General features: G+C 52.5%; 1 protein-coding gene across 24 annotated transcripts; it reads left to right on the forward strand.

Annotated features, from left to right (window-relative positions):
• The first annotated feature begins 4,599 nt into the window (after positions 1-4,599).
• On the forward strand, positions 4,600-54,646 carry Bin1 (bridging integrator 1). 24 transcript variants are annotated; one of them, XM_074070484.1, is made up of 20 exons: positions 4,600-5,041; positions 30,416-30,496; positions 34,774-34,828; positions 34,960-35,054; positions 35,423-35,518; positions 36,501-36,608; positions 37,268-37,360; positions 40,423-40,508; positions 40,627-40,702; positions 41,858-41,940; positions 43,375-43,419; positions 44,870-45,017; positions 46,265-46,393; positions 49,309-49,416; positions 49,864-49,887; positions 50,802-50,909; positions 51,759-51,848; positions 52,101-52,211; positions 52,471-52,572; positions 54,050-54,646. In XM_074070484.1, exons 1-20 carry the CDS (start codon positions 4,958-4,960, stop codon positions 54,155-54,157), a joined length of 1,830 nt encoding a protein of 609 aa, XP_073926585.1. In that variant the 5' UTR covers positions 4,600-4,957; the 3' UTR covers positions 54,158-54,646. The 24 variants fall into 24 exon arrangements, with proteins under 24 accessions (XP_073926585.1, XP_020039248.2, XP_073926590.1 ...); XM_074070487.1 differs by lacking the exon at positions 4,600-5,041 and adding an exon at positions 25,634-25,657; XM_074070480.1 differs by lacking the exon at positions 4,600-5,041 and adding an exon at positions 25,784-27,077.
• Positions 54,647-69,720: the final 15,074 nt, after the last annotated feature.

The raw sequence follows: 69,720 nt of genomic DNA on the forward strand, positions 1-69,720 counted from the left end.
TAGTGGTATTTTACACATGAGAGGGAGAGAGGATAATTCGAGTCAGAGGGCCCTTCTTGGACATCCTATCACACTTATGATGCCCTGAAATAATTAGTTCTGCCTGTAGAGTCTTCTGGATCCTGGGCAAGACAGTCCCCTTCTGTTGTAAGAGGTGAAGCCTGCTGTACCAGGACAAGGCACAAAGCTGGTCCATTCCATACCCTGGAGCTGACTGGGTGCTGATTGATCTCACACAGGACCTATCAGCCAAGTGCCTTTGGTAAACTCATCTTCTCTGAGTCTCTATCTGAAAAGGTCCTGCTTTTATCAAACCCAAGGTTATTTTGACAGACAAGATATAAACAACAACAAAGTGTCTGGCTTCATAAGATAGAATGATTATGCTACAGCTTCTCGAATTGTAAAAGGAAACCCCTCCAAGGGAGGGGATGGCTTGTGGCTTGCCCATGGTCCCCATGGTTTAAAAGTTGATTTCTACATACCTATCAGAACACTAACAGCATCAAATGTCGGCAAGTATGTAGATGGAGCAACAGGAACTCTATTTTGCTGGTGGGAATGCAAAATGGTTCAGTCATTCTGGAAGATGCTTTGGCAATTCCTTACAACACTGAAGATACTCTTACCATTCAACCCAGCAACTGCACTCCTTGGTAATTATCCAAAAGTCTAAAACTTATATCCACATGAATACCTGCGCTTGAGTGTTTATTCACAATTGCCCAAACTTAGAAGCAGCCAAGATGTCCTTCAATGGGTGACTGGATGTGGTAATGTCCAGACAATGGAATACTATATAGTGCCCAAAGGACATGAAATGTGAGGCTGTGAAAAGACATAGAAGAAACTTAAATGTACATTACTAAGTGTAAGAAGCCAATCTGAAAAAGTTATGTACTGTGCAATTCCAACTGTATGACATTCTGGAAGAAGCAGAACTTTGGTGAGGGTAAAAAGATCAGTGTTTCCCAGGGGCTGTGGATGGAGGGATGGATGAAAGGTGGGGCTTAGGAGATTTTGGGCATAGTGAAACAACTCTGTTTGATATTGTAATGGTAAATATATGTAATTATACATTTGTCCAAATCCATAGAATGCATACTATCAAGAGTGATGGCTAGGTGGGTGCTGGTGGCTCACACCTGTAATCCTAGCTACTCAGGAGGCAGAGATCAGGAGGATCTCAGTTTGAAGTCAGCTTCCAGCAAATAGTTTGTGAGACTGTATCTTGGAAATACCCAACACAAAACAGGGCTGTGGAGTGGCTCAAGTGGTAAAAGTGCCTGCCTAGCAAGCGTGAGGCCCAGAGTTCAAGCCTCATTGCTGTCTCTTCCCCCATTAAAGAGTGAAGTGTAATGTATGCTATAGACTGTGAGGGACAATGAGGTATTAATGTGAATTTATTAGTTGTAATAAATGTACCACTCTGGTGGGGGATGTTGATGGGGAAGTTGTGTAGGTGGGGGTGGGGTAGCAGATATAGGGAAAATCTCTGCATCTTCTGTTCAATTTTGTTGTGAACCTAAAACTGTTCTAAAAAATGAAGTCCATTAAAAACGAGCAAGCAAGCAAACATCATTTCTCCAGCCCTTGACCTACAGACACATGCTCTCGGATTCTTGAGCTTTCTTGTTCTATTTTACCATGTATGGTTTGATTTCCTAAATAGTGGCCTAGGAGACTGCTCCCTCATTTCAACCTGTATTTTTAATAGAATTTCTACCTGATGATAAAAATAGGATATATAACAAAGTGTGGAAAACAGAAAAGGACAAAGCAGAAAATGATAACAACAAAAAGGAACCCCACTCCCAGCTGCTTCACTCAGAGATGTCAATCATCACATTTTGGAGAGTAGCTGGTACTTAACTGTTTATATAATTTAAAATCTTGCACAATTCTATTAATATCATATTCCTCCATCACTAAAAACCTCACAAGCAATATTGTTTTGGTAAACATTTCACGTACGACTGTACCATATTTAGTTAATTGTTTAGCATTCAGAAGGTAATATTTAGGATATTTTCAGTTTTGCACTGTTTTGAATATTGTGATGAACATTTGTGTGGTCAAAGCTTTGCTAACATTTTAAAATAATTTCCTAGACTGGGAATTATAGGACTCAGAGTGTAAGTAAGATTCTTATAACTAAGGTTCTTATTGTATTACAAGATTGCGTTCCAGAAATTCTGTGTCTGTTTACATTCTCAGAAAACAGTATGTGAGAGTTTCTGACTCTGGTTTTCATAAGTAAAATAATTTAAAAAAAACCAATTTGTTGATGAAAGAGAATATCTCATTGATTTAATGCACATTTATTTTTTTCTGATAAAGAATGGACTTTTTAAACCTGTGGATTATTTGAATATCCAATTTTGTGAGTTGTCAATTTGTGCTATTTTCCCATTTATATTGAGATCTTAACATTTTTATGAATTAAAAACATTTCCCCCAGTTTTTTACAGTTTAATTTTTTATGTTAGTCTCATCTTCAAAGTGGAAAAACTCCTCCCTTGACAGTTAGATTAACACAAAATAGCATACTATAGAAATTTATAAAGAAAGTAAAAGTCCCCTACATTGTACTTCTTGGGCTGATACTAATGTTTTCCAAGCATTTCTTTCCAAACTTTGTTCTGTGTTGACTGTATTTTTGAAGCTTAAAAATTTCAATTTTTCTGTACTTCAAAACAACCATTTTAAAATTTCAATCTATCCTCCAATGCTTTTGTGTTTAGGAAAGTCTAAAGATCAGATAAAGAATCACCTTTCATTTAAAAATAGAGCTGTGGTTCTTTTCACTTCAATTTTTCTGCCAAGTGATATTTTGAAACACCAAAGTCCAGTGAAGAAGAGTCTCCCAGATTTCCCAGGGAAATCCTACAATAGGATTTCACTTCTACTTATTTCTTCCTTTCCTCACAGGGGTGTTGGAAGAAATTGCTTTGAGAATGGTTGACAATCACAAAATTAGGAAGAAAGAGACTATGAGGTGAAAAGGTGTTGAGTCTTCAGGAGCAAACTGCTTTAGACACCCAGGCTGTTTAGGTTGTTTTGGGGACTCACAAATGGGGCATGGACTTATAATAATAATAATTTTGACAGAATGCTTTCAATTCACATAGTGTTTGGTGATTGAAAGGGCTAGCTCTCTGCTTGTCATTAGTATGTGTGTGGCTTTCAGCAGCGACCAGTTACTGAGCCTCAGCCTGTCTTTCTGCAGAATAGAGTAATAGGTTAGGAGAGATGCCAGGGTGGAAGAAGCAGCCAGAGAGCATGCAGGAGGACCTCGCAAGAAAGAGAGATGGCCCTGTGTGAAGGCAGGCTGAACCTTTCATTCCTGAGCCTCAGTTTCTCTGTACAATGGGCTTGGTATGAGGTCTTCAAGAACCCTTTCTGTTCTAGGAAACTCCTGTCCCTGGAACCATATTCTGGGCCACCTTTGCTCCTCTGACTGCTTTGTGGGTCCACTGGCGCTCAGCCCTGGCTCCTGGACATAACTAACATTCCAGCAGTACTCAGCCCATATAGCTTCAGAGAACCTTCCAGGTTCAGCAAGCAAGGCTTCCTGACCTAGACTTTGGGTAGTGGGGGAGGGGTGGGATCAGCTCACCATACATACTTATTACAGTTGGCTCTCCCTGTCTGCGGTTTCTCATTCCAGGATCAAAAATATCCAGGGAAAAAATTGTGTCTGTACTGAACACACACCAGTACGCACACAGATTTTTCTTATCATTATTCCCTAAACAATACAGTACAAGTATTTAGGTAACCTTTGAATCTAAGTCACCTAGAGATGACTGAAAGTACACAGGATAGGTGTAGCTTCCATGCAAACACTAGGCCATTTTATATAAAGAACTTGAGTGTCCACAGGTTTTGGTATCTGCTGGGGTTCTGGAACCAGCCCCACTCCAGTGACGGTGATTTATGATATGTCATCATCGGTCTGTTGGCCAAGCGAATGAGCACCAGTTATGACCCTTCATCATTTTCCCTCCTGCAGGGATTAGGGGACAACGCTGCGTATGGATGCTGATCAAAGATCTCGTGCCAAGCCTCTTGGTGTCTTATTTGTAAAATGGGGTAACAGTAACACCTTCCTCATAAGACTGTCTGGAGAGCGAGATAATGCCTATCAAGTCACTTAGCACAGTGCCAGGCACACAGTAAGTGCGCAGTAGTGTGAAGTGGTTGTTAAAATAGTTATTGGCAAACTGGAAAAAACCAGCACTTCGTTGGGCCGATACTGAGGCAACGGGAAAAGAGACGTGGAGACGCCCAGAGGCGGACTTTGGGCGCCGGGCGACCGGGAACCCCGGGAAGGGCTTGGCACACGGGTCGCGCTCTCTAGCAATCCGGGCTCTGAAATTCCAGGGCCGCGCACCTATCGCTGCTCATCATCTTTGATTTTCGAAAGCACTTTTCTCCTACACCTGGCTCCCTTTCCTGGTTGCAGGAGGTGACTGCTTGAGAGGAGGACCTAGACGTCTGGGCCGCGGTGTGGTTGGACCCAGGACTGTCGTGCTAGTCTCCGCCCCGGGGCGGTGTCGCCGGAGAGTCCAGGGAGTCCCTCTCGCCGCAGCCTCGGGCGCGCGCGCGTGCTGCTCCCTCTGGCCGGTGAGGTTCCGACGCCAGGGGTGGCCCTTTAAAAGGCAGTATCTTGTCCGGAGGGGGCGGATAGGGGGCGCTGACCACAGCCCCAGGCCGGCCCCTTCTCCCGGCCCCTTCCCTCCGTCGGTCCCTCCCGCTGTGGGTCCCCGCGTTGCTAGCTGGCTTGCTAGCCAGGCTTACGCTCCGCCTCCGTCAGTCGTCTCGGCTGTCTGGTGCGCGGCGTGGAGCCGGAGCCGCGGCCGGACGCGCGGCTGGGGCTGGGGGCTGGGAGCGCGGCGCGCACTGCCTCCGGGAGCGAGATCCGCGCCCGCCACCGGGCGAGGCTGGCGCCGCGATGGCAGAGATGGGCAGCAAAGGGGTGACGGCGGGGAAGATCGCCAGCAACGTGCAGAAGAAGCTCACCCGCGCGCAGGAGAAGGTGAGCGAGCCGTGACTCCGGCCCCGGCCACCTGTCCCCCCTACACCCAGGGTGGGGGCCTGTCACCTCCGGACGACCGATGCCAGGTGGTCCCCGGGCCGTGTCTCCCAGCGCTGTGCGCGCCCCCTTGGGTTAGCGTTCTCGGTCTCCCCACCTGGGCCCAGGCAGGGGAGGGCGCAGCTGTTCTCTCCCTCCCCCTCCGTCTCCCCCCTCCCCCATCTCCGGCAGCTTTGTACCATCGCAGCTCGTCTGCAGAGAAGTGGCGGCCCACGCTCCCGGGTCCACTCGGGGCGCGCGGTTCAGGCTAACCCCACCCTGGTGGCCCAGGGCCGCGATCCCTGGCTCTTCAGGCTGACGCGGGCAACCGGGCGGGGCACACCCCGGGGAAGGGAGGGAGGCTATCTCTCTGCCCCGGGGATCATATGTGCCCCAGACTCACGAGGCTACTTCCCGGCCCGCAGTTATGGGCGCCCGCAGTTCTCTCCTTCCCACCATCTCTCCACCCGCGGACAGAAGGAAGGATCGGGTTTCCTATCCCGAGGGGTGCCTGCGGCCTGGAAGCTCCTGCCGGTCGCAAGAGACTGCGCACCCCTGGAGGAGGTCCCCTCTCCGGAGCTGGGACTTCTGGTTTCCGGCGGCCGGGGAGGGGATGGTAGTGTTGGCTTGGGAGCCCGTGACCGGCCGGGTGGGGAGCTAGCACTGAGGAGGGGCGTGGAGGGTGCTGCAGGGAAACCCGACCTCTCTTCACTAAGAGTGATTCCTAGCCTGCGACGGGGATGGAGTCGGAGCTTCCTGGGGCGCCCTGACTGTGCAGGAAATGTAGGGATTGAGGGGCGGGGGTCGTCGCGGGTCAGCTTTTTATCCCAAGCCACCTCTGGTTTATCGAATTGGATCACGCCAGTTGCTGACGCCACTTCCCCTGTCTATTCCAATTCTGAAATCTGAGATTGCAGAATCCGTGTTCCTGCTAGGGTAGCCCCCCAGGGCCGGTGGGGATCGGGAGACCAGCTGGCCTTCTCCAGCAGGCCTTGTGGCTGTTTATAAACAATGACTTTTGCAGCTGAGACCCGCGGGCTCCCTAAGGATGCAACCACGTGATGGGGGAGGGGGAAATAAAGCTTCTCCTTTGCCTCCCTTAGAGCCCTACTGCTCATCCTTGTGGCTGGCTAAGGAGGTGGGTGGGTGTGGAGGGAAGGGCTCTCTGCCAAGTTCCAGGATCCCCTTCCCCCAGGGGGAGGAGGAGGAGGAGGGAGAGGGATTAGAGCCCCACGAATAACTAGCTGGGGGCTGGGAAGACCTCAGGCACCCAGGTTGGAAGAGCAGTGGCATATGCAATGCTCCCTCATTGGCCATGAGCGGGTAATCCCTCTAGGTGCCTGGAACCCATAGCTCTGGGTCTGAGCCTATTTTCTGATCCTAAGCAGCAGAGGCTGATGAATGGGAATCTACTGGCTAGTGGAGACAAGTTCCCTTGCCCCCTCCTCCACTGATTGCTGACCCTTCCCTAGGGCTCCTGGTGTGCGCCCTCTGCCCCAATTGCATTTCTCTGCAGCAGCATCTTTGAAAATCCTAGGGGCAGTAAGCATGGCTGTGTGCCCTTTTTGTAAGTGGCCAAGTATTATTGGCCCCTTGAGCTACTGTGCCTCCCTCCTCAGCCCCTCTTCTGCAGCCTCAGGCAGTTGGCTGACAGCTGGTGGGCTGTGGATGGTGGCCTTGGCCCAGCCTGAGTTTGTACTTCATGAGACTGCAGTTGCTTGGTGCCACAGTTGCTCTCTACCCAGTGGCCACTGGCTAGGGATCCTCTGCCCTTGGGAAGCTAAGACAGCATGACAGCCATCCTGGTTGTCTTTGCCCTTTTTGGCGAGTTGTAGGCCTCGCTCCTGGCAAGCCCCATGGCTCATCCACTCCTTCCTCTTCTGTTTGTCTTCCTGCCACTCAGAATCTGCATTTGTTATAGCCTGGGTACACTACCTGGGCTGCCTCCTCAGCATCTTCTGGTGGTGTTCAGTACCCCATTGTAATGGGACCTCAATTCTAGTCTTAAAAAGCAGCCCCACCACTGTGCCCACCTTGCCTTGGTCAAATTGATGTGTAATGGGGCATTTTCAGACCAAGGACAGCAGGAGCTATGGTGGAACATTTAGAGAGTATTCACGTGGGAAGAAAGTCCCCCCATTGCCACTCCTTTCTTGTCCTCCCCAATCTTCCCACATTTTCTCTCAGCGCGAACATCCATGAGACTCAGAGGGTGACAATCTAGTCAAGGGTAGCCTGCTGTGGGGCTCTGTGAGGGTCATGGAACCAGCTCTCCTCTATGTCCCTCCATGGATCCTGGAGGGATCCATGTTACTCATTGATCTCCCTTCCTCCACTTCTGGTCTAGACAGACCCATGTCTGTGCCCTTAGGGCTTTCACCTGTCCCCAACAGGTACTTAGTGATTATTTATGTACAAACAGAAGCATTTGGGGGCTTGGCTTAGAGTCCTGGCACAGGCCTGTGGGTGGATGTATTTGTGTTCTGTGCTACTCTGCTGTCTTTCGTTCATCAACTCCTTCCTGGACACATGCTGGGTGCCCCATCCTAGGCTGACCTCTCCTCCCGACATGCTGTCTCAGGCAGGGAGCATGTGGCTCTGGCCTGCAAAGTGCTTATTCTCGTAAGGTCTCTTACCACTGCTGTGGCCTTCCAGTGTGTCCAAGGTGCAGAGCGCGTGCCTGAAGCTCAGGCCTGTGGCTGCTGTGAGGTCATCTTCCCATTGCGTTTGGCCTGTTGGACCCTCTATAAATGACTGTGTCCATTTTTGGGCCTCAGAAGGGTGGCTGGGGAAAGCCAATTTAGGGTGGAGCCTGGGTCAGATGACAGGGGATTAGAGGTTGGCGGGCTGGACCCCTTGGGGGATGGGGTGGCTACAGAGAAGGACAGCTGGGATGGGGGTAGAATTTGGCCTGCTGGTCCCTGAAGTTCCATGGACTTGGGAAAGTGCATCAGAGGGAGGCTGGGGCTGACTCTGGCGGAGCCTGGAGGGGAATGACAGTGGAAGAAGGCCTAGGCAGGGGTGGGAGTGTGCACTTTGTCCCCCCTCAATAGCTGTCACTGAGCATGCTGGGAGGGGTGCAGGCTGGACAGTGGGGAACACCAGCTGGGAGGGGGAGGGCCCACAGCTATCATTGCACACACAGTGCTGGCATGCTGAGCAGATGCTCAGTAAAGGAAGGGACAGCAGTGGTTATTTATAGGATCCTGACACATGGCCATGTTCCTCTGCGTGGTCAAGGTCTCCCCACGCGGTAGCTGTTATAAGTGGGGCTGTGTACCAAGCCTATACTTGCAGCAGCCTTAAGAATAGCTAGTCTATACCAAGAGCGGTGTACTTGGCCCCTTTAACAGAAGGGGCAGCTGGGTTCTGGGCCTTACCATCTGCCCTTGTGATAGAGCTAGAAGTTCACATAGGCCACTGATTTGCCATGTGCCTCCCTCCTTTTCAGGTTCTAGACCACAGCGACTACCCTCCACCCATAACGTACATCTCTCTCTCTGCCCTTGAGTGTCTCAGGCCCTTTCCTTGTCTCCCTCTCCTACCCCTGGGGTGACCTCTTTTCCTTTCTGTCTCCCCGCTGTGGGTTGGTCTCCCTCTGAGCTTGGCCAGGCTTTGTCACACCTTCTAGCCTGGATCAGTTCACCCCGAAGAAGTTATTTATGTAAAGGGTTCATCTTTCCCACTGGAGGGAGGGCTCCTGAGCCAGCATCCTGTATGGGTGTGGGGTATGTTATAGGGGCTCCTTGGGCATTTCGTTCAGGCAGGTGGGTGTGGGGAGGTTGGAAGCAAGGCCTCTAGACCTCCCTGAGCCCTTGTGGACCTTGGTGGCCTCAGTAGGCTGCTGGCTTGTAACAGCAGAGAGCCAGACAATATCTGTTCTGTCCAGGGGAGCAGATGATGGGGGAGCCGACTGCAGCTGCTTGGGGTATAGGGAAAGAGAAAGGGTTCTAAGAGGCTCAGATGTGGGCTAGATGAAGAGGGGGAGTGAGAGCAGTGAGGACTCCAACTCCCAGTAAGAGAGGGGTTGGCTGGACCAGAGATGTGGGCCAGATTTGATTTGAATGCATGGGAATCCGTTCACCCCAGGGATTCTCCGAGAAGCCCAGCCTGCTCCCTGTCCTTACACATAATCTATCTGGGCTTCCTTCTCACCTTCACTCTCTGCCCTGGGTGGTCTCAGCCCAGCTGGTCCCTTACAAGCTGAGTGGCTGGGACACCATTTAGGAGAATGCTTCTGTTATTCCCTCCTGCCATGCCCCAAGGCCGGGCCTCCCAGGGAGCTTTTGCCATGAAGTTCTACAGTCTTAGAGTCCTACCTTCCAGTTGGGACCTTGTGCCTACACCTCACCATGTGAGTGACAGCAGAGAGCATGGGGGTTCTGGACTCCTCTTCTGGCTGAGGACAGGCAAGTGACAGTTCTCCCTGAACCCTGTGTCTTCATGAACTGGGGATCATAATAGCTCCTTTTCATACTTGTGGAAAGGAAAGTCTTCAACAGGTGCCAGGCACATAGCAAATTCTTACTGTGTGGGCTGACCAGCACCACAGAGCCTCACTAGGAGCCTGCCCTCCCCAGATGTCCCTCTCCCCAACTTCTTTCCCTGGGAGTGTCTGTTACAGGCCTCTGTAGACAGCTAATCCCTATTGAGCCCTTAGCTGATCAGGGCTTAGGATGTGATCACAGCCCCTAGTGGTAGACGTGCGTGTGTGTGGTGGATGTGCTATGCTGCGTGTGTGTGTGTGTGTGTGTGTGTGTGTGTGTGTGTGTGTGTGTGTGTGTGTGTGTTGTGGTGTGTACAGGGGAAGTCTGTGCCAGGTGGGAGGCTTAGAATCAGACATTTTGGAGTGTATCTCCGCTCACGCATAAACTCTGCGTCTCTGGGAATATTTCTCCCTCTCTCTGGTCTTTACTTTTCACTCCTGGTAAACTGGTGATGGCATTTGCATATTCATTCACTTATCTGTAAAATGTGTTGGTACCCATTATGTGCTGGGCACTGTCCCAGGGAGTGGGGACCCAGGGGTGAGTAGACCACACTTTGGCCCTGGTGGAGCTGGCATCCACAAGCGGCTATGACAATGGGTCATTATAGGGGCAGGAAAGCTGGAACACGCGCTATGTGTGAGACCTGTGCAGGGCTGAGGATTCCGATGCGACAGCACATGTGGGTGGGCAGTGGAAGAGGTTTAGCGGGGAGGGGCTGGAGGGAGCTTCTAGTCTCCAGGTGAGAGAGCACCTTTTGGGGAGGAAGAGCTTCCTGTTCTAAAGGTGCCTCTTTGGCAAGTCTCCTTTGGGATTAAAGATGCAAAGAAAAGGACACCTGTGTGAAAACCACTGAAGCAGGGCAGGTCAGTGGGAATTTGTGCAGGGCCAGGTGGGCAGGGGTTCCTGCCCAGGAGCATGGGGGAGGTGGGGCCACTAGAGGATGGGGAGGACGGTGCCAACAATGGCCTTGCCTAGCTGGGGGAGGGCCACTTGTAAGATTCCACACCAAGCAGTAACTCTTGCTGCAGTGGAAAACAGACTTGGGGAACTGGGATCAAGTCCTTCCCCACACATTCTTAACCTTGGGTAAATCATGCTGAGGTCTCTGAGCCTCAGTTTCCTCCTCTGAAATAGCGGTGCTATCACCTGTCATCAGGACCATTGGGAAAATGAACTGGAAGCATGCAGGGGAGGCTGCCAGCCCAGCCCAGGCCAGGCCCTAGAGCCATTAGCAGGATTTAGCTCTCTTGCTGTCCTCCTTCCATGGAAGGGTCATACCGCTTGGGAAAGCCTGCACTTGGCCTTCTGCCCCTCCCTAGGAGGCTGCTACTTCCTAACAAGTCCACAAGATTGTGTACATGCCAATGGCTGGCCAGGGTCAGGGCTAGGGAACTAAGAAGAAAAAGGCAGGCCCTTCCTGCCCCAAGGGAAAGCTTTGTCAAATATTAACTTAATAATAATAGCCTTGGGTCACTGCATACCTGTCCTGTGTAATCAACCCTGCAAACAGGTAATTCCCAGGCAGCAAAGGAAGAAACTGAGGCTAGATGCAGTGGTGTGGCCTTGCATGGGCCATCTATGCCAGCCATCTCCATTGCTGCCTCTCTCATGGTCTGGCTTCTGGGAAAATCCATGGCAGACTTTGACCTCTGAGACCCTCCTCCCTTAAATAAAACTCGGGGGGCCCTCTTTGTGTCCCTATTCCCACCTGGGATCTAGGTTTATACTTTGGGCTTTGTGGTGAACTCTGGGTGACTGAAAGTCTGGGGTTTCCAGAAGCCAGCATAGAATCAGGGGTACATGAATGCAAATGAGGATGAATAAGACTGTGCACACATGTTCATGTGTGTGTGTCTGTGTGTTCGAGCGTGTTTTCTCAAATAACAAAAGCTACACCCAATTTATTCCATGCAAAGAAATTGCTTTCTTCTGAAATTATATTGTCTACTTTGGTCTCAGTCATTGCTACAATATTTCCTTTATGAGATGATGGCAATACTAGTGGGCTTTTTTTTTTTTTTTTCATGTTTTGGGGGAGGAAATAGCCATGCTGCCAATCACACATGGGCAAGGAAGATTCTGGTGTTGCTCCCCTGCTCTGGGTCTGTCATTGCCTACCCTGTGTTCTGAGTCCAGGCTGGAGCAGGCCCCTGGATCTCTGCTCTTGAGGGCAGCGCCCTGCCTCTTACGGCCACTGTGGCAGCCATATTCCCAGCTTGGCTCACAGTAGATGCTCTGTGCATATAGTCATCCCTTGATAATCTTGGGACGATTGATTCTAGGACCCCCCCTCAACTTTGCAGATCCCCAAATCCTCTAATGCTAAAGTTCCTTAAGCAAGTTGACTGTTACATTTGCACGAACCTATGGCCATCCTTCCAAATACTTTAAGTCATCTGTAGGTATTAGAAGATAACTTATAATACCTAACACAATACTATAGTGATGAAAATAGTTGTCAAACTGTATTTATTGTTTCGGGAACAATGACAAGGGAAACAACCTGTTCACGTTCAGACACATTTTTCTTGAGTTGTTGATTCTGCAGATGTGGTTACAGAAGGCTGACTACTTCTTGCATGCACTATGCATGGTTTCTGTAGGTATGGGGAGACAGCACTGAAGGCTGGCAGAGGCCTGGGAGGCTGACTGGGTTTGGAGGAGGGAGAGGGGAGAAGTACTGTGACTCTTTTAGGCTGGAGTTAGACTACAGGGTGAGATCTCACATTACCTTTGCCACCCTGGGATGATCCAGGTCAGATGGCATGAGTAGACAGCCTGGGGCTGTGGTGGGGCCTAACTTCAACTTTTGGTGTCCTGTAATAGGGTTCTCGTGGCTGACCATGGCCTTGTTGGGGAGTCTTGTTGGGTTTTAGGCCAGATGCCAAATAGGCCTTGGCCCTGTTCCTCTGCAGAGAGGTGACCCATAAGAGAAAATTTGCAGGTCACAGGTTGGGAAGTCTGTGATTTGCTGGATTCAAGAGATGTCACTGTTAGGGCTGGTGAGCCCCTGTCCTCTGACATGGCTCTTGGGCTCTTTGCTGAGCCTTTTCCCTCTGCTTCCTGGACCCGCACCTTCTCTCCAGTCTCTGACCCAGATCCTGCATGTCACAGCAGATGGGGTGGGATTGGGGTCACAGCATGGGGTGGGGGAGGGTCAGGCCTTGGAGCCTGTGGAGACAGGGCTTGGTGGTGTAGAGGACTGTCCCAGGTGTCTGGGAGTGGGCACTTGTGACCCTGTGCATTTTGAAAGGGCAGTGAGCTGCAGGCATCTCCTCTCTGCAATGTGAGAGCCCTGCACAGCTGAGCCCAGGTCATCATGGGAGTGAGTGGGTGGTGCAGGAAGCAGCTGCCAGGCTGGGGAGGGATTCCTCCGCCAGGCTGTCCAGACTCCGCAGGCTCCTCTCCTCAGGTGTCCTGCGGGCTTCTTGCTCTGTAGACTGAGTTAGATGCTGGAGGAGACTGTGGCTCACCTGGGCAGAGGCTGTAGTGATCTTGCTTATCCTGTTAGTCCTCTCCCTCAGGGCCTGGCCACTGTGGGCCAGAATGCTGAGGTGCTGAGGAGAGAGATGGCCCTGTCCCTGTCCTTGCTCCCACCTCACACCCAGTGCCCATCCCAGGACTGGGGAAAGAGAGGAATGAGCATGGCCCCAAGGTGCTGTGCACCAGGCCAGGCCTTGGTGGAGGTGGACCTGAGCTGAGTTCCAGGGCAGAGGAGGCAACTCAGGGAGGGAGACATGCTTCTGGCAGCTTTGGGGTCGGCACTTTCAAGGCCTGTTTTGGGGGGCCGGAAAGTGTGGGGGAGGTGGAATGAGGGCTGAGTGTGAATAAACAGCAGAAACCAGGTCTGATGTGGGCTCTGCCACAGTATTGCCTCAGGCTTCTCAGCTTTCTTCCTCAGCTGTGGCCTGAACCATTCTTCTACGTCCTAGTCTGGGCTCAACCAAAGACTCATTGTCTTGGTGTCTTACTGTCCTAGGCTCCAGGCTCAGTCCAGGGAGAGGGAGTGAGCTGTCTGTCCTCAGAGGGCATGGCCTTGGCCAGAGTAGAATCTAGCCATTTCCAGGTGGACTTGGGGCAGGACTAGTCTATGAACTTGGAGTCCACCATTCAGGGTTGGGGCCACAGGGATGGGTTGACACCTGTTGCTGGAAGGGCTGGTGGACAGCATTCTGTCACTTGCATGCCTGCTTCTCTGTCTGCTTCAGGGATCACCATAACACAATGAGGAGTTGACACTGGGCTGGAGAGCCAGGAGGATTGGGTGTCAGCTGAGAGGGCTGTCCATGGATCTGCCCACCTTCTTCAGACTCCCCTGTGCTCTGCCCTGTGGGACCGGCCATTGGTCCAGATGGGCAGTGAGCATCCCTTGCTCCTGAGTCAGAGCACAGGAAGGTCCCCAGAGGTGGAGGGGTCTTGCCGGCTGTGGGTACCTCTGGCTATAGGTGCAGGCCTTGGTGGGGGATGGTGATGACTCAGACTTTGTCATGTGGATGGGGACTTGGGGCAGCAGCTGCTTGGTGAGACAGTTGGGGTTTCTACTGCAGCCTGTGGTTGGAGGGGCTTTGCTGGGAGTTTAGGGCTGGAAGGGAATTGGGGTGACAGGAGAGCCTTCAGTAGCCTGGGCCCTTTTCTAACAGCTGTGGCTACTTTTTTTGGACCCTTTGGTCAGCTTGCCTTCTGGGCTCTGGTCAAGATGTCTAAGCCCTGGGCAAGCTTGGGCCTGTCATTGGGCCCTGGGGGCGAACGTGGGACCCAGAGGCCTGGGCCAAGAATGGTCGCTCCAAGGACCCTCACTTCCCATGCATACTGTCCATGGCTCCCCTGTTTGTCTAGCCTGAGGTGGCATCAGCTCTCTTATTCCATGTCACCCAGTCCATGGGTAAACTACCTCAGGGACCAGATCCCAGTGATGTGGTGGATGGTGACACTGCCCTGGACAGGGCACTACTGGAAGGTGGGCAAGGGTAGGAAGACTGAGTGAGAGGAGGGGAAGAAGAAATTCAGGGGCATATTTGGGGCGATTAAGAGACTTTAACTGTCAAAGAGACAGTCCTGTGGCTCAAGCAAGTCTTTTGCCTTCTCAGAGCCCCTCTTCCAGCCTCGAAAAGTGGGAGAGTGAGAGTTCCTGCCTCAGGGGTTTGTGCCAGAGTGAGAGGGGCTCACTCCAAGCCTGCTCCTTGATGGAGCTACTGGTCTCTGCCCAGGGAGCTCTTGGGAAAGCCCCTGACAGCCCATAGGCGTGCACCGTGTGGCTTTGTGTTTTGTCTGTGTATAGGACAGTTTTCTGGAAATTGAACTGCAGTACCTTTTCTAAGGTTTCCCCCAGCCTCCCCCCCACCCCCCACCTTTTTTTCTGTATAGGCTGAAAAAAAGCTAAATCAGGAGGTGATGACATCACCTCCCTCAGGAGGGAGCTCTCTTGAGCTAGCCCTGATTGAATGGAGCAGGAGGGTATGGTTCCAGGTGAGGCTGTAGGTGTGAGGAGCATTCACTCATTTGTTGGATGAGAACACGGAGGCTTTGGGAAATCCTGGTATTTCTTGCCTCCTGGGCCTCCTTCTGGGCCCTAGGTTGGCCTTCCCCACCTGCTGCTGTCCCTGTCCCTGAATCCAGGGAGTGAGGGGGGGGGGGGTAAGGAGAAGTGATTACTAATGAGGCAGTGCCTGCTTTGCTACAGCATTTGTAGATGAAAACAGTGTGGGGGCTGCCTTTGTCAGTGAGCAGCTGGTATAGGTTTGGGGGATGGAGGTGGGACCCTTGGCTGCTTGGAGACTGATAGATAGCAGAGAAAGTGACCCCACAGAACTGGGTACTGTACTGTTGGAGGATTCCCTCATGGCCCCAGGATCCCCATTGACTCTTGGAGGGAGGTGGGGTTCAGGGGACCTAGGTGGTGCAGGAATGAAGGGGAACCAGAGGATCAGAGCCAGATATGATTAAAGCTGGCCTGATTGTCCTCCCCGGATCCTCAGTGTGAAGGGAGAGTGGGGCCCAGTAACCTTCTGCCTCCCACGAAGAAAGGACTGGGGGGTCTGGGAGATATTAGCAGCCTGGGAGGCAACTTAAGGACAAGTTCCTAGCCAGGAGTATGAGCCGAGTCTTCTAAATAGAGAACAGAATCCACAATTAATTGGATGCATTTGCTAACCCTGGGACAGGACCCAAATATCAGTCTTTTCCTGAAATACAAGCTAAGCCAGAAGTTCATTTCTTGGTGTCCTCTCCAAGGACTCAGTGAAGCAGTATGTCCTGGAGGTGGGCCTGGCTGAGCTGGAATGTCACTTCCTCCCCAGGTTGGACTGTGGGTCTACAGGAGGTTGTAGCTTAGGGGTGTCCTGGCCTTTCCTGAGGACCAGCAGGACAGCAGTGCTGTGGCTGTGGCAGGCATGGTGTGGGTTGGTCCCAGGCTGCCTTGGTAGACTGCAGAAGCTTCCCTGAGAAAACTGTGTGCTGCAGGACCTGGCGGGAGAGCTGAGTCAGCGTGGGAAGCTGTGCTCAGCAGTGAGGACAGTCACTCCTCTTGAGGGTCACCCTTCCCCTGTGCCACTCTGGGGAAGCCAGGGAGGCCACCCCCACACCTGCAGCAGCTCTGCTTCCCTCCTTTCTCTGAGCACTGCAGTGTGTCCAGGCCTCCTGGAGCTGCCACCTCTGCAGGCTCAGGCAGGCAGAGATCCTGGGTTCTCTGCCCTCCCATTTTCCTGGCTTTGGCTTGGCCTTCGTAAGTGGGGAACAGTACTCTTCTTGGCCCCAGGCTTCAACAATTAGGAGAAGAATCCGTCGTGCATCTACGTTCCTTGTATGGGTACAAAGTACGCATTAAGTGAATTGTAGCGTGAGGCGCCAGGGGATGAGGGACAGGAGACTGGCAAAGTGTGCCAAGGGGAAGGAAAGAGTTCTGAATGTCAGAGGCCAGTCTCAAATCCCAGCTCTGCTCCTCCTAAGCCTTTTGACCTTGGACAGGTTGCTGGTCCACTGTGAGCCTCAGTCTTCCTGTTTGGGGAATGGGGGTTATATCCTTTGTGGGAGGGCTGTCATGAGGATTAAATGGCAGAATGGGTGTCTCCATTTCACAGTTCAGGACACCGAAGGTTGAGGTGACAGTTTGTGGACCCAGCCCTGCGGCAGGGCCAGAGGTGGAATATTAGGCCGGTATGGGGGTGTCGTGTCACACTGTGCCTTCCTTCTGTGACCTCTTGGCCTTCAGGCCCAGCTTGGGATCCAGATGGCAGGGCCTGAGGCCTCAGACTGGAGGAAGGAAGTGGAGGGGATGATTCCAGTGGGCCTTGCAGGGGGACCAGGCCCCAGGTAATGCTGGCCTTGCCTTTCCTCCAGCCAGCCCTCCCAACTCCAGCCCCTCTCCCTGTGGGATGGCCAGGGGCTGACCTGTGGGATATGTGGGTGGACACCCACTCCCAGTCTCATCCCCCCTTTCCTGCCCTCTTTCTTCTGCTCATTACTGTGATTGGCAGTTCTAGCTGGCTGCTAATTGTGGGGCTGTTTCTGACGTAGAGGTTCTGCTAGAGGGGCCAGGCAGGGATGAGCCTCAGCAGCAAGCTCAGAGGGAAGTCCTGATTTTTCGTTGGCTCTCGGGTCTCTGCTCTCCTTCCTGTTGGGGGGTCCCTTCTGCTTCTTTCTGGGCTCACCATCTCAGCTCTTCTCCTGGAGCTTTTGGAGGGGGCCTGGACTGTTGAGAGGAGGGGTGTGTGTGGGGTCACATCTGGGGTGCGTGCTCTGAAGAGCCCTGCTCTGGAGGGTGAGGACAGTGACCTTCTTAGCCTGTAGGTTAGTGACAGTTGTCTGGCTGCTTCTTCCCCCTCCCATCATTTTAGCCAGTGGCCTCCTGAGGGCTGAGCCTGGTAGTACTTGGGTTCCAGGCAGAAAGCATGCAGGACAGTAGTCAACAGCACTGTCTCCATGCTGATCAGGGAGTGGGGTTGTGGTTGGCCTCTCTGGGCCCCTTGGCTCCTGTTACCTCCCTCTGAGGGAGTAAGACCTCAGAGGGTCAGCCCTGCTGACATCACACAGGCTGTGAGAGCCTCTTCTGCCCCACCTCCACTCCTACTAAGAGGACAGGGGTTTCCCCTAGCCTTTTCACTCATTTCCGTTTCCCCTCTCCAGTACTGCTCCCCCTTGCCAGCGCAGGGATGCCGGGCAGCAGGATGAGACCTGGAGAAACGCCTCTTCTCCAATGGATGTTCAGTGCAACTGACAAGGCCAAGGCTGGCAGGGGCAGGGGCCACCAGGCAGCTCCCTCAGCCTGTTCTTTCTTCCCTCTTGCTTTTCTTCCCCTCCCCACATGCTCTGTGTCTCCCACTTATCCTGCCACTTCCCATCTCTCCTCCAGCCGCCACCTCATATGTCTGGGGCCGAGGACAAGGCCCTGGGACCAGCTCTGGGCTGGGGTGGGACCACTCTTCTCTGTTGTGGGACTGAAGCAGCCAGCCTGCCAAGTCTGGGAGACCCTTGGTGTGGTGCTTGCAGGGTACTGGGTGCTGGGGATAGCCCAAGACTGAGGAAAGAGGCCTTTAGTATAGTCCTAGACTGACGGGCCCTGGAACCTCACCCAGGTTCCTCACCCAGTGGTGAGGGTAGAGCCTCCCACTGCTGGCTGTGCTTTGGTGGGCAGGACAGGGTGAGAACTATGTTTCCTTCCTTCCTTCCTTTTCTTTTTTCTTCTTGGTGATACTGCAGTTTGAACACAGGGCTTCATGCTTGCAGGGCAGGCGCCCTATCACCTGAGCCACTCCTCCAGCCTTTTCTTTTTCCACAGGTTCTGGCAATGTAGCCCAGGCTGGACTAGGACTTGCAGTCCTCCTGTCTCAGCCTCCTGAGTGCCGGAATCACAGTCTGTGCCACCACACCTGCCTGGGTGGGAGCTATTTGAAGCAGACTCTGAGCATTGAGTCCTTTGAATGATAAAATCACAGCAGTAATACTCAAAATAATAACAGTGATGTGTTTGGAAACAGGAAAAGATATGGAAAAGGCCAAGAGCATCCAGAGGGACAAGTGAGTGGGAAGGTTGCTTGGAGGAGGCAGCAGCCTGGCAGGGGCTTGTGAGCTGTCTGTGGACCTGTGGCCTATTGCTCTCCCACCAGGCTTACACCTGTGCTTGGCCTGGAGGTGGGTAGGTGCCCTTGCTGGGCCCTGAGTTCTGCTGGGCTGCTGCTGCTCTGTTCCTTCCTGAGCCCGGCAGCAGGTGCTGAAGGGGTGGGAGGCTAGTGGCCTGGAGTTGCAGATCCCTGTTCCACCCATCCCCCATTTTTGGCCAGCATACTGGCTGGGCTGAGAATAGCACCAGGCCTGTGTAGGGGGCACAGGTGGGGCAGCTCCGTTGACATCTTGGGACAAGTGTGCAGGGTTGTGGCCAAGGGTGGGGTGCATGCCTGTGGATGTGGGCGTCCTCAAGTGTGCCCCACCCAGCATGACAGAAGAGGCCTTGGGGTGGCCTGTGCCCCTCACATTCCGCCAGCCACACCCAGCTGCCAGCCTTCAGGCATGGCACTGGGGTTGGACTCTCAAGGCCCAGCTAGGGCTCCTCATTGTGGCTGCTGCTGGTTCTACACGGACCGGAAGGGACGCTGCTTTGAGTTGCTGTATCTGCTAGCACCTGTAGTGGCTGGCTCCCTTTAACCTGCTGAGGCCAACCGGTTGCTGAACAGAACTTGGTCAGAGCCATGGGCTGGGTTGGTGTCTGTTCCCCTGAGGAAGGTTGAGTGTGAGCCCAAGAGAGTCACAGGGCAGGTGATCGGGCAGCAGGCACTGGAGGCAGGCGTGGGCTGGGTGTGGGAGGGCTGGACAGGCGGGGACTAGGTGGGGTGGGTTGCCTGAGCTTTCTGGCCTGGGTGAATGGAATCCTAGATCAAGATGGGGGGTTAGGGAACAGGAAGGGAACCAGCCACCACTCTTTGTTAGGCTCTCTTGTCTATTTAGGCATCCTTAACTCTCCCTGGAGTTATTCTTCCCTTTTCTTTTACTAATGAGCCCCGTAGACTCAGAGAGGTGGAATACTGTCCAGGGCTGCATAGCCTGGGCCTGCTCCCTGTACCTTCTGCCCACTCACCAGATGGAGTCCCAGACTAGTCAGTCTAAGCTGGTCACTGCCCTGTGCTGGTCACCCAGCTGGGAGGGGTGGAGGTGGCAGGTGGGTGGGAAATGGGGAGTGGGTGCATTTGTCAATGAGGGTAGGGTCTATGGGCTCTGACTGTGTCCCCACCTCCTTCCCCAGCATCTCTTTCATCCTCTTCCCAGCTCTTTCCTTCTAGTTGCTCAAGCTCAGAGTCCCTGCCACCCCCCACTCTCATCTGTCACCCCATATGTCTTGCATGGGCTACTGCAGTCACCTAAACAGATCCCTGCTCTGTCCTTCTGCAGTGTGTCCCCACGTGGCAGTCTTGGTCCTTGACAGAATGGGTGTCAGATCAAAATGTGGCTCAGAGTTCTCTAGGGCTCCCTGTTACACATGGGATCTTAGGAGCCGGAGTCTTCCAGGGGCCTCAGTGGCTGTGGGCTAGTCCTGGCATTCCCATTGGCTGGCTGTGTGGCTTTGGAGAGCCTTGTAAACAGGACCTCATTTTCTTCAACTGCAAAGTGGGGATATAATAGCATTTCCTTGGAGAGGTTATAAAGGGGATTGATGAATCATGCCAAGGACTCAGCACAACACCTGCTGCTTAGTGCTTCTGGGACCCTTGCTGGTGTGTGCATATTCCTTGCCTACTCCTGCCTCAGGACCTTTACACTTGTTGTGCCTTCTCAGGCATGCTTTTCCTCCATGTGGTCTTTGCTTAGATGTCACTTTCTGAGCTCCTCCCTGAGAGCAATGCCCCCCTGCCTGCCTCATGCTCTCCGTGGTCTTCTGGGGTTTGGATCAGCATGATTCTCCCTCAGAACCCTGCCTTGGGGCCTGGGACCTTGCTTCCTGCCTGCAGAATAGCAGGCACACTTGCAGTTTCCAGCCCTCAGAGTGTGGAAGGGCCACAGAGTCTGGCTGTGAGGGTGAAATCCAGTGGGGGAAGCAGGAGCTGCTCCTGGAAGGGAGGGCCCAGGAGGCAGGTGTGGAAGGCTGGCTGGTGTTCTTCCTCCCAGGATCCCTCCTACCCACTGGGATGCCTGGCCACCAATCATGAGCATGGGGTGGGGCTGGTGTGTGGTCCTGGAGGGGAGGGACCAGTCACACCAGGTGTTTCCACACCTCTTCTGCTGACTCCCCTTGTGTGGCAGATAGGGGGCACATAAGAGCCATGGGTTTGAGAGCCCTGGGCTGTGTGAACATTCTATCTCTTCATCTGCCTAACCAACTGAGCCTCGGTTGTGGACCTTCCTTCTCTTTATGATTTTGAAAGCTCTTGGCTTTTGGATGCTTTCAGAGGAGCCACTGTTCTGTCACCTCCTGCCCACGCTGTGCCCACCCAGCCTGCCAGCCCCTCTGTGCACAGCACCCCAGCTCCCTTCCCCATCCTGGCTCTGGCTTGTGCTCTTGGCTCTCTTATCCTCTTCAACCCATTTTGGCTTCCTCTGGGGTCCAGGTGGCCTGCTCCTGGCCTCTTGGCCATAGGCTTATTTGCTGAACTGGCTGGAATTTCAGATACCCTGGGAAGGGTAAGAGGAGACAGGAGGGGAGGGGACTTCCTGGCCCTCAGGGCCAGCTGGACACCCTTCCCTGTGTTGGAGTGTACTTTCCAGCAGAAGAGATACCTGTAGAGAGGTGTCGCTCTGACTTTCCCTCCCTCCTACTTCCCCTCCCCCTTCATCAGGGATGGGTTTAGGCTGCCCCCCCAACTTCCAGATGGCGGGGGGTGGGGGCGCACCCAGGTTCTTTACACTTTGATTTTTTGACTAGCTAGTCATATTGAAGCTGTTGTTAGGGTCTGACATAGGTGGCCAAGGGTTTATTTAGTCAGTTAAGGGCATAAAAAAAGACCAAACATCACTTTCTGTTCTTACCAAATCACTGAGGAGGAAGAGCAAATCACTGAAGAGGAAGGAGGGGGTCATCCTGGAGTGACAGCCTCCCCAGAGAGGCCAGCTGACTTCTGCAGTCAACAGCCCTGGTGTTGGGGACAGCCAAAGACTTGGAGCACTAGAACTGATTCAGAAGACCTGAGTAGGGGAGGCCAGTAGCTTCCCAGGGAGGGGGCAACCAGGTTCAGATGGCCAGCAGGAACCTGGACATGGTTTCTCTGCAAACCTTGCATTCTTGTCCATACCCTGTCTGTTGGTTGTGTCACAAGTGTTTTTGATCCTTGGACTGCAGCAAGATGGCGTATGAATTCTACACAGAAACTCCATACCCACCGTGTCTGCTCCCCAGCATGTATCTCCCAGATTGGGAATCACAAGTTGGGTTTGGGTTGTGGAATTGGACAGGTTCAGGGGTCTGGCTCTGCTACTTGTTGACTGAGTGACATCCCTGGGCCTCAGTTTCTTTACTGCTAATATAAAATGGGGCTGACAGTCACCACTTCAGGATGACCCAGGGATCTAAGCCAAGCTGTGAGGAGTGTCAAGGGTGGGGGTCCCCTTTAAAGTGAGTCCTTGGACCTGAAACTCCCTGGGGGACGGCCTGGCACTGTGGAGCTCAGTTTGTGGAGCTCAGGGAGAAGGACAGTGTCAGCTTAGATCCATGTGGCCTGTACATGACTGAGAGGGGATGAGGGGATGTGATGGGGAGGGGTCCTTTCCATAGTGTGAGCCCAGCTTGCAGCATGTTCCCCAGAGGGAGGGCACTTAGATGCCAGTGCTTCCTGCTGCCACCTCTCAGAGATGGGGAAACAAAGGGCCCCAGCTACAGACTGAGGCCAGGGCCCAGGTTTATCCCCTGGGGCAGCCCTGAGTGTGTGGGTGGGGACGAGCTGCCATTTACAGGCCTCTTCACTTCTTGTGCGAGGCATGGGCTCTTCCGTCTGGAGCCCATCCCGCCACCCTGGCTGGAGGTTGGTTTCCCTTCCTCTGGGTGCCGTCCAACTTTCCTTCCTCATTCTGGGTTCTTCTTCCCCCACCTCCCTCCCCTTCTACCTTGCCTGCCTCTGTGGTTTCTTTGTGGTTCCTTCCACCTTCTTACTGTACCCAGAGGTGACCGAAGGACTGTGGGGAGGGCACCACAGACTGTGGTGTTTGTGTCATCTCACATCTGGGGCACCTGCTGTAGGTGCGGCCCCCACTATAGCCCCCACTACCTGGGAAACCTGGGAGGTCTAGGAGCCTTCTTGTTTCCTGGGGACGGACCACTGTCCCAGGATCCTGCCCAACGGCCTGTAGCTCTCCCAGGGAGGCAAGACCATCATTGTAGGCCAGACCATCATTGTAGCCCCTCTCTCCATGGCTGCCTTCTTTGCCAACCCAGGGACAGAAGCAGCTCAGGGTCTGCTCACCAGCCATCATCTGTCATCAGTGGAGTTGGAGCCTTGGGGTAAGCACTGCCATTCCATGTATGAGTGCAGGGGCTCTGAGCAGGGAGATGCTGAGCTTGCCTGGGTTACATGAGACTGAGAAACTGTCCCTTGATCAGTCCCTGGCCCTAGCCACATCCCCAAGCTACCCAGTGATGGCTGGGAGGGCAGCCCAGGCTGCCCTGGTCCAGTTCACCTCTGCATGTGTACCTCTGTATCATCCTTTACAAAACGGATCTGTAGTAGGCCCATTTATTCCTGAAAAGAGGCTCTGTGTGGAAAAGGCTCAGACTACAGCACAACCCAGGCAAAGGGTCCAGCCAGGCCAGTGGGTGTCCCTGAGCCAGACTCCCTGGTGGTAGTATTCTGGAGCCCCCAGGCTCAGTGCTGGCCAGAGCAGCCTGCTAACACAGGGGCCTCAGAATGGTGAATGACCTGGGATGCCTGCTGGTCTAGCCCACATCCCAATGTGATGGCTTCGGGCTGTACTTGGTCATGTCCACCACAAAGCCACAGAATCCGGGTCCTGCTCCTGTTTAGCAGCATGGTCAAACCCTTAAGTGTCTTCGCCTAGCCTTTCTTATCTCTGAAGTAGGGCAGGGTGTGGAGACTAGATGCCAAGGAGCAAGGGTGCCCAGTAGCAGTGTGCTCACCACCTACGATGGGAAATTAGGGCTCCTGGCAGAAATGGCTGATTCAAGAGTGTAGGAGGGAGGGGATAGGCTGAGCCTGGAGCATCTCGTAGTGACAGAAAAGAAGGAAGTGTAGGACGATTAATGGGGACATAACCAGTGACTCCCACTGGCCACATTTGGGACATCTGAGCATCAAGAATGATAGGAATGGGTTTATAACACATTGAATGCAAATGAAGGCACAAGTTCATCGTAATGTCCTTCTCACTGTCCTTGGGGGCTTGTCACAGAACGCCAAAGGTCTGGCAAAGATGGCAGGATGGTGCTTCTCAGACCGCATGTGGTGCAGCACACTGGGGCGGGGGACTGGCTGAAATGGAAACTGATTGGGCAGGTCTGGGTCGGAACTTGACATTCTTCATCTCTACCAGCCTTTCAGCTCTTATGCAGCTGGACCCCGTTGAGTAGCAAGGCGTTAATGGTTACCCAAGGCAATGGGTAAAAAGTTATCGGTCTTGGATATTCACAGTGACAGTGGTCACCTTGCAGTTGACCAGTTCCAAGGGAAGAATTACCTTTCTCTCAGCAGATCTGACGACCACAACTCAGATCAAGTGTCAAGCTGAGCCGCCAGGCAGGGCCATCACATGGGGAGGCGGTTGAAGAACACTGTACCTCCTTTGTAGTACTGTAACCAAAACAGTGTTTAATCCCGGAAAGTAAACCAGATAAGTCCAGGGTGGGGGGCATTCCCAAGTGACTGTTCTGTTTTCTTAAAACGTCAATATCATAAAAGACAAAAAATATGCCAGATAAATAATAAATAGGTATGTGGGGCAATATTCTAGATTAAAGGAGCCAAGAGACATGACAATCAAGTGCATCTGTGAACCATGTTTGGGTCTCTTATCAAAAACAAACCCCCAGACACAAGGGACATTGGGGAGATCTCAGGCTGTTTGAATAGGGGCTGAATATTAGATAAAATTAAATAAAAATTCAATGTATCTGGACTGCCTGTGGTAGTACAGGTGTTTAGGAGAATGCTTTGTTCTTAGGAATTATGCTGAAATATTTAGGGGGAGGTATTTTGAGGAGAAGAGTCCTGATGTCTCCAGCTTACTTTCTGTTGATTTGACAAATGTACAAGCAAACGGACCAAACTTTTTACAGAGAGAGAGAGAGAGAAAAGCAACTGTGGTCAAGTGGTCTGCTCCAGTGTCAGGTGGAGAGGGTGGAAGGAGTGTCACTGCCCCTATGGCCTTGAGAGGGGTCCAGACCACAGGACCGTCTGTGTCGAGAGTCTGGGAGGGACTTGGAGGCTGAGGGCCCTGGTGATGGTGACTGATGTCCTGTGACTGGGGAACCTCAGGGTGTGCTCTTGCTCACCTTTGCTGCTGCCACCCTGGCCTGTGGGCCTGATGGTGAGAGACCTCAACAGGAGAGCAAAGGTAGAAAGGCCTGGTACCACTTCTGTGCCTGAGTGCCCACCTCTGCCCTCTCTTGCAGGCTTTGGCCTTGTGAGGCTTGTCCTCCCACACTCCTCCTCTTTACCTGTGTCCTGCAGAGGCCTGCATTTCGCAGGCCTACCCTCTGTCTTCCTAGGAGGTCCCTCGTAGAAGCAGAAGGGGTGATCTGACCTGTGTGGGGGATGAGAGGGCTGGGCAAATGATGGGGGAAGGGACCCACAAGAGAACCTCCCAACCCTGGGTGTTTGAACCAGCTCAAGACCCAGGGGCATCTGGCCAGGTGAGCACACTATTGCCTTGGGCCTCCTCCTCACTTTTTCCTCTTGGGGTATCTCCCTGAGATCTGTGCTTGGGAACAACCTGGCTGGTGCCTTCCTGAAGCCTTTGCCTGCCTGCTGTCTGTCTCAGTGCCTGTGGAGCCTCAGTGTGAAGCTGTGAAGGCACAAGAGCATGCATCCTGTCACTGTGGTCCCCCAACCGCAGCCTCTGCTAGGAGGAAGAGTGTAGGGGTAACGCCCTGCTGCTGGGTGGGGCTCACTCCCTGTACCAGCTTTCCTGAGGCTGCAGTTGCCAGGAGGAGAAGATGCGGAAGGTGAAGGCTGGGTGTCATCTCTGGAGCCTCGGCAGCCGGGTGGTGGGTTCCTGGAAGGGACACGTGTGTGTGTGTGTGCCAGTGGTGGGGTGCTGGGAACACTGAGAAGTGTGGAGTGTAGCTCTGCCCCCCACAAGTGGGATGAGGGTAACTTGGTGGGCAAAGGGACCATCAGCTTTCCTGGCTGGACTGTATTTTTGGCCTGGTCCTGGCTTCCCTCCTGGGCCCCTGGGCTTGGCTCTTCTTACTAAGCCCTGGGCTCTGGAAAATGCTTATTTCTGCCTGTGCCATGCTATTCGGATTGAGGGCTGACAGAGGGACTGGAGCCCCCAGGAGGGAGCTGGCTGAGCTCAAGGCTCAGCCTGGTGAACCACACAGAACTGCTTGTCTGTGCTGTGCCTTGCTGCCCTGCCGACAAGGTCCCTCCCTAGCTGGTGGGCACTGCTGGCTGGGTGTTCTGACTTATCTGGACTCACCTGCCATCTGTCAATGCCTGGCTTGCTTTTCCTCACACATACCTAGTGAGGAAGGAGTGCTTGTCAGGTGGGAGGGATAGAAAGTGAGAGTTGTCCCCAGTTTAGACAAGCCAGGCCTGTGGGGTTTTCCCTCCCTCTGGGATGATGGACCTGCACTGACATGGACCCTGGGACTTAACCTGTGTGTATGTGTGTGTGTGGGCGGGGAGCTCACCTGTCCTCCCAGGGCTGTTAGGAGGCTCCGCAGGGCTCCTTATACCAATAGGTAACAGGCTGATCTCAGAGCCTCTGGCCATGCCTGTCACTACCAAGGCCATTTTGGAAGGGCTGGGGAAGCCCCCCACTTTCCCTGCAGGGCACAGGACTCTCCCACCGAGGCCATGCAGGCCCTGGCCCCAGGAGGCACTGTGCCATTACTGAGAACTTCCACCCTCCCAGGGGAAAGGGGGCTGTCTCCTTCCACAGCTGCAAAGAGGCTGTGGAACTGGCCATGTGGACAGCCATTGTCAAGCACTTGGGCTCCACTCACATTTGGCCTCAGACTGAGGACACGGAGAGAGGAAGCTGATACGAGGTGACACTGAGTGGCACTGATAAGACCTCCTGGACTGTTGGCTCTGTGGTTCCTGCCTGGCAGTCCTCTTCCTCTCCCCCTCCCTCCCTTTGCTGCCTGTGCCTCCTGTGCTGAGAGCCTGGAGGTGTGGTTGGCCCAAGCCTTGCCCTCTGTCTCACATTAAAGGCTCTTTGTTCATTGCAAGTGAGACATGCATGGTAAGTGTGTGATGAGTGTAGGTGCTGCTGACGGTCCGGGGTTTCCTGCACTGAGTCCCATCCAAGCCTGTGCCACTGACCTCCTCATCCAACTCCTGCTTTCATACTCCCTGAGCCCCTGCTGTGTCAGGCTTCTCCTGGACTCCCAACAACCCTGCTTCAGTAATCTGTCCGTAAGTTTGACATGGGGGTACCCACTCATTTGTCTTGAATGGTTGGGACAGATGGGCCCTGTTGGCAAGTAGAGGGGTTGCATGCGTGTGTATGCATGTGTGTGTGCATGTGCCTCTGCCTGTGTGTAAGTGTGTTTCTTGGTGAAGGCTCTGACGGGGCTGGACAGAGCAACCTTGGGCCCTGATCCCAGGATGAGGACAGATGCCAGTGTGGCTGAGCAGCATTCTGGGGAGGGAGGGGACCATTTGTGTCCAGGCACCAGAGATGGTCAGGAAGGCCTCCCCAGCAGCCAGGGTGTGGTACAAGCCCCATTGTGGGCAGTACAAAAAGGAAGTGGGTGTTGAGCAAAGTGGTGGGAGTTTCTCCTGGTTTCTGCTCCAGCAGGCAATGTCTAGCTTGCTTTTCCCTCTACAAGCCACACTGGATGCCTTGAGGAGTGTGACCGGGGCTGGGGTTAGGGTGTGTGTGCGTGGTGGGAACGCAAATGAAACTGCTTCCTTGAGGCTCTGCCATGCTATGGTGACTGTCACCACTCCCACTGTAGATGAAAGAGGTTACAAAGGTGTTGGTGGTTGCTCCTCAGTGCTTCCCCTCTCCCTCTTTTGCACACCACTCTTATCTTCTGTCTCGTCCTCTGTGAAGACTCTGTCTTCTAGTCTTTAGCCATTTGAAATCCACCCCAATATATGCCTCATTTTTTTGGGTCTCCTCTGGAGGAGCTGCCGCCTTCTCCAGGAAGTCCCCCCCGACTGTCCCACTGGGTAGGATTTCTTCCCTGTCTCCCACAGTCCCCAGTGCTTCCTTCTGTCTTGGAGCTGGGTTCCCTAGCTGAATTACCTCTGAGTCTCCAGCAGAGATGTCCAAGGGCAGCACAAGCAGATACCTAGTGAGAGATGGCCATGAGTGGCTGGCCTCACTGTGGCTCCTGGGCTGGCTGAGGAAGGTGCAGCAGGGCTGGCCCTCTGAGGGCTAGTTAGCCATGGCTAGGTTCCTGACTTGGTTTTGGCCTGGGTCCTGGGTGGGCAAAGTTGGCGTTCCAGACAGTGTGGCCTACATAGGTCTTCAAAGAGAGGATGTGACAGGGACCTGGTGGGGACCTGCTGGCTGTGGGTGGTTGCTGGGCTACCCCCTCATTCTTGGGACTTCCTGGTCCCCCTTGCCTCTTTTTCATCTCTTCTGAGAGCTCTGAGTTGCAGGAGCAGCGAGGGGTGGGGGGGAGGGTTAAGGAGGGCCTCCCATGGGGCCCTCTGGTCAGGGCTTCCTCTTAGCTCCCTGCTCTAGTTCCTACCTTTTTGTAGGCTTTCCTCTTCTTCTGGCCTTGACTCTCCTTCTCTGCTCTTACCTACCCAAGCCTCCACCTCTGTCTCTCCTTCCCCCTACTGCCTCTCCCCCACCCAGCCGAGGAAGGGCAGCTATGGGTCATCAGAGGGCAGCAGCCTCTGACGTTTCCTGTTGGGAAGGGCATGTGGTATGCGTGCATGAGTGAGACTGTCAGAACCAAAGGATGGGCTGAGCTTTGCCTACTAGGCTGTGGAACAGGAAGCAGGGTGCTTGGATCAGGTCACCTCTAACAATCCACTCATGTTGGGAGCTGGCTCCTGGTGACCCCTGCCAGTCCTCTGCCAGACCCGGCTGCCTTTGCTACCCTCCTCAGTCTGGGATGGCTACTGCCAGCCTCAGGCCTGCCCTGTGTCTCCCTGTGGTGTCATGGGCCTCAGCCCAGGCAGTGGAGTCATGTGGACGCACCTGCCTGGTCCCTGTCATGCTCAGCCCACTCTTCAGCTGTCAGGTGGGGGTGGGGCCCCCAGGTGTGCAGCATGAGGTCAGCAGGGAGGGACCCCATCCTTCCAGCTGTCTCTGAAGCCGCCCCCCTGGTACCATCACTGCAGCCTGTCCTGATGTTCCTGCTCTTAACTGAGGGTTGAGCTCTGAATGAGGGGTGGGGAGGGGAGAGGGAATTCTGTCTTCTGTTCTGTGCTGGTATGACAGAATAGCCAAGACTGGGTGATTTATAAAGAAAATGTGTCAATCAGCTTTCTGTTACTGCAACAAATGCCTGAGATAATCTACTCATGAGAGAAAAGGTTGGTTTTGGCTCACAGTTTTGGAGCCTTCAGACCTTCGTTGATTGGTCTGTTGTTTTTGGGCCTGGGGCCAGGCAGGACATCACGTTGGGGAGAGAGTGGTAGAGCAAAGCTGCCCACCTTATGGCAGCTGGGAAGCAAAGAGAGAAAGAGGAGGGACTCCAAGAGCATGCCTCCAATGACTTAACTTCCTTCCACTAGGCCCACCTCTTGAAGGTTCCAACCCCTCCCAGTAGTGCTGCAGGATGGGGACCAACGCTTCAGTACATGGCCCTTTGGGAGATACTTATCTAGACCCTCACAGGAAAGAAACTTACTTCTAAAAGTTCTGTAGTCTGGGAAGTCCAAGATCTGGTGAGGGATCTGGCAAAAGGCATCCAAGGTAAGAGAATTTATATGAGAGAGCCAGAAAGGGCCAAACTTGATTTTACAAGATACCCTGTGTATCTCTGGTTCCACACCCACAGATCCAACCAGGCTTGGATTGAAAACATTTGGGAAAAATTTTCAGAAAGGTCCAGAAAGCAGAACTTGAATTTGCCATGCATTGAGCACTACGCAAAACCCACTGGAACAAAGTGAAGTAGGGATGCTCTGCTGCTGTGTCCTGTCATTCCGCTCAGCCCCGTCTCTCTCCAACACTCCTTGCAGCACTGTTCACCTCTTGTCTTGGGTCTCATTTGTGTATTCTCTAGATAGACCTATGGTAGTTGTGTCTGCCTTGAAAGTGCACAGGCTTTCCCTTGTCATTATTCCCTAAACAAAACAAGATCACAACTATTTACATTGCATTTATATTGTATTACATTCTCTTTAAGTCATCCAGAGATGCTTTAAAGCCTATGGGAGGATGTGTGTTGGTTCTATTCAAATGCTATATGCCATTTCATATAAGGGACTTGAGAATCTGTGGAGTCCTAATGGACATCAATATAACAAACCCACTCTTGGGATGACAAACGACTGTCTGGATGATAGTATAATCCATCTGTGAGGGTGGATCCCAGTCACCTCCATTAGGCCCCACCTCCCAACATGACTGTTGGGGATTAAGATTCAAACACAGCAACTGTGGAGGGCACGTTTGGACCATGGCACCTGCCTAGGGGACACAGCAGAAGGGAGACCTCCTGCAGGTCCCAGTGCCCTGGACTGGGTGATGTTGGTCTTGCTCTGTGTTCTTGGTGACTGGGCATCCTTGCTGTGGCCACTCTGCCCCTCAAAGTTAACGCTTTCCTTCTCTGCCTTGGCAGGTGCTGCAGAAACTGGGGAAGGCGGATGAAACGAAGGATGAACAGTTTGAACAGTGTGTTCAGAATTTTAATAAGCAGCTGGTGAGTGTGGGTGGCCTTTGGCCTTAGGGTGCTTGTGAGAATGAACAGTGTCTGCCAGGTGGAAAGTGGCAGGAACAGAGTTTGTGGAGTAGGAGAGCTTGGAGTAGGGGGTCAGTTGGACAGATGAGGTCACAGAAGACTTCCTGGAAAGAAGAGGGCCAGGGTGTTAGGGCCGTGGGGACACTTAGAGTGATGGGAGGGGGAAGGGTTGAGTGGGAGCAGACAATGAATGTGGCCAGACTCTGGAAAAGCTTGCGCATCAAGGCAAGAGGGGGCTACAGAAGCTTCTTGCCAAGAGAGTGCCACCTGCAGGGTTTCGAGTGGGGGTAGGGCAGGCTGCAGATGGCTTGTGGCCGCCTCCACCCAACCCTGAAGGTGGCCTGTACTATCATTCCCTTTGCAGATGTGGAAGTTGAGGCTCAGGTTAGTGGTGGTGATCCACATAAGGCACCCAGCTTTGGAGACCAGACCCTCCTGGTCTGGTTCCAAAGCCTGGAAGAGACTTCCAGGGCATCTTCACAAAGGCCCATTCCAGGCTAGGGGCCAGTGACTGGAAGCAGCTTAAACGCATAGGCAGCCTGGGTACAGTGGTTAGACCAAGGGAGGATTTCCCTCCTGAAGGACAGTCCCTGACTACCCTGACTGGGCTGCCCTTGAAACTTACCCCAGAGATCTGCTAAGTCGAAAACAAGTCACTTCTGAACTCAGGGGAAAGGGAGGTGAGATGATCTTGGCAACTCCCTTATTCCTGGGGAGGGTGAGGTAGCAGAGGGGAGGGAGAGCAGGGCATGGCTTTGTGGCTTCTGCAGGTCAGCCCCAAGTGAGTGACAGATAGGGGTATGGCCAGAGAAGAAGGCCAACAGGAACGGGGCTGGACATGGTAGGTGAAGTCAGGAATGGGGCAGGGAGGGCTCAGCCTGGGGGACCCAGGCATCTCCACACCCCTTGTCTGCGTCTGAGCCCTTGGAAAGCACTGAAGGGGCCTATCAAAGCCTCTGTGGCTGGAGTGGAGCCTGGGTGAAGGGCTCTTCCTTGGAGAACTCTGACAACTCACCAGGGAGCATGCTGGGAGAGGGTCAGCACAAGAGACTCCACAGGGGAAGAGACTCCACTACGGTTGCATGTCCTCAGGCTGGAAACGGGAGGTGTTTCAAGGCCCATGAGGTCTCCTAACAGAGGGTGTCTACTGCCTTAGCTTCTTCACCTGTAAGATGTAGGCTTGAACAAGAAGCTGGAAACTCAGCCCCTGATTCTGTCTCTTGGAAACCTTGAGTGTGTCTCTTACTCAGCTGGCCTCCTTAGATTGTGGGCATCTGTGAAGTCCTTTTAGGTACTGCTGTGCATTTTTCAGACACATCCTTGCAATCCTTGAAATGTTTGTTGGTATTTTCTTCATTTTGTAGATGTGGCACTTGAGGCTCAGAGGTTAAGCAACTTCCCCAAGACCACACAGCTGGTTTGGGGGCTTGGGGATTTAAGCCTAGACCTTTAACTGGCCTCTGCTCACTATGGACATCCTTGCTGTTGAATGAAGACCTGTCCCCTGGTATTGATTGTTGAGGGGCAAGAGTTGGAGCTGGACCAGAAGGGGTTGGTTCATGCAGGAGGGGGTGTCTTACCCTAGATCCACTAGGACAGTGGTAGGGACTGATGTGGAGGAAGCTCCGGCAGGGTGAGCATGGATGGCCCGTAATAAATGCCCAGAGGTTGAGTTGGGCAATGGTTCAGTCTTCTCCTCCCTGAGCTGGGCTCTGCAGAGTGGATTAGAACCCAGGGAGCTTCCCACACGTTTTCCTGACATCCTGCTGAGGGGCCAGTCTGGAAGTGAACACACAGCTCTGTATTGGCTGGCCTGCTGCTGACCTTCAGGTGCAGCTGGATGGGATTCCAGGTTGTTCTACCCTGGGGACTTTCTGGGTGGAGTGGCTTAGGGACCCAGCTGTGGCACACAGAGCAGGCAGAGCTTCAGGCAGCCTCTCACACATCTACTTGCCACCGGCCTGCTCACAGCCTGCCGTTGTTCAGGAAGGACAAGGGAGCCTGGTACAGCCTGCAGCCTGGTGAGCACACTGCCTACCCCATGGGGATCCCCTGCTTGGGGCATCATAGAGGCAGGTACCGAGGGATGGCGGGGGTGAGGGGTGCTGGAGGTGCCGCTGGGATGAGGGAGGCTTGGCAGGGAGAGAAGCTGGGTCTGGGAGGTTCTGTGAGCTCAGATGGTTCACTAGGATCATAGCACGAACACATTTTAATCCTCATCTCAACGAACAGTTAGATAAAGAGCCTGCCCCCCCACCACAAGGTCCTGTCCATTCCCCAGCTGCAATCTTTAGTCAGCAAGTCTTGGAATTTGGGTGTACGTAGACTTACGTTTGACCAGGGCTATTGGCCTTTCTTATTTGCACGTTGCAAATCTGAGGATGCAACCAACCTCAGATGGAAAGTATTTGGGATAAAAACCAATGAAAAAATAACAAAACACTACAAAAAGTAGTACAAATACCAGCTATTTACATAACCTTTCCGAGGTCTTGGGTGTTATGACTCATCTAGAGATGATTTAAAGTACTTGGGAGGCTGTGGGTGGGTTCTTGCAGACACTATGCCATTTTGTATTTAAGGGACTTGAGCATTTGCAGATCTGGTGTCTATGGGATTTTCAGGAAGGATCCCTGTGCATCCATCCCAAGGGACAAGTGTCCTCTAGGGGAACTGAAGGCGTTTTAGAGAGGGCTTTGTCCCTTTCCCCTTCCTCTTTGTTTTATTACACATCTTACATGCTGTTCTGAAACCCTCCCTGCCACCTGTCCCCAGTGTGATGTGGGAGAATTCGTCACAACGAATACTAGCAGCTCCATGGGCTGATAGTTACCACTCAGCAAATTGCACCTGAGTGCTGTGGCTTGGGGGCCTCTCAGCTCTCCCAGTCTCTGTGTAACTCTGGGCAAGTCACTGACTCTCTGGATTTCCTTGCTCGTCAGGTAGAGGTGGCAGTGTTGAGAAGATGGTACCCAGAGCTGTGGGCACCAGGGAGAGGGGTGGAACCTAGCCAAGGAAGGGGAGCCTGCCTGGGGAACAGGAGAGGTTTGGGGATGCTGGGGGTGAGGCTGGAAAGGAGATGGTCCTGCATGGTGGAGACCATCTTTAGTGGGAGTGCTGGATTCAATAGTACTCCTTGTATCTTCTGGACATTTCTCCAGGATGAGGTGTCTCTGAGGCTGGAGCTGGAGGCTGGAGGCTGGCTGGGTAGGCCAGCCACAGGTGACACAACTAGCCTCAGCTTCTGTCATTCTCTTTGTGTCCCCCTCTGTGTGAAGTACTTTTCTTGAGGTGACTTTTGAGGCTCCGAGCCATTCCCTGAGCCTGTGTGCTGTGCCAGGCAGGGTCATTCATCACCCCAGTTGACAGATGAGGCCACTGAGGCTCAGAAAGGCATGCTAAGTTGCTTTCTGCATGGCCCTCAAACTTGTGTGTGCTTCCCCCTTCTCACATGGCTTCTGGAACCTTCTGCTTCTCCTGTCGGCAGTTTCAGACCTTGTATCTTGGGCTTTCCTGGCCCATTTCTGTTGTATTGGAGGGCACAGGGACTTGAGGCCTGGCCAACTGCCTTAGCAGGCCCCTAGGGACACCTTCCTAGCTCAGGAACATCACCCTTGACCTGCTCCTTCCCTTGTGGCTTGTTTTCCAGTATCCCATATTCTATATCCTCCCTCTAACCTGGGCAGGGGTCCTTAGAGTATTGGAACCTTCCATTCCTGTAGAGGGTCGATTGGGCCCTCCTGTCCTGGGCTTCTGTTCCTGGCCACCACCTGAGCTTGGGGAGTGAGATGCCTGGTGTGCATGCACCCCCGGTCGTGCCCTGGTCACACTCCTGTGCTCGTTTGTCACTTGTCTACTGTTGTCTGAGGGTGGGTCTGTCCTGTTGCGCCCAAGTGCTGTGTGCATGTGTGGGATTCAGCCATATCCCCAGGGGTCACCAAGTGCTCAGGGGGCCTTGGCTTCCTGCCATCTTCATAGGGCTGAGAGTGGTGACTGACAAATGGGGCCCAGGACTCTCAAGGGACTCCAAGGAGAGTTGGTGCTAGGAATGTAGTATGACTCTGTGACCAGAAAGGCCAGAGCTGCTATCCCTAGTGGTGTTCTGTGCTGGCTCAGGGGGAGGACAGCTGGTTGGTGACTGCTGAAAGGAGAGCAGCCTGATTTGTCATGTGGGACTGACATGAAGGAGAGGGTTGGGAACACTCATGCCCTAATCTGGTCCTCATCTTTCTTGGCAGACCGAGGGCACCCGGCTGCAGAAGGACCTCCGGACCTACCTGGCCTCTGTCAAAGGTAAGGGGCAGGCAGGGTAGAACTGGCTTGGGGAGCCTATGGGTGCAGAGCTGTGGAGGGGCAGCAGGGCCACATCTGCAGTGGGCATGGACGGTCAGGGGAAGGCCACAAACTCTCTCTCTGTCCCTCAGCCATGCATGAGGCCTCCAAGAAGCTGAATGAGTGTCTACAGGAGGTGTATGAGCCTGACTGGCCTGGCAGGGATGAGGCGAATAAGATCGCTGAGGTGAGTGTGGGGAGGTGGCCTTGGCCCTTTCCAGAGGGTCTTTTTGACTTTACCTCCTATCCCCCTACACTCCCACCCTCTGGGCCAAGCTTTCTTGGTTCTTCAGTACTCATATGCTGTGTTCCCTTGGGCAAGTTGCCTCCCCTTTCTGAGGATCATTTTTTTCCTGAGACTCTCACAGTAGATTGTGGCTGTCCCTGTGTGTAGTGACTTCAAGTCACAAAATCTCCCTTGCTACCTCCACCAGTTCTGGCTGTATCTGAACCTCGCTGTCATCCCAGGAGAGGCTTCAGGACAGAATCCACTGAGCCTCGAGGTGATGGGCCCTGGAAGGAGAGCTGTGTCATACTCTTGCTCCCTTGTTTCAGAACAATGACCTTCTGTGGATGGACTACCACCAGAAGCTGGTGGACCAGGCACTGCTGACCATGGACACCTACCTGGGCCAGTTCCCAGACATCAAGGTGAGAGCTTTCTTGGGTCTGGCCTGGAGTCTGTGAAAGGAGCTGGAGAGAGGAGAGGGCACCGGGGTTGCAGCAAAGGGAGGCTCAGGTGCAGAGGTGACTTCCTTTGGGCAGCATACGTCTGGCCTGGCACCTTGTCCCTCCAGGGCTGCTTCCTCTGCAGTCCCCCTCTCCCCCAGCTCCCAAGAACGGGATCTCCTTGTACCTTTGGGCCTGAGGGCTATGGTAGGAGGTTCCATGGTGTGTAAGCGTGTGTGTGTGTGTGTGTGTGTGTGTGTGTGTGTGTGTGTGTGTCAGAGTGTGTAAGACCTGGGCATGCATGGCCCAAAGGTCCCCGTGTTTGCATTGTGCTTGTCTATTGCCTGCTACTGAACTTACACGTCTGGGGGTATTTGTGTTACTTCATGTTCAGAAAGCCAGCTGCCTCTGCTGAGCCCACATACAGGTATGTGCTAGCAGCTCTGTGTGTCAAGGTCTCCACTGAGGCAAGCTGGCCCCTGGGGGCTGCATCCATGGAGGCACAGGGGTCTGGAGCCCAGAAGGGTGATTGTTGTATTGGACTTGATCTCTCAGTGGGTGGGTGGGAGTGTCATGCTCACATATCTCTGGGGGCTGCCCAGTGCAGGTACCTGAGACTTCCCAGTGCAGATGAAGTAGGTTTGGGGAGGAGAAGCCAAGACCCAGGAGGCAAGGCCAAGGAAGCGGCTTGGCCCCCACCATACTGGTTTGTGCATCCTGACAAATAGGATCGTGTTGCAAGGAAACTGGGACCCTGAGGGGCATGCTGTCAAAAGGCAAGCTCTCTGCCCCCCAATTGTTCCACATCAGGGCTCCAGCAACCCTCAGATGAGCTTCTGGGCCCAGGGTTTGCTGCTCCTGACCCTCCATGTTTGTGCAGCCGGTTTCTCTGGGCCCAGCCTGATGACATCCCATCTTAGGCTCCAGACCCTGTTGACCCCGTCCTCCTGTGTCTGCTTCACAGTCACGTATTGCCAAGCGGGGACGGAAGCTGGTGGACTATGACAGCGCCCGGCACCACTACGAGTCCCTTCAAACAGCCAAAAAGAAGGATGAAGCCAAAATTGCCAAGGTGAGGGATGGAGGCAGGTTGGGGGAGTCTGCAGGCTTGGGGGTGGTGGGTGGCTAGTCCCAGGTCCCCAGCCAAGGGTGGGAATGGTGCTGGGCCCAGGGCTGGTGAGTAAAAGGTCCCTGTGGGTGCTAAGATGGGAGCTCTTCCAGCTCCTCCCTGCCCTCTACAAGCCCCTGTGTCCCACTCTGAGGCCACTTTCCAGAGTGAGAATACACCCAGCTTGGGTTTCTCTGGAGTGGCGCCGCCCTGCCTGGCGCACTGAGTGGAATTCTGTCATGGAATCTGACCCTGTCTTGTTAGAAAAAGCTGGTGGGCTGGTCACAGGGCTGGCCACATGGCCACATGGTGAGGGACGGAGGTGGGGACCCCCACATGGGCAGGACTCTGCTTGCTAGGCCCTTCTGCCCTGCTAACAACTCTCACGGTTTGTCTTTGCAGTTGGAGTTTGCCTCCCCTGCCATGTGCCCTTGGGCAGGCTCCCCTTAATTCTCTCAGCCCCAGGGCCTGCCAGGACTGGCCCCTGGAGGGGGGCTGGCTTGTCTTGTCTCTGCACTGGGCAGTGGGCTTAGTGTTTAATATCTGTGTCTCTGTTTCTCTCTCTCACCTCCCTCCTGTCTCTCCACTCTCCTTGGCCTTGATTGGCCTCCCCGCCTCCCCAGCCTGTCTCGCTGCTTGAGAAAGCTGCCCCCCAGTGGTGCCAAGGCAAACTGCAGGCTCATCTCGTAGCTCAAACTAACCTGCTCCGAAATCAGGTGACACTGGCTCTAACCTTGCACGTGCTGGCGCCTTCCGGTCTGTCGTCCTGTTGTCCTGTCCTCTTGCTGGGTGCCTGTGTGCCTAGCAGCCCCATGCTTCCCCGAGTAGGGGAGGGCTCAGTCCCTTTCTGGGGTTGGGTGGCAGAGGCCAGCCCTGAGCTGGTGGCTGCAGGGCTGTACCAGGTGTGTGGGGAGGGAGGGACTTCTGGATGCCTTTGTGAGGATGGCTTCTGCGGTAGGGAGATCTGAGGCCAGATGTCTAGGCAGATAGAGGCAGAGGGGCTGCAGTTGACCTGGGCTAGGCACCAGGTCTGTGGTCTCGGCAGACTCCTCCCTAGTTCTGCACACTTGGAACCAGGAATGTCTTTGAGCCATCTGTACTCCTTGAGGGCTTCTGTGGGGGAGGGAGGAGGTATTAGGGCTCCTCCCCACCCTGGCATGTTCTGTCCTTCAGGTTTCCTAGAATCCCAAGGTTACCCCGAATGTACTGAGACAAACTTGCCCACAGAGGCACAGTCTCCCACATGGGCCCCAGATCTGGTCAGTGGCAGACTCAAGTTCCTGTTGTTAACCTGGTCCCTGGCTGGAACTCAGTGTGGGTGGTCCTGCCACAGCATGCCTAGGATCTGGGGCCCCAGAGGTGACTGGAGGGACCATGGGAGAACTCTACAGTCTGGCTCATGCTGAAACTGGGGATTCCTGGAAAGTCAGTTCTTTGGCAGTTTCATGGAGGACAGTGGTCCCAGGGTGGGTTGAGGGGTGCTTCCTGGAGGAGGCATTTTGTACAAAACTCCTGGGTCATCCCACCACCCTGGAGATAGTTCTTTTGCTCTTCTCAGTACCCTGTCTTTTGGCCACAATGTGGCCAGGGACAGCGGAGACAGTGCCCCTCAGAGGTGGGCCACAAGGCCTCCGTTCCAGTTGAACTTCCCTGTGTTTCCTGTCAGCATAGCTGCAGCCCAAAGAGAATCTGGAACCTCGTCACAGTGGGGCAGGGGCAGGCAGTGGAGGCGTGTATGACCTAGGAGGTCAGGTTTTTCCTGGGCAGCTGTCCCATTTTTCCTGGGCCACCTCCTGATTTCATCATCTGCAACCCTTATGTATCAAGTGCCTGTGAAGTGGGGAGCTCCAGCTTGTCACGGCTCGTTGCCCAATTTCTTACCTGACCAGCTGCCTGACTTCTTCTAGGCCAGGGCTAGGGACTGTAGGAGTTGAGGTTGGGGTCAGGGTGGCCTGGCTCTCTAGGGCCTGGGGAGATGGCCCTGAGGGTCTTGGAAAGGCCTGAGTCAGCTTTGGGAGGTGGAGCAGGAATGAGGGGATGGAAACCTGGAGCCAGCTTTCTGCATGGTATTCTCTGGAAAGCTGGAATATTTTCACTGGGTGGGAGAAGCCCCCTCCCCGGGGGCGGGGGAGTAGGGCTGGGATGGGGCCTGCCTGCTGCTTTTAGGCTCCTGAGATAAATGTGGTTGGGGAGCATGCTGGGAGGCCCCTGCTCCATCCTGGGAAGCAGCACAGGTGGCCAAGGCCATGACCACATCTTGGGATGCTGGGCTCCAGATGTTTCACCTTTCTGCCAGACTGGCTTTTCCTCTTGGCTCCTGTTTCTACTTGAGCCTATCCTCCTCCCTGTGCCTGGCTGGAAGCTGGGTGACTTTGGAGTGGTCCATATTAGCCGTGACTGTGAGCTGGGCACTTGGGGCCCTGGAGCTGACCTTCTGGTGGACTGGACTCTGGGGAGACAGTGCATTCTGTCCAGGCTGCTTTCCAGGAGCTGACCTGCTCCATGTGCTGCCTGAACTGGTTCCGAAGTACTCTACACAGGCAGCTGCCTCCTGAGCTCTACCCGAGGACCCAGGCTGGTCTCCCTTCACTTGGCTCTGTAGTCTGTCAGCATGTAAGGGGTCATGGGAGCTGCAAGGCCTCCCCCACCCTCAGCAGCCCTTCCCTTCCCTCCAAAAGAGTCAGAATGTAAGGAATGTGACCCAAAGACAATAAAAGACACAGGCCCTAGCTTCTGGGAGCTTTGAAATGGACCTGCCCTATTCTTTGTAGTGTGGCTTGGACCTGTGAATAGGACCTGGGGCCCATAGTCTCCAGCCTGATCCATTCCAAGAGAGGCATGCATGTTTAGATAGACTTTTTTCTCCTTCTATTCCACCTTTAAGTTTTAATTTGAATTTAAAAGGTCAGAAAAGGAGCACTGCACACTGTAGCAATACTGGAGGTGACTGTAGTTAAAAGTGTGGAGGCCCTCCTCCAGCTCCACCCCCAGGTCACCAAGGACACTCTTGCTATGTACACTTGAGCTGGTCCTGGTCCCTGAAGCTGGGTGGAAGAGCTGACGGGTATAGAGAAATAGTGTGTACTCTGGCCAGCTGGTGGCCTTGCCAAGAAGGGACCCCAGTCTCAGCCTGAGAATGTGAAGCAGCTGGCAGGAAGTTTTCTCCTGGGTGGGGCTACCACATTCCTGGGATATGACTCAGACTTGAGCCTGAGTCACCCCCCTGAGCCACTCTCCCTAGCTGTGGCCTCCAGAAATGAGCCAGCAGATCCCTTCTGGCCCCTGGCGTATCTGTGACTCACCCCTCTGGAAGGGTTCTGGGACCTAGCTCCACCGCCTGGTGGATGTGAGCAGCCTGGAGAGATGAGAAGCAGGGTGGGAAACAGGGCCACCAGCAGCCCAGCCCCACCCCCTTCACCCGTAACCCCTCTGCCTTTCCTAGAGGTGTCTGAGCTGCTGCCTCTGGTTGGGATAGGTCACAGAGGAGTTGGTGGGAAAGACTGCTTCATGGAGACAGAGGGAGGCTGGTGGCCCAGGCTGAGCAGGCGCTATCCTTAAGAAAGGGGGCAGTAGCACTTACATAGGGGTCAGTGGGTAGTGGTTCAGAGAGCTGTGTCAGGACTGGCACTTCTCCCAAGCGAGTTCACGGAAGTGGGTAGGGGTCTGGTACCTGTACCTCAGGCATGTGGTGGAGGCTGGCCTTCTTGGTGGGCCTGGGCTCTCCGGGGCTGTCTGGGACTGGGATCCAAAGAGGGTTGTGACCTATCCTGCCCCATAGGCAGAGGAGGAGCTCATCAAAGCGCAGAAGGTGTTTGAGGAGATGAATGTGGACTTACAGGAGGAGCTGCCATCCCTGTGGAACAGGTGAGGGGAGGAGGGGCCCCCTGTGCCTGCCCTGTGTATCGTGCCCCTGCCTTCCCCTCCCAGGTTTGTGGTCACACACACGGTGTCTGGTTTATACCATTTTTCCCTCCTCTGGCAGTCGTGTAGGTTTCTATGTCAACACGTTCCAGAGCATCGCAGGCCTGGAGGAAAACTTCCACAAAGAAATGAGTAAGGTAGGCTGGGGTGACCTGGGGCCTAGCCAAGACCCACTTCCCTGTGGGGATGGGACACTGGTGACTGTGGTGACCCCTGTGAGCCCCAGCTGAAAGGGCTGGGGAGCGTAGCCAACCCCTCTCAGTTTGTAAAACATGGCCTGTAAACATCAGGCCACCCTGATCTGGGAACTCAGGGCTAGAAATGGGGGCCGTTTCCCAATCTGTGGGAAATGTAGTAAGAAAGATATTAGAATTTTCTCAATTTAAAAATGTTCTCCTGCATTTCTTGAGACATTGAAATAGTTCTGCTTTATTGCCTGGAATCTGGCAGAAGAAGAGGTCTGATCAATTCACATTTCCATGTTGGATTATTTTCATTTCAACTAACTAGCAGTTAAAATGGGGAGTTATTTAATGTCAGCCTCTGTGTTCCATAGGGTAGGTGGCTCTGACTTTGTCTCTTGGGCCCAAAGGAATGAGATGGTGATGATGGATTCTAGGCCCAGGACCAGAGGAGGAAAAGCCAGTTTGGGCTGATTCACAACCCTGAGTAGGGATTCCTACATTTTAGAGCCTCTCTTTGTTCCTGTTTTCCCTTCAAAGATTTGAGGAAACTTACGAAAATTTTAAAAAATAGAGGTGTTTTAGTAACCTTATGTAAAATTAGTCCATGGAAATATGTACCATAAGGCAGAGTTGTGTGTAAGTGGGAGGAAAATTCAGCTTTGAGCTTCCTAGTGACCAAACTAAGGAGGGAAATAGTCTCAGTAATGAGAACCAGGAAGTGATGGGCTAAACTTCCTCTCTTTCCTATGCTTTTGGTGAAATTTCTACAGTATCTTGGCAAAAGTTATCTTAAGAGTTAGGATCAATAGTGAGTCTGTGAAAATAATTTCTAAGAAAAAAAATTGAGACCAGTACAAGCTGTCTGTGGTATTCTAGGATATTCCTGTAAGTAGAGAGAAGAGGAAACAATAACGGCTAGCAGTACAGCCCGCTCCTCCCATGTTCCACTCTGCTTGGTTTGCCTGGGTTTCGTGTGCTGTTCTCAGCTCTTACTGACAGGGCCAGTGAGGCTGGGAGAGGGAGAAGCAGAGGTGTTTCTGCGGAAAGTGTGGCTGTTTGGTGACCTTGGAGTCTTCCACCTGCTACTTCCTGCTGTCCCTTCTGCAGCTCAACCAGAACCTCAACGATGTGCTGGTCTGCCTGGAGAAGCAGCACGGGAGCAATACCTTCACAGTCAAGGCCCAGCCCAGGTGTGTAAAGTGCTCACAGGTGGGGAGGGTATGGTAAGAGTGGGTCTGCAACATATTGACACCCTGCTGGACCTTTCCTGGTCCCATGGCTTGGCTCTGGGCTCTGGTCCAGGAGGCAGGCCAGGCCAGATCACTGTTTTTGACATCTCTGCCCCTGGGAAGCCTTCAGGTCTCTCAGAAGGCCTCCCTCTTCCTTTATGGAGCACGAGTCACCAAGGTGGAGGTGGAACTCAGCTTCTGGGAAGCCAGAAGGCCTCAATCAGGATGTGCACAGAGCCCTGGCATCTATCCTGCCTGCCCCCTCAGAGGCAGCTGCCAGGACATCCCTCTGTCCTGAGGGGAGACCACGGGACGAGCAGAAATGCCTTCTGCTGAAATGTCTTTTGGCTGAGGACAGGGGAAATAGGGAAGGGATTTCCCTTTCTCTCTGGGTGTGCGTGTGCATGTGCGTGTGTGTGTGGAAAGAGAGACACAGAGACAATATATGACTGTGTGTTTGTGAGAGTGTGAATGCAGATGAGTGTGTACATGAGTATGTGAATAGGTGTATATGAGTGGGTGTGTATGGGGTGTGTGAATATATATGGGGTGTATATGTATGCAATGTGTGTATTGTGGGTTGAGTGAGTATATATGGGCAATGTGTGTTGCTGGGGTGAGTGTACATGGGTGTGTGTATACTAGGGTGTATGGGGAGTGTGAGTGTGTGTGTGAGTGTACATGGGGTGTAGGCGTGCATGGCAATGTGTGTGAGAGCATATATGGAGGTGTGTACACATGCTCATGTCATGACAGAATGCTGAGTGGGGTGATTGAAAGTGTTTTAGGGGGTAACTGGGTTGCCCTGGACTAAAGATTTTAATGAATGTTATTACTCCTCTTCCTCCCCCACGTCCCCCTCAAAAACCACGTGTGACAGAGAAGAGTCCACAGGTGTCCAGAGGCAGCATGAGGGTTTGGGGGTGTGTGTGTAATAAGGCCAAAAAGTGAGTCTGAGGACACCAGGGAGGGAAGTGCCCAGGCTGGGTAGGGAGGTGTGGTGTCAGGGAAGTTCAACTGTTTCCATAGGAAAGGGGTCCAAGGGAAGAGGAGAGGAAGTGGAGGCTGCTGACCCCGCTTTCCACTAGCGCTTCCACCGTGTGACCTGGCTCGCCTAGTGGCATCCTCATCAGGGTTACACACTGGCCTCTTCCTGGCACTCTGGCCCACAGGCTGGACATCTGTCCACTGCCCTCCTAGAGCCTGTGGGCCCTGTCACACCTAGGCACCTTGCAGGTGCAGGGCAGGCTGAGCACAGACCAGGCTGGTTAGGGGAGGCTTTTGCCCTTCGCCCTCCTCTGCACAGAAGGGATGGCGAATATGGGAGAGGAGGGGCCTAGCCTGCACCTGGCATTTGCCACATATGAGGCCTCCATGTCCCATCCATCTGCACAGAAAGAAAACTAAACTCTTCTCCCGGCTGCGCAGAAAGAAGAACAGGTATCTCTGCGTGCAGTGCAGTGCTGCCTGGGTCTCAGCACCCCGCCTGCCCATGCATGTGCCCTCACCAGCTGGAAGGGCCCACTAACTCCTAACCACCCGCCTAAGTGTGGAGTTGCTCAGGACCAGCTGTGTGACGTGTGTAGGAGGGGCCTGAGGACCAGGGGGCTGCCAGGGAAGGAGCAGGTGCAGGGCAGGCATCTGAGACCCCCGCCCAGCGTAGCACAGGGCTGTGTGCATGGTGTCCAGCCCGGGCTGCCATCCAACCACCAGTGCACTCACAAGGGGAAAGGTAGTGGGCCAGAAGACCTGGGAGGAATCAGGAAGGGGAAGCCACATGTGGAATAAATCCCCTGGGGCACACCATGTTTTATGTTCCTTTGTATTCTTCAGGGAGGCAAATGCATTTCCATGAATGCATGGAATCCATGGAGCTTCAAACAAGACCAGCTCCAATTATGTCACCAGTTCACGTCATCCTTGTGAATTAGCACTCAGTCACCTATGTGGCTCTTAAGTACTTGAAATGTGGCCAATGTGACCAGGGAGTTAACTTGTAGTATTAATTAATTTAAATGACATAGATCCCTGGCTGATGACTACTCTATCACATGGAGTTATTCTAGAACTGCCTTATGCAACCTCTGTCCCTGCATACCCAGTGGCTCCTGTGCACACTCCAGGCCCTGTGTGTTCTCAAGTGGACATGCAGCTAAGGACCATGTCTTTTTATCTGGCAGCTGACACCAATCTGTCATGAAGCCACTGCTCTTTGCTTGTGCTGGCTCTGCCCTGGGCCTCCAGTGGTTTCTGATATTTCTCCGGGGTGTGTGGACAGGGAGCTGAGGGGACCATGAGAGTAAAGGTCTGGAGACAGTGAGGGTGGCCGTGATGGGCTGTGGTCTGTCTGAGTTGGTGGGTGGAGATAGGTGAGGAGGCCGTCTAGAGGCCTGTGGGGTAAATTGGGGTGCAGCCTGAGTGGAAGGGCTGCCGTGTGCAGTAGGGGAGACTTACTTTGCCTCTAGGATGTCTGGCTTGCTTGTGCTGTGACCCCTGGCATAGACAGGGCAGAGTTTGATGAAACACATGGCGAGGCAGAGGCTCCCAGGGCACAGGCCTCCAGCCTGCAGTCCTGGCTGGTGCCTCCAAGGCCTGTGCATGTCCTGGTCCCTTCATTCCCACCCTTTTCATACACACAGCTTCACACATGGGTTCACGGGGACACACATGCACACATACTTTCATGTGGATCCATGGGCTTACGTATCCACACATGTAGTTTCACATGTGAATCCACAGGACGCACACACATACATGCTTTCATACATGGGTCCGTGGGGTGGGGCTTGCACATGCACACATGTAATTCCCCACAGGCATCCTCAGTGGCACCTTCATGTGCACAATCCCATCCTGACATTGGGTTCCTTTTCTTGTTCTGCCTCCACAGCGACAATGCCCCTGCAAAAGGGAACAAGAGCCCGTCACCTCCACCAGATGGCTCCCCTGCCACCACCCCTGAGATCAGAGTGAACCATGAAACAGAGCCGGCTAGCGGGGCTACAGCCGGGGCCACCATCCCCAAGTCCCCGTCTCAGGTAGGCATGATGTCTCCGTGGTCTGTCCCTTCCCCTTCCTCCTACTTTGTTGTCCTTCCTACCTCCTCCTCTGTCATCCGCTGCGGTGACCTGGACAGATTTGGAGCCAGAGGCTTTGTTCATGGGAGGCTGGTCCTGGATCTCCGCTTCTGAGCATCCAGGCTAGTTCACTGGCCCTGGTCCACTTCAGGGAGTTTCTGTGCCTGTCCCCTCCCCAAATGTCCTACACCTGTCCCCCCACTGCAGCACCTCCCCCTTCCCTCTCTCCCTGGCCTTTAGCTGCTTGATTCTTTCCCCATCTTCTTTCCTCCTCAGACAGACGTTCTGGGCCCTCAGCGCACAGAGCATCCAGACTCTGCAGGTGGAGGCAAGGGGAGGCGCCTGCCTCTTCTCTCTGGCAGGGGCTGAGGAGCCCCACCAAGTGGCTGTGTAGGACCATGAAAGGGACCCAGGAAGGACTCAGTGAGGGAGTGTGGGGGTGGCTGATGGGGACAGGCCTGGGCCTCCAGACTCTTCTGTGTTGCCTTTCGAGGCCCTTCAGTTTCCAGCAGAGGCCCTGGGAGGGGGCAGCCAGGTGGGACCGAAGGGGATGAGCACTCTTGGTATTTTATGCTGTTGGTCTATTCCATGGCTGATTGGAGGACCATGCTAAGGGCAGTGACGAGAGCCTGCACCTGTTTGTCCACTTGCTGAGTCCTCCCCACTGCCCTGTGCAGTGGAAGCTGTCAGAATCTGCACTGACCAGGTTCAGCATTGTGAGACCCGCCTGAGGTTCTTGCCTGCTGTGCATGGGCCTGGCTCTTTGCTGTCCTGGGGCTCCTGGGCAGCCTGACTCAAGGAGGTGGAGGGAGGGCCTGTGGAAGGTCAGAGGTGGGCAGGAGAAGCAGCCCTGACTGTCTCTGAGCTAAGAGTTACCGTCCAGGTAGATGAGGCAGGCTCTCCCCAAGTGTGCCTCAGGTGGGAGGAGGCTGGAGGTTGCTCTGCCTTTGTGTTTTCCTTCCTCTCCTCTTTCACTTGTCTCCCTTCCCCTCTTTCTCCTTTTTTTCTGCAGTGTTTCTGTACCTCCTGCCTTGGTCTCCCTCCTGGGGTTGACCTGTGGTCCTGTCTGGGGACAGTGACTCTTCATTTGCCTTGTCTTCCTCAGTGGCCTGGGTGGGGCTGTGACTGGGGTGTGACTAACTGTGGCTTTGTCTCTGTCTCCCCCACCCCCATGCTCTGCTGTGCCTCCCACGCCACCCCCCTCACAGCTCCGGAAAGGCCCACCTGTCCCTCCGCCTCCCAAACACACCCCGTCCAAGGAGGTCAAGCAGGAGCAGATCCTCAGCCTGTTTGATGACGCATTTGTCCCCGAGATCAGCGTGACCACCCCCTCCCAGGTCAGCCGCGGCCACCGCGGCCCAGTCTTCTTCCCCCTCTTGCTCTCTTGGAACGTGCATGGTATTCATCTTCCATCACATGCCCCGTGCTTCTGTCTCAAGAGCCAAGAATGTGGCCAGAGAGATTGGCCTGAGCCTCCCTCTTTAATCATCCATCCCTCCATCCTCCCATCCTTCATCTTTCCGCACCATTTGTCACTCATCCCTGAGCATGCGCTGTGGTCAGATGCAGGGACACAGGTGAAAGGTGTCTGTAATGGCCTACTGTGTGACTGATGCTGTACGGGGAGCATGGAGGCTGGGGGAAGTCAGGTGCACTAGTCAAGTACCAGTGCAGGCGATGTTTGCCCAGAGGCTACCCACAGAGACAGTGCTTTAGCCAGAGGGAGCTGAGATAGGCCAGGAGAATGAGAGGTAGGCTCATGGTGGCTGAAGTGATACAGCTGGGTAGCAGTGAGGGAAGTCAGCTGGAACACTGTTGGGACTTGCACAAAGACTTCAGCTCACAGGACTGCTGCTCATAAATGCCCTGAGAAGCGTGTCATGCCCCCCACAGATAGGCAAGAGGGGCCTGCACTCAGGGTGGAAGCATCTCCTGTTAGCCCCCAGCCCCCGTCTGGGCAGACACATTGTCTGCCCAGCTAGCTCAGGGGCAAATGAGCTTCCGGACACACACTGAGAACTTTCCTCCTGCAGGGCCTTGCTCACCTTTTGTGGAAGTAGTGAGTCCAGGTACCTTGGGGTTACCTGGTCCTGCCTGGGAGCTCTGCGTCCAGCAGGCTCCTATGCACAAGCCCAGAGACCTGGAGGGAAGGAAGAGGGTTGGAGCGCATGAGTGTGGGAGGGGTGGGGCCTCCATGGAAGAACTTTGGGTTGGAACCAAGGGACTTTAAATACTAGGCTGCTTGAGGAGGTGGGCAGGTGGCCCTTTCAGAGGTCCAGAGGTGTACAGCCTCTGCCGGAAAGTGGCACTGGAATGTGTAGGAATAGCAGTGTGGGAAAGGAGCTGATGGCCTCCAGGGCGGCTGCTGGGGGTCCTCCTTGCCTGCCCAAGCACATCTGTGCCTCTGGGGTGCCTGGGCAGGCAGCTAACCAGCGTGTGTTCACACAGGGGAGATGGGATGGCACGAGGGCTAGCAAATACTGAGCAGGGACCGTTCTGGCCACTTATCTGCATCTCTGTGTTTGGCTTTCATACACTTTCTGGGAGGGTCATTGCCTCTGTTTAACCGGTGAGGGACCTGCAGGCCAGGACCTCAGTTTCAGGAGGTGGCCAGAGATTACCCTGTCTGGGCTCTGCATATGCCTGTGTCCCCATGTCACCACAGGTCTGCCTTGTTGCCGCCTGTGCCCGTCTTCAGGGACCTGTCTGGGTGGGAGCGCTATCCACCTTGGGTGGTTCTGCATAGGGCAGGAGTAGGCTTGTCCCCGTCCCTGGTGCAGGTGCCAGCAGGCCTCTGCTGGGACATGCTGAGTGGCCTGTGTCCCTGTGAGGAAGGAGTCTCGGTCCTGCATGGCGAGGGATTCCTGCCTGGGGCAGGGCCATCAGAGGTGGTCAGTGCTCTGGCTGATAACCCCTACTTCCTTGCAGCACCTTCTTGCCTTGTCTAGTCTGGGTGGCTTTGGAGGAAGGAGGGAGTGTGTTGAAGGAGCAGGATGGGAAGAGATGCCCACCCACTGTGGATGGGAGTCAACTGGTGGTAGACTCCCATTTCTCAGACATGGCAGGGCTTTGAGGTGGGACAGGAACCTCCCAGCCCAGGCTGCCAGACAAGGCTGGACCTGAAGGAAAGTCGGTTGTTGGGGGTTGCCTGGAGCCTCATAGTTCTGGGAAGTGAGTCTATTTGGCCTGGGCTCTGATGCTGCTTGGCCTGTTTAGAAGGCCTGATGCTGTAGGGCATCAGGTCTCCAGTGTTTTCAGGACCGTAGAGTCCTCTCTGGGTTGTTGCTGACCATACGCCCAGGTCTCAGGTGCTTTTTGATGGAGTTCATAGGGTGGACATGGGCCTGGGGGCACCCCCACTCAGTTCTAGGCACACACTGAGAGCAAGTAGAGTCAGCAAAGTTCCCTTAGCTCTGAAAAGGAAACCTTCTTGAAGGTAGCTTGTGTCCTGGGTGTTGGCCTGCCGCCCTCTAGCCTTGGCCTATCTGATTCGTCATTACTACTGTAACCAAGGGCCCTTCCCTGGGAGAGACCTTTCCTCCCATGATGGTCTGGTTTGGTGCACAGTAGGGCTTTTGCAACAGGGCTGTGCCTACTCTATTCACACTGCTGAACTGTGGCCAGGACCCTGCAGCTATAGCAGTGAGGTCTACATCTGTTACACTGGTGCCCCAGGTGGTTCTGAAGCCCTAACACTGGGGACCCCACTTTTAAGATTAGGTCCTGAGACTATGTGGGTTGTTCAGCCCTTTCTTCATCCCTGGTGCTGGCTGGTGGGTGCGCGTCACCAGAGGGTGACCAGAAGTGCTCACAGAAGGCCAATGTGAAGTCCCTGACCTCGGGGGTCTCCTAGATGGGGAGCTGAAGTGATCAGGTTGTAGTCTGGTGCTGCCTTGCAGGGGAAAGGCCAGTGGGGTTTATGGGGGCAGAGGTGCTAGTATAGGGAGGCCAACCCAGCCACAGAGGTGGGATAGGGCTGGGGCTTGGTGTTGGTCCTGCAAGGTGGGTAACAACAGCTGGCTTGCTGCTGGATGTCCTAGGTGAGATCTGGTGTTGTCCTCTTGAAGGTGGGAGTCTGTACCATAGTATATGGCTGTGGGCAGTGCTCCTTCATATGTGTGTGTGTGTGTGTGTGTGTGTGTGCTGGGAGGGCTAGAGCCTGGGGCATGCATCCGTGTGCACCTGACATGTATGCAGATGTGAACCAGCCTGTCATTAACTGCTTTCCTCCTCTGCTGCTGCTGCCGCCAAGTTTGAGGCTCCGGGGCCTTTCTCGGAGCAGGCCAGCCTGCTGGACCTGGACTTTGACCCCCTCCCACCTGTGGCGAGCCCTGTGAAGGTGCCCACACCCTCTGGTCAGGTTGGTTGTGCCCAGCCCTGCCCACAGGCTCGCCAGCCTCAGGGCCAGGTCCTATGCTCTTATTTGCCCACCTGCTGTATGGGTCATGTAGGCCCAAGCCTTTGGGGGCCCTCTTCCCACTCACTGCCCTTTACCTGTTGTCCTGGCCCTTTGCCCTCATCACTCCTTTGGTGTAGAGAAGACAGCAGGCCCTTGCCTGCTGAATACATCTTGCCCCTTCTGGTCACCTCAGCATCCTGTCCCTCTGGGCGGTCACCCTGTGCTGGATCTCCCTGGTCTAGGGTCTGATAGCCCCTAAGGAGTTTCCAGGACTGGCTGTGGTAGGCCTCATAGCTCAGACAGCCTGTGTTGACCTGGGCCTGCTAGGCTGGAGTGTGGGTGGTGGGACTGCTTGAGCCCTGTCTAACCTGTGTGCTGCCTTTGTCCTTCTCCCTCACTGCTGCTCAGCCAATCCCATGGGACCTCTGGGAGGTAAGCTACCAGCTCTGTGCCCCGCTTACTCACACCCCCACCTGGCTGGTCCACAGATGCACATGGTACATTCATGCACATGTGCTCACCGCAGGAAGCCCACGAGGCTGTGCCTCCAGCTGATCTTTTGTTTTTCCTCCACAGTGTAGCGTGAGGCTAGGGTCCTTTGTGACATGGCCTAGCTTTCTGGCCTGCAAGTGTTTGTAGACAGTAGCCAGCCAGCCACCTGAGACTGATTGAGAGTCCTCATGTGGGTGAGGCCTGTGAGGCAGCAGCACCCCTGGAGAGGGCTCTAGCTTGGGGGAGTGCACAGGGCAGTATCAGAGAGTGTTTGGGGGTATTCTAGGGAGGGATGGCTTGAGAGGCAGGGAAGGCAGACTGAGCAGATGCTTTCTGAGAGCCGGGCAGGAACAAGCCATGGAGGACAGGAGGCTAGGGAGGCTGGGAATGGGCTCAGCAACTGGTGATGGTGGAGCTGGAATTCCAGGTGGGCTTCCTGGCCTTGGTCCTGAGACCACCCCCAAGGCACTGGCAGGGCAGGGGTAGGTAGGTGTGGCATGCAAGGGCCCTAGAGGCACTGCTGAGAGCTTGGGACTTTCTATTAGAGTGGTTCACTCCTGAAGAACCAGAGAGAGCAAGGCTGGTGTGAGCTGGCAAGGCTGTTTTTGACCTTGGATTTCAGCAGGTGCCATGTTTTGTGTTGTTATTGCACCTGCCTGTCCCCCTGGTGGTGGGAACAGGAAGGAGGTGACCCGACTGGGCTCTTGCCAGGTTATGCCTTAGGCCCCCACTCTCCCTGCCAACACTGGCTGCTCATGACAGTCTTCTCCTGTCTTGTGTGCCTGCCCAACGCCTTTCCATCCAACCCCACCCCCGCCCTTCCCCTCTGCTCTCTCCTCGTGGCCTGACATTAGCCCGCAGAGAGTTCAGCTGGCAGCCTGCCTTCCAGGGAGCCCAGCACTGCTGAGGGCACCTTTGCTGTAGCCTGGCCCAGCCAGATGGCTGAGCCTGGGCCTGTCCAAGTAAGTGCTCCGTCCCCTGCCCCCATCTGGATTGTCCCCATCCCTTGGGGTGTAACATGGATGAAGAGCCAGAGGAGGGGGCACAGGATGGAGCAGGCCACCGTGGGCCTGAGGGTGCGGATGGGGCCTTGAGCCAGGAAGGCCCCAGCACAAGTGTCACTATGGGTGCCTAGGGTGTGTGAGCAGGGCTGGGATCACAGCCCCTCCACTCACCCATGCCAGCGTAGGCCCCTGAGTGGGCAGGGAGGGATACTTTAGATCTGGTTTATGCTGAGCACTTTGCAGAATTTTCTCACAGTCTTCCTTTTCCTGATGAGGAAGTGGAGGCTAGGAAGGTTGGGGAACTGATGTCCAAGTTTCAGTGGTGGCCCAGATCAACGCAGCTGCGGAGCTCTTGATGGTGCCTATTGTGATCCCTTGGGGAGAAGGCAGCAGCAATGGCTGCCTGGACCTGTCCTGAGTGTGTGTTGTGGGACAGCCTCCTGCTCCAGGCCTCTGCCAACCTGTGAGGGGTCAGCTGGGCCAGTGGGATGGGCTGGAGGAGGCCTGGAGAAGTTTTGGGGTTTAGAGGGCAGGGCTGGTGAGGTAGGGTTGGGGTGGCATCCGGGGGGTGGGTCTGTGCGGAGCTTCTCTGCACATCATGGCATTCCTGTGCCTGCCAACACTTTCTCTCCAAACAGCCTTGTGTGCTGGGACCGGCCTGTCCTGAAAGTGTTCCCCTGATTGTGCGAGACACCTGTTAGCTTTAGACCCCAAGGTCATCCAGGTCATTGGAGTGGCCAGTTTCTTGTGGCCTGGCCACAGTGTCCTGTCCTGTGTCTTGACCTCTTGCTGGCCTTTGTGTTGCAGCCAGCAGAGGCCTCTGAGGTGGCGGGTGGGACCCAACCTGCGGCTGGAGCCCAGGAGCCTGGGGAGAGAGCGGCAAGTGAAGCAGCCTCCGTAAGATGGCAGGGACCAAGCCTTGCCTTTGTTTCCCGCTGTCTGTCTGCCTGCCTGCCTGCCGTCTGTCCTCTGCTTCCCCGTGGTGGCTCCCCTGTGCTCCTCATCCTGGGTTGGTACAGGCCATGGCTCCCTCCAGGAGCCTGGGACAGGCTAGTCTGGCACCCGGTGCAGATACCTTCCCTTCCCTCCTTGCAGCCCTGGCCCTCCCTGCAGGGCCACTTGTGCATCTGACTTGTCCCCTGTCCCCAGAGCTCTCTTCCGGCTGTGGTGGTGGAGACCTTCTCAGCAACTGTGAATGGCACTGTGGAGGGCAGCAGTGGGGCTGGGCGCCTGGACCTGCCCCCAGGTTTCATGTTCAAGGTGAGCCCAGGCTAGCCAACCCAACATCCACTGGCCTGGGTGCCCTGGGGACTGGGGCCACCCCGGTTCACTGGTGAGGATGCTAAACCCAGGGGACCCAGTAGTTTGCTTGCACTGTTCCTTCTATGCCACTTCAATCTGATAGGTGGCCTCTAAGCCTGCATGGCCACGCCACACCAGAGCACATTACAAGGCCTGTACATGCTGGGGCGACATGGGGCCTCTAACATGCTTTCCCCCACACCCCCGACCTCTACAGGTACAGGCTCAGCACGACTACACAGCCACCGACACAGATGAGCTGCAGCTCAAGGCTGGCGATGTGGTGCTGGTGATCCCCTTCCAGAACCCAGAGGAGCAGGTGAGCAAGCCTCTTTAAGTCTGTGGTGGAATGGCCAGCAGGGGGCAGCAGAGGACCACCGTTGTGCAGTCTGTTGTTCAGGCCCATCAGCTGCTTCGCCCCCTTCCCTTCATCCCTTTTCTTTCATCCTGTCTTCCTTCTCCCCTCCGTCTTTGTCCCCTTTCCACTGGCCTCCTCTCTTTCAGCCCCTGGTCCTCTCCACTTCTTCCTTTCCTTAGGCTCTGTCAGCTTTCTGCATCTGTCTCTTCCTTTCCCTGCCCCTGCCTGAGGCCTGTCTTCTTCCAGGACAGGGTCCCTCTTGCCCAGGACCCTGCCTGCAGTGCCCACTCTGCAGGGGACAGAGCAGAGGCTGAGAGCAGGTCTCTTGCTAGGCTCATGTATGCCCAGCTGCCCCCTCCAGGCTGGTCCTGTCCTGTCCACATAGGACTGTGGGCTTCCTAGATGGGCCTCATCCCACATGCCTTCCAGACTCTTCTTGCTGTGACATGTCAGTGGGAAGCCCTTGCTAGGCCAGGGGTGGTGCTAAGTGTGTCCCTTAGTATTTGGGTCACCTGCTCTGCCTGGAGTTAGGGACAGGGGTGGAGGCTAAAGGCCCTCACCAGATGACCAGCTGTTGGTGTCTGTGAGCTTTTGTGGGCGTTGGTGGTGCCCATGTGGACATTTGGATTTCACCTTCCCTGTGATCTGGCTGGCCTCCTCCTGCTTTCAGAGGCCATCCCTGAATGGATGGTGGGTCTGGCTTGGTTTAGGATGAAGCCATCCTGAGTGGGGGTCCTAGGCTGAGCTGCTTGGACTGCCTGGGTCTGGGTCTGCTGCTTCTCCTGAGCTCCAGGTCTCTGGCCTCTGCAGTGGGCCTGCTGTGGCTGGGTGGGATTTTGAGAAGCCCATGGGGTTTTGTGCACGGGTGGCTGGGATAACTGAGCTAGGACATAACCAGAGTAAAATCACAGAGATCCAAGAAGTTCTTCCACAGGCAGGTGTGTGGGCCCCGCAGCTCCAGGGCTAAGGGCCTAGAGAGAAGACCCTGTGAGGGCTCAGGATTGAAGCAAAGGACAAGCTGCTTGGGAGGTAGACTCTAGTCCTTCTAGACGATCCGTGCTTCTAGAGCTTTCTGGTGTTGTTTATAGAAATTTAGGGATCTGCAAGGACAACTGGTGTCTTCTGTGGGCACCAGAAGGTTGGTGGGAAGAAGGGAATTGTTCAGATATGTTCAGATCAGTGCAGTAGTCAGGCTGCCTTTCCAGAGCAAGGCTGACTTGTCCAGATGGTTGTGCCACCTGCTGATGGCAGGCTGCTTCCTGCAAGGTGGTGTTGGTTTCACTGAGCATCAGGAAGTGAGTGCTGCCTAGAGGAGGCGTTCACAAGGTAGACTTGGTAGGCTAAAGGGAAAAGAACAGCAGGAAGAGGGACCCAGCAGGTCCCAGCAGTGCCCTCTGTCCTCCAGCCCTATGTGACCTGGATGCTCTGCTTGCTGTAGGATGAAGGATGGCTCATGGGTGTGAAGGAGAGCGACTGGAATGAGCACAAGGAGCTGGAGAAATGCAGGGGTGTCTTCCCCGAGAACTTCACTGAACGGGTGCAGTGACAGCGGAGCCTCTGTAGCCCTCTGGGCACGTGAACATCTTTCCCCCAAAAATGTGTGTTTCTTTTTTTTTTTTTTTTCTGTTTTTGTTTTAAACTTTTGAAATGCAAAGGGAAATCAAGAGAGGAGAGACCTAAGCCCAAAGGTGTTCTCTTAATGGTTAGGTTGTTTTCCAAAGAGCCCGGCCCCGGCTAGTCCGGTGGAATTTGCCAGTGTTACTGAAGCTGCTGTGTCCCCTAGTTGAGTTCCTGGTACCCCCAACTGCGCCTGCATGAGTGCCTGGCTGCAGGGTGGTCTGGGAGCCACTGAGCCACCGCCACGCTTGCCTGAAGCTTCGGCCACCATCTGGGCAAAGGTCCTCTTCTGGCAGCTGCTGTGGGCGGGCCGGACACCAGCCTCGCCTGGCCCTGCCCAGCAGACCATCGTGTGCTGTTTGAAAATAAACCTTAGTGTTCAAAACAAAACAAAATGAAACAAAATCTGACAAAACTACTCAGAAAAATGCACGTGTCTTTATTTTTCCTCTGTTGTCTGTGAGTAGGAAGGGGATCAGGCTGTCACAAGGCTTTATATGGAGGCTGGCTGCCCCCGTGGACCCTCTGTCTAGGCAGTGCTGGAGGCCAGCTGCACAGATGCCCCTGCAGTGGGCCCAGAGCTTGTCCCCTGGTGTTTTCATCTGTTGTCACTTTGAGCTCATGTATGTGATGGGCACGGTGACTGGGGTCAAGGATCCAGCTCTGTGCCTAGAAGTCCTTGGGGCTTATCTAAGTGACCTTATTTAATACATATGGTGACTTGGGGGTAACCAAGATAGATAACGACAACACTGAGCCCTGAAGAGGTTGGGGAACCTGTTAGTGAGTGGTGGCTAGAGACAGTCTCAGGGTTTGGCCCCAGACTACAGGGGACGCCCGAGTCTGGCTAGGGAAGGGCGTGGGTGGTGGCTCTCTGCTCTCTTCCTGTGGCCCTTGTGTGTACACCCCCAGCTCTTCAGCTCCCTCTGTGACTGCTGGTCTGAGCAGCCCAGAACACAGCTCACCCTGCCCTTCTGGGAGCCTAGGGTGTTGTGCAGGATCCTGACCAGGCAGAGGGAGTTCACCTGCACACAAACCTTATAGGAAGTTATTTTAACAATCTGAGCTGATCCCAGCATTTTGCTTCAGGTAGTGGATTGGCCTTGCTGGTGGCTCTGACTTGCCCTGCAGTGACACACAGCAGTGGCAGAGTAACAGAAAACAGGAACTCGTTCTTAGTCACCTACTTTGAAAGCTGTGGCTTTCTCCTCCCTCCTCCTCCTTTTCTTCTTTCTTTCCTTCCCCAACTGCTTCACTCCTGCTCCTCCTGCTCTTGGGAGAGGTGGTTCTGGAGCCTCAACCTGGCCAGCCTGCTGTTTCTGGATCAGGGATGAGTGTGTGCAGGGCTGTGCAGGCATGGTGCACATGAGGAGTCTCCACTGTTATTTCAGTGTGAGGATTCAAAACATTTTCATTAAAAATATTATCTAGGAGAAAGAATTTGCATTAGGTTTTCCCACCCTGCAAGATTTGGGAATATGTTAGATGGTGGTGTTAACTTTGCTCTTGACCCCAAGGGGGTTCTGACCCTTGCAATTTAGGTAATTTGGCAGGAAAAGCCCTGTTTGTACCCCTGATTGGGACCCGAGGGAAGCAACACCAAAGGGTGACCAGGGTGTCAGAGAGCCCCAATGGCAGGAGCCAGTGTGCTAGGCCTGTGCCCCAACAGGGAGGGAGGTGCAGGCCTGAAGCCTGAGCTGGCCCAGTGTCTGGGAACCAGGCATCACTGGGTTCCTGTCCATCTGAGGAAAGTCAGAGGCAGGCAGCTTGAGCAAGCAGGCCAGGGAGGTGAAGGGCAGAGAACAGAGCTGAGGCCAGGCTGGGCTGGAGAAAATGGGCAGGAGGCAGGTGAAGGCCTAGGCTGGTTTCCTCACCCGGTGCCTGGGAATGTGCAGTGTCCTGGGGAGTTTGCCAAACCTGGCTTGATTTGGTTTGCTGTGGGGCTAAGGAAGCTCGGGCTTCGGTTAGGGCTTCTGGCTCTTATAATGGGAGGGCAGGCCTGTGGGTTCTGGGTCCCACATGGGCTGGAGGCCAGGCCATAGGTGTGAGAAGAGACCCAGATCCCTCCCTGGCTTCTCTGGCGAGAGCCAGCCTCTGAAAATCAGCAGTATTTGAGGTAAGATGAGGAGGGTGGGTGTGGAGCAGACTGGACAGAGCAGGGCCCAGGAAGGCAGGTCATTGTGTTGGATTGTGTTGGGGGGCTGTGACATTTCCAGGGTCTGAAGGAGGTCAGATTCTGAATGCAGGCAGGCATCACTGTGGTTTTCTGAAAGGTAGAGGCCTCTCTTGGAACCTGTGAAAACATTTAGAAAATCTATTTATTATATTTCTGCATGTTCTGAACTAGTTTGCTGCAGGAGATGGGATTTTTGGTCATGGACATAGCAGGTGAAGGCATAGCACACAGCTCACCAGTGCTAATGGCTCACCTGCCCCTCACCCAAGACCACAAGTTCTGCAGAAACAGCCACCAGAGGGTCACAGAAGCCTCCCTCCAGCTTGGGGAACTCCCATCCCTCCATGCCTCTGTTAGCTCAGTGGTCTTCCTCAGAGGCTTGCCTGCCTGCCTGCTGGCTTGGCGTCTTGGTTCCTCTTCTTGGTTGGATTTGGTAACCAGTTGGTATTGTTGCTCAGTTCCCCTGGTGCAGGAAGGTAAGAGGCACACCCCTGGCCTTGCCTACACCCAAACACCAGTCTCCATGCAGGGCCATCACGAAGGGAGGCCAGACCTTGGATTCATCTGCTCAGCAGCCATGGTTCAGTGTCCTGGCGTCCAGGGCATCAGGCTGGCTCTGGCCTTCCTCAGTGCTCCTGGCTCCCTGTCCTTCCTGGTGCCTTCATTTCTTGGCTGAGTTCCTGGCTGTTTTGGTTATTTTGATTTTCTTTTTTTTGCAGCACTGGGGTTTGAACTCAGAACCTCATGCTTACTAGGAGGCGCTCTACCACTGGTGCCACTCCGCCAGTCCCCCCTGGCTGTTTTGGGTTTGCTATCTACACATTTCCTTCTCAGAGGCTCCCAAGAAAATGTCGTTTGTGTCATTGGCCTGACCTGGGTTGGACTCCAGTTCTAAGGCAGTTGCTGTGGCCAGTGGGTCAGGGATGGGGGAAGGTGGGGAGGACCTGCTGAACAGCCAAGAAAAAACAAGGCCTGGAACTGCAGGACTGCAGACTGCTGGACATGTGGGCTCCTGAGAAAAAACTGCCATGTGGCTTCCAAGAAGAAGGGGAGATGGTTCTAGGTGCTTAGATCCAGCATGTCTACTCTAGGGCTTCATTCCAGGGAACCTGACTGAGTATAAACCACAGATAAGCAAGTATGTGAGTGTGTGTGTGTGTGTTTACATGTGTGTGAATGTGAGTGTGACATGTGAGACACCCTTGCTTTATCCACTTCAGTCTCCTGGGCTGGCCTTAGCGTGGTCAGCATGTGACCAGGGAATGCCATGCATATAGATCAGTTTCTTTAGTTCCAGGAGAAATTTTCACCCACATCCCCTGCCTGCTGTCCCAGAGCCTACCCCGCCCCTGGAAACAGCACAGACACCCTGTGAGCCTCTTCAGCCACTTGGAAATGTGTGTGGCTGGGGACATGCCTGTCTCATCCATTCACTGGTAGACAGAGATTGCAGAGACTAAAATGTGGTTCCTCCCTCAGGCACCCCCATCTGGGGGAAAGCAGGCAAGCCCACAGATGGTGTCTGCGCCATGTTCAAGGTTCTGAGACAAATGGAAGGAGCAGCCATGCTGGCCTCACACAGAAGTTGTCCCAGCTGAGCTATAGCATTGAAATTTGGTGCCTGCTGGAACCAGGTTGAGTTGTGGTGGGGTCTTGGGAGCTCTGCCCTGTGAAAAATGGATTAGTGCCATTCTCCTGGGAGCAAGTGACTGAGTGAGTTCTCTGGGAAGGGACTGGTTATTTCAGAGCAGGCTGTACTGAAAACAAACCGTTTTCTCTCACACGTGCCCCCTGCCACCCTTACTTATGTTATAAAGTAGCACCATGTGCCCTTGGACTGCCCAGCTTCCAGGACCAAGAGCCAAAACACATCTTTTTTTTGAATTATTTGCCCCCACTGGTACTAGGGTTTGAACTGAGGGCCTCACACTTGCTGGTAGGAGCTCTGCCTCTTGAGCCACTCACTCTGTCAGCCGCACACCTGTTCATTATAAACCACCTGATCCCCGGTATTTGTTACAGCACAGAAAACAGACTAAGGCCCAGAGTTCTGAGGGGCTGGCACGAGCCCTCTCAGACAGTGGACGAGGCAGGTCTAGGGTGAGAGACTGAGTTGGAGGTGTCTGTGGGATCTGAATTCTCAGTGGGGAGCCAGGGCTCAGGAAAGAGACTGAGACCAGGATGAGGTACTAGGACTCTGAGTTTGTAGAGAGGGCATGGAGAAGGCTGGAGAGAGCCATGAACAGGAGTTATGAGGGTTTTTTTTGGGTCAGGAATTCAGAAACCATTTTGTAGGAAAAACTTCCCCTTTAGAAGCCCTTTGTGGTGGGCAGGACAAGAGAAAGGAGAAGACGGGCCAGCTCTGCTCTCTCAGGACACTGTGGGAACCTGTCACAGAATGCAGGCTGACTCTGATTCTGAGGGAGAACAGTCATTAATTACCATCACTGACCACCAACCAAAGGCCTTCTCAGGGTGATAAAGAGGATAATTAGTGAGGTGAAGGAAGCTGCTGATTACAGATGAGGATCCAGGCTACTGGAGGAGAAGGGAGGCGGGACCCTCCCCCTTTGCCAAACAGCCAAGGCCTGCACACAGTGGCAGAGATGGCCACCAAGCTCATTACAGGCGAGGCTCTGAATCTAAAGGTGGCAGAGACTTTAAAGACCCCTCCTCATCTCTGTCAGCCCCCAGTATTCTTCTCGTGTCCGTGATGTGACCTGCCAGGGTGACTGGGCTGCAGCCCCAGCTGTTCATGGCAGGCTGAGATTGACTCAGAAACCATCCCAGAGCTAAGCACCAGGCTCTTCTGGAGGCCTGATACATCATCCTATCCTTATTTTGGTAGGTCGTAAGGGCATGGTTTCCATAGAACAGAGTCATGACTGAGAAGTTTCTGGAAAGTCACCTGCTATTAGGAATGGCTGACCCAAATCTGTGACTCCACAGCCTTACTGCCTACCTGCCCTCGTGGTCATTGGACCTCCAGCGAGCTTGACTAAGCCAGGCTTGCCAAACCTTGGCCATCCCCTTCACTCCTTGACATTGATGAGTGCATGGCTGATCTCCCTCAGATCTGAGCTCACTGACTAAGTCCAGGACAGAGGATACACAGAAGGATCAGAAAACAAGTCCTCCCTTGGGAACCCACCATTGTGTGACCTACTTAAAGCCCTCGAACCCAGCTTTCCTGTCTTTAAGTAACACATTGTGTTGTAATAAAATCGCTAAACTCTGCCTACAGAGCCCTGGGGTACACCACCATAGACTCAGCGCTCACCCTGATACTCTTTTGGGATGTTAGTTTCCTGATTTTGATTCTCCCTTGTTTTCCTGAGATCTACTGACTTTTCTCTTTTGTTCATATGAATTGTATGAGAGAAATGAGGTCCCAGAGCAAAGATTACAATTTAAGATGTATGTCTTTTCTTCTTCTTTTTTTTTTTTTAGCCAACAGAAAACATCCATTGTAATGAACATTTACTGTTTTCAAAATAATGTGGTGTGTGTGTATATTCTTATTCTAACAAAAAGCTCTAGGTGCACATTCTAAAATTTTCTATCTGAGAAGCATCTTCTGGCCTGCGCCTCCATGTGGCTTGGATGTGTCCATGCTGAGGAATTGTCATCTTCTGTCAGCTCATTTCTGGGTCACAGGAAGAAAATAATTCCTACTTGAAAGCAGCCTCGCATTTGAGTTGGGATGGATTGGATTAGGAAGAAGCAAAGAAGCCCTCTAATGGAAATGAAATTTCATTTTTTGGGAAGAAAAATACCTCAAAGAGCATGTTTGGTTTTGAAAAACAATGGCCTCGGTGGGAGAAGTCAGAGGTGAGTGGCTCTACACAGAAAAGAAATGATCATTCTGCCTCTGCCTATGGGGGATAGATAGGACAAGGTGGGGTGGTGGGTGTGGGGACCCCCAAAAGGGCAAGGCAGAGAGAGGGTGAGGAGGAGATCTGCAGGGAGAGAGGGTTCTGAGGATACAACTGTAGGCTGGGCCAGGGGAAAGCAGACTGGCATGGGAGCTGAGTGTGTAGGACCTGGAGACTGGTCTTTGTTTTGAAGTTGGTTCTAGTTCTGTGATGGGGTGTGTACTCCTACCCTTTACTGTAACCCTTTCAGTATCAATGTGGAATTGAGTCTGGAGAAGGGGCCGATCTATGTGGGAGCTGACACAATGGAGGGGGCCTTCACTATGCATAAGAGAGGGTTTGCCAGGAGCAAGTGGACATAACAGCATAGACCCTTGCCTCTTGCTTGACAGAGTGCCTGGAATAGTAGGGAAGGATCTAAAAGATCCCAAGGCATAGAAAGGGGCATTGAGGTAGAAGGAAGGTTCTAGAAAAGCCAATGACAGGCATATATTCAGGCACCTGGAAGCAGGTGTGTGTTGGAGTGGATGGAAGCTGGGCCCTGGAGCCGAGGCATCCGTGGTGTCCAGGGCCATAGTTTCATTTCCTGTAAATGGTGCTAACACTTAACTCAGAGTGCTAAACCTGATCTGCAGCTCTGCCCAGCCCCAGAACACCAAAGGGGCATGGAACCTGACAACCCCAAGGGCCCATTACATAACATCCAGAATTCCATCAAAGGGACATTTGATGTTTTTGCCCATTTAAAGCTTCTTACGGATGTTCTCAACAGTCTTCCCATTTTGTCCCGGGATCATATAAAATCTCCAAAATTAATTCTTGACATTAGGTTTGGCCTGATCATGTACATGGGTACAGCAAGAATGTTCTCAAGCATAGTCCCTCCTGGGGTTGGCTTTCAGCTCTAGAGAGCTGGGCATCATTGAGTGACTGCTGAGGCCCTGGGAGAAGTGGGTCTGTGTTTATGTGAGGAATTTCAGCTTGGGTTTTCGTTGTTTTTGGTGCTGGTGATGGAACCCAGGGCATTACACATACTCATGAAACGCTCTACCACCAGCCCCTCAGCTTGGGTTTTTAAAAACCTTGTATTTGCTAGGATGAGATCCCAGGAACTATTGCCACCATATGTCACCCATTTACCTATAAATTCAGATGATTTCCTCTCTTCCCAAAATTTCCCAATTTGGTGATGCTCCTGGCCTGTAGGAAGCTGTCTTCTTTACCACCTGTGGGGCTATGACCTGAAGCTAGGAACCAGAGCGCTCTCTGAAGATGACTTTATGGCATCCACTCCATATATAAAGTGGCTTATTAACTGAGAACCATCCCCAACTATGACAGCCCCAATATGGCTCATATCGCACAGTGCTATTGTATTCCAGCAAAAAGGAGGACATTTTCCTATTGAACCTATGAAAATAACTTTATTTTCATGCAAAGTTTAGGAGACTAAGTTAAGTTTCTGAATTCTGGGAGGTAAGTCAGAGATTCAGATATCACTGAAAAATGTTTCTTTTCAACTGGCAAAAAGCATAGTCTAGTCTATTGTAGGCTGAGAAGGAAGAGAATGGATTTCCTTCCAGATCTATAAATGAAAAAACACTAAAATGGTATTAACCACATTCCAAAATAGGACCACAATAAAACTGCCTCATTCAATCCTATGTGATCAACCCACGTTCTCCGGACTCCAGTCAACGGTCTTCTTTTGGGAAGCTTTTGCTCTGACCAAAGAGGCAGACATTCTGACTTATCTGTTGGTGTAGGTCGCAAGGGCCTCAGTGAGGTTCCCAGGAGGTGGCTCATTGAGCCCTTCCAGAAGCCTTTGCCTGCCCTTGACTGCAGAGGACACCACATCCAGTCCCCAGCTAACAGCAGAGCTGACAGACACAGCCCAGTGAACAAAACACTATCTTAAACAACAAGAAGTGTGCTTAATGTATGACAGCCAGCAATAATGCAAAAATTCAGGAAAGGAGACTTCTCTTTTGGGAGGCAACTATTTCAGAAAAGTTTTGATCAATGTTTCCTTAAGGATAAAACAGTTTACAGACAGTAAGGGAAGTGACACACCTTCAGGGCCTCCCATAAAACTTGAGGTGTCTGAAATATTTATAGGAATGACATTTATAGGAATACAACCTTAACCTTGGGGGCTGGGCATCTCTGCAGATGTGACAATTCTTCCCATGTAGCGCTGATTAAAGAAAAACAATTCTAGCATCTCTCTTTCTCTTGTTTCATAGAGAAAAGAACAAATCTTTGTGAATTTCTAGGGGCCCTCTAGAAAATTTCTAAGAATGTTTTAAAGATTAAAAAATGTTTTATTTTACTGTTTCTAAATTCAAGATCTGACTTCAGGAAGAAAAAATTATCAAAAGCTTTACCAAAGAGGATGTGGGTACTTGGTTTTGAGGGTAGTGGGGGTGCCCAAGAAACAATTCTTGCTATCCCTTTAGCATAATAAATTGTAAAGGAACATAGAAGGCCACATGATTTTCAAGAGCTTTTGCTTTCACAAATGAGGGTTTGCATGCATTTTGTCTTTAATCAAGGGCATAATTAAATCAGTGTAAGGCACAGGCACTTCTCTGGTCAGACACAGACGATCTGCTGTCTGAGCAAGCTTCACAGACAGTAAAGAATAACCTTTCAGACCGTCGACGGAAGCAGTAATCAGTGAGCTAAGGCAGTGAGCCTGACAAAAGTGAGTGAGCTTGCCAAAATGTTAACATAGTTCATGGTTTCTTTTCAGACACAGGTGTTATAAACCAAGGCAAATGAAATTCACTTTCCATTTTTCCCTTCTTTGCTGCACACTTTCATATTCTGGAATAAAACTGCTCTGGCCTTATAACACACATGCACACACATACACACACATGCACACACACATGCACACCCACCCACATGCGCGCACACACGCACACCCCCCACACGGTTGTATTTTGTTGTCTATTGTTTTGTGCGTAGCATAAACACCTATTCTAATGGTGATTTTTAGCTAAAGCAACCAACTCTTCTCTTTCACAGAAAAACCTGGAGATGTGGGCAGCAGGAGGACAACTGGTCTATGCAGACACATGCCTGGAGCAGGCAGCAAACCATAAAGTTTAAAATTATGCTAGGTAATCTGTTTTTGTATTCTCTCTTGCTAGGACTTTTACCTTGATATCCAACGATTATTTGCCAATTAGCTCCAGTCAATATCAGCTCAAGGTTTTAAGTTAATAACCCAACATACAAGATGATTGTTCAGATATCCTAATAAAAATTATTGTATTAAAAAAGAAATATATGAGGAAAAAAAATCAGAATCCCTACGTCACACCATATACAATCTACTGTAGTTGTATTAAAAATCCAAATTGGGTAGGTAAAATGCTAAAGATTTAGGGAATAAAACAGAATTTCTTCATAGTTTTGTAATAGTGGAATATATCTTAAACAAGAAAGAGAAACTCTTACTGGGGAAAAATAAGACAAATGAAGCATTTTTCAAAGCAGTAGAACTGTACCATCTATAAAGTATTTTGGTTTATGACTGGACAAGCAGACACATTGAAAGCCAGCATTTATAAACCTTTACACTAACTTGCCAGCATATTTTATGTTTAATCTAATAATTCAGAAAATGGGGCTTAACACTCATGTTTATTGCAGCATTATTCACAATAGCTAAGCTATGGAAACAGCCAAGATGCTCTACAACTGATGAATGGATCAAGAAAATGTGGTATTCAGGGGAGGAGGGGAGGAGGTGGGGAAACGGTGAAGGAGGGTGAATATGGTGTAAATCTGTGTATACATGTATGTAAATGGAAAAACGATACCTATTGAAACTTTTCCAGGAAGGGAGGTGGGTAGGATGAAGGAGGATGGTGGAGGGGGTGAAGTCAAGTACAATATATCTGATATATTGTAAGAACTTTTGTAAATGCCACAATGTACTCAGCACAACAATAAAAAAAAAGAAAAGAAAATGTGGTATTTCCATACAATGAAATTTTATTCAACTATGAAGAATGAAATTTTGTCATTTGCAGGTAAAAGGATGGAACTGGAGAACATCATCTTAAGTGAAGTTAGCCAGGTTCAGGAAGACAAAGGCCACATATTTTCTCTCATATGTAGAATGTAGACCCAAAACAAATAGAAGCAATATTATGAAAAACAGGTCACTAAGGGGAGGTCACTAGTGGGAGAGGAAGGGTAAAAAAAGAAAGTTAAGAAGGTGAATACAGTTGATGCACTTTCTATACAAGAATGAATCTAGAATTTTTACATAGAAATACCATAATGAAACTCCCCGTACAGCTATCTTAAACAAATAAGAATGTCTTTTTTCAAAAATGGAGAACGTAAAACAGGTCCTTTCTGGGGATGGGTACTAGTGGAGGTGGGGAGGACAGATAGGAGGTGAATGTGGTGGAAATGTCATGTTCTCATGTATGAAAATGGAAAAATGAGACCTGCTGAAACTGTTCCAGGAATGGGGGAGGAGGATAAAGGAGAGTGATAGAGGGGTGAGTTCAACTATGATGTATTGTAAGATCCTTTGTAAATGTCATAATGTATCCCCAGGACAGCAATAATATGATAATAAAAAAATAAAAATATAAGCACAAGAAAGAAAACGGGCTTATATCGTGAAAGTCGTTAATTAAAATTTTAAACAATTTTATGTAATTTTAAACATAGTCTGCTACTGATCAAAATAAAAAATAAATGCACCAACCAAAACTGGTTCGTCACCACAGATAATTTAAGAAGCACTGAAATAGATAAGATGGAAATCAAGAAATCAAGGAATTTCACATTAAAAAAATCTGACATCTAGGGAAATGTTTGCAACATAGCAATTGCCAAGAAGATATAAGGCTCAGTTGTGATAAATCAAGACGAAGTATGTGCTCAACTTTATAAGCAGATACTTCACATGTGAGAACTGTTTAACCTCAAGATCTTTGGGAAAATGAACACTAAAACCACAAGGAAGCCAGTGTCAGCAGATCAGTAAAAGTTACAAAAGGTCTCACAAGCAGAACAACACTGGTTGGAGAGTAAACCTGCAGAGCCCTCTGGAAACCTCAGGCAGGGGTCAACTCTAAACCCACATCCCCCCTCAACCCCGCCTCCCAGCAGCAATTGCACCCCAGTCCTGAGTGGGACCCAGGGTCGAGGCGGGGGCGATCGTGGCAGCGCCATTTATGACCGCTGTATGGTGAGAAGCAGCAAGGGCCCACACCAGCAGTTGGAAAGTATTGAAGTAGCATCGCACCTGGCAGGTGGAGCGCTCCCTGGGCGATTCCCCTCCACTCCAGTAAGTTCTCAGGTGTGTGGGGGTGAGGGGAAGGGGAATCTTTCTCGTGCACAAGGGCAGGACGTCGTGGAGCGGGGATGGGGGTGCTGTTAGGTCTCCAAACGCGACAGAGTCTATGGTGGACTTCAGGCGGAGGGAGGGCTCCTGAGCCCCTAGCTGGAGCGCCTTGCTAGCTAGCTACCTGGTGCAGATCCGTCGGCCTGTAAGCAGTGGCTTCTGCTGCTAGGAGATTCCCAAAGGCTACATTGAGGGGACTGAAGACCCCCGAGACCCCCGGAGGACCGGTTCGCAGAGGCAGGGACACAGACGGTGTGCCCAGGCACCCAGGGCTCTGGCCGTGCAGGTAACCCCCGAGGTCATTGTAGTTGGGCCTGGGGTTCACGCAGGTGGAGTCTGGCCATCGGGTTCACTGTTCGTGAGCTGGTAATCTTCTCTTTTCAGTGGGTCCCCAGGTCCAGCTCTTTTCTTTGCTGGGGACCCGATCATGCTTCCTGCGGCTGCCTCTGCGCTGTGGGAGGCTGGGAAGGAGAGGGCTGGAAGTACTCAGATTCCTACATCCTCCCTGGGTTCCTTTCTTGTGAACCTGGCTCCCCCGCAGGGCTGGGATTTAAAGCCTGTCCTCCAGGCTGTGCCCACCCAGGCCCCCAGGCAACGCCCTGCGTCTCCATACTAGTTACTTCTCTCCTTCCTTACGGAGCTGCTGCTGCGGAGGGACCCTACGCTCTCCTGTGTCACTTTCTAACACGATCTCATCCATTTGTGATCACCCTCTTACTGTCTGGTGCAATAACCGGACCCAGTCTCATTTTGTATGTTTTTAGCCTTAAACCTGGAACCAGCAAATTTTCCTAATAAAAGGTATCCAGAGAGTGCCAGGGTGTGTGTGTGTTTTGGGGGAGAGGGAAGCAGAGGGGCACATTGCTTCTAGGTCTCTTTAGTAGACAGGGTTAGGTAACAGGTCTTTTTTTGGTGGGATTGGGGTTTGAACTCAGGGTTTCCTGCTTGCAAAGCAGGTGCTCTACTGCTTGAGCCACACCTTCAGTCCCCTTAGCTGTGGTTATTTTGGAGATGAGGCTGGCCTTGAACCACCATCCTCCCGATTTCAGCCTCCCAAGTAGCTAGGATTACAGGTGTGAGCCACTGGGGCTCAGCAGTAACAGGTATTTCTTAAAAAGAAAAATACAACAAATTCACACTGCCATTTCCAGTTCACATTTAAGATTATAGGATTTTTACTTAAATGCCTTGAGTTTGTACTATGTCACTTTTATGCTGAAAATTATGGTTTCTAATGATGGAGACATAATCATTTAATAAAATATCAATACTAATAATATGACTACTGAATGCAGTCTGTGATTTCTTTCTTTTTTTATTACCCATAGAATATCTTCCATTTAGGATGCATAGTGAAATGCTGTATTTTAAAACCACTTCAAGTAATTGTTTTCTTAAGTGGTTATGCCACACACTTTATGCATGCTTAGGTTCATTCATTTTTGTTTATTTTCAAATTTTAAAGGATTTCTTTGTGACTTAAAATTTTTTTAGTTACATAAAACATTTATGATCTCCCACCTTAAAAAAACCTAGTTATCAAGTTCTGTCCACAGAAGTCTTACATCTGTAGCTTCTCCTTCACTCTGTTTCTTTTTGTACCAAATGGATTACCATAAAAAAATGGCTTTTGGTTTATCCTTCCGTTGTTTCTTTTGATTATGTAAATAAATACCCATCTACCTGCTGTGAACTGAATCATATCCCCTCTCTTCAAATTTATATGTTAAAACTCTAACACTCCTCCTTCCCCAGTGTGATGGTGTGAGAATCAACTAAAGTCAGGTCTTTTCTGTCAAAGGAGTTCATGTATGACTATTACTGTGTAGATGCCTGCTAACCTCCTGAAGTTGCTGCCTACATGCTTTGTGAAATGTTGCTTGACCTTGTGAGGGTCTTATGGTCAAACAAAGAACTGTTTATTGCTAAGTGTCCTAATCTCAAACTGCTTGCTTAAAGGTAAATATTGCCTAAAAGAATTTTCTTGTTCTCCCTGCTTCAGGGTTCCCCTTACTCCACATGCCCTCTTTTCTAAGTAGCCAATAATGAAGATTGTGAACCCAAACCATCCATCAGGGTGAGGGGCAGACTTGCATGACAGCTAAAAACTGAGTGGACTTCCTGCTCGGTGTGCTTGCCTGACTCTGGTCAGACACACACCCTTCTGCAGAAGTGAACTTTGCCTTGCCCATCGGCTTTTAAGCATGTGTCTGATTTGTGTTTGCTGTTTTCTAACAATGGTATTTGGAATGGGGCCCTTGAGAGGTGATTAGGTTTAGATTAGGTTATGAGGGTGGACCTTTATGAAAGGATTAGTGTCCTTATAAGAAGAGACATCAGGGAGTCTGTCATCTCTCTGCCATGTGAAGACACAGACACATAGCTGTTTGCAAGTTGGGGGAAGAACTGTATCTGGGAACTGACTTAGTTGGTGCCTGGATCTTGAACTCCCAGAAATGTGAGAAATAAATTTCTGTTGTTTAAGTTGCTCAGTTTGTGGTATTTTGTTATAGCAGACCCAACTGACTAATAATCTATCATTTCTCTACCTATCAATATCTATGAATCATCTATTTATTACCTCTTTCTTACATAAAAGGTATCAAATTGCATGTAGTATTCTGCATGCTTTCTTTTTTTCACTTGTTTGTTTATTCTCCATATAGAGATACTTCTCATATATTTGCTCAGTACTCCCTTTTCTTAGATACTGGGGTTGAACTCAGGTTCTTGCCCTTGCTAGGCAGGCACTCTACCACTTGCACCACTCCACCAGCCTTTATAAAAAGGTTGGTTATTTTTGAGGTAACATCTTGCTTTATGCATGCTGGCCTGAATCCTCATCCTCCCACTGCCTCCCAAATAGCTAGGGTTTCAGGCTTAAGCCACTGGGCCCAGTCAAAATGAACTGTTTTTAATCCATCTGTGAAGCTGAAACTGAAAGTTTGGACCCCAGGACCAAACTCCTGGGCTTTCACAGTTCACTCCAGCCACTCATGCCTGTACCCCAAATAAAGAGACATGGTGAAGGGCAGAGAAAGGAGACTGATTACATGGCTGGGACACTGCAGGAGAAGGCAGAGTGAGCACTCAGCCCATCTTCAGCCATCTTCAGGGTACAGACATGGGCGTTAGCTTTAAGTACATAAGGAATCAGAGGACAAATGTATGCAGAGTTAAGCAGTTCCAGTCATAGACATGTTCCAGTGCTCTAGTGGGACCTGGTTGACCATTGTCTCTGTCCTTGTTTGTCCTTGTTCTGGAAGAAGGTATCACTGTCATCACTTGAGGGGAGCAGTCTGGTTCCCATGAGATGATTACTCCTGCTCCAGGTTGCAGCCTTGTCATTATAGGCAATTATCCTTGTTTGGAGGGGTGGTCTGCCCTACAAGGCTCCACTGTTCCTTAGGGGAAGTTTTAGTCCCTTGTCATAAAAATGTTATGGGTCATTCCCTTCCTTCCTTGATTCCAGGGTGGCTGCAGAAGAGAATGGCTCAGAGCAAAGGACAACAGCACAAAACAGACACAGAGATGACAGGCTTTTCTCCTGTTTTTAGTTAATTCCTGGGCCCAAGTAAGGAGCCAGTGATTTTCAGCAAAAGCAGTTTAAGTATCTCTTACAATCCCACAGCTGTGAGAGCCTGTGAGGTGGCTACCTGCCATGAGGTGAGCAAGGTCACTGTGGCTCCTCATGTCTGACCTGGGTCCCTCAGACACTCCTCACTGCTATAGGGACTGTGTCCTGCAGGTCTCATACTGCCCAGCCTTGCACTGATGGCGCAACAAACATTGCTGAGCTAGACTAGGGTCTTATAGAAGATGCAAAGTTACAGAGCAGTTCTGTGTGAGTTTGGTGAGATTCTGTGTGCAATAGGCACATCAATGTATGACATTTTAATATCAAAACTATGAGGCCAGCAATAGGGTATGATTGTTCCAGTCAAGTTCAGTGTGAAGCCAAGAGCACTGATCACACTCAGTGTTGTATGCACACAGTATATGATATGAAAAATCATATCCCCCTTCCTTCCAGTCAACACTTGATTCTTTCTTTGCTCATT

This window comes from Castor canadensis, chromosome 4, assembly GCF_047511655.1.
Source record: "Castor canadensis chromosome 4, mCasCan1.hap1v2, whole genome shotgun sequence".
In the NCBI taxonomy this organism is placed as follows: domain Eukaryota; kingdom Metazoa; phylum Chordata; class Mammalia; order Rodentia; family Castoridae; genus Castor; species Castor canadensis.

What these genes read in the sequence shown, in the direction of transcription:
- Bin1 (XM_074070480.1), top strand. Translation starts at nt 26,898, where the DNA reads ATGCATGGTAAGTGTGTGATGAGTGTAGGTGCTGCTGACGGTCCGGGG. An exon ending in AGGCGAATAAGATCGCTGAG is followed by an intron (nt 35,055 to 35,422) that starts GTGAGTGTGGGG and finishes CCCTTGTTTCAG; the next exon opens with AACAATGACCTTCTGTGGAT. An exon ending in GCGTGACCACCCCCTCCCAG is followed by an intron (nt 46,394 to 49,308) that starts GTCAGCCGCGGC and finishes GCTGCCGCCAAG; the next exon opens with TTTGAGGCTCCGGGGCCTTT.